Raw genomic sequence first — 63,302 nt, 5'->3', positions numbered from 1 at the left:
TACGCCACCAGCCACTGGAACTGCACCTTTGGAAACCGTTGAGGATGGCACCGATCACCCTCGAAAGCACAAGCGCGGAGGATGGGAAGAGAGGTAGTCCTCCGAGTGGCGTGCAGCTGAAAGGTCCTAATGGCTAGAGGGGGGAGGGGGGTGAATAGCCTATTAAATATTCTACAACAACACTAAGGCAAATGATTAGTGCATAAGATGGCGAAGCGAATTTTGCACTAGCACTACACTTGTGTTGAAGCTACCTACCCAATTCTAAAATCTATGATCTCTAGTATATCACAACAAGGCTAAGTCACTAATTTACACCTAGGTGAGCAAGCTAGCGAGAGAACTACAACTAAGAGCTACACTAACTAGTTTCAACTACCACAAGCTCTACACAAGTAAAGGAACAATGTAATACAAGAGAGTGGTAGAGAGGTATATCGTCGTGGCAAGTGATCAATCAATGAATACCAAGAAGACAATCAAGACACAATGATTTTTCCTATGAAGTTCACTTGCTTGCCGGCAAGCTAGTCCTCTTTGTGGCGATACACTCACTTGGAGGTTTATGCGCTAATTGGCATTACATGCCAAACCCGCAACCGGGTTCCGCACAACCAACACAAGATAAGGATCCACAAGCCACGTGCAATCTACTAGAGTTGCCTTTGGCGCTCCACCGAGGAAGCAACAAGAACCCCTCACAATCACAATGATCGGAGCCGGAGACAATCACCTTCCTCCGCTCGATGATCCACCAATCACCGGGACATCTAGATGTCGGCAAACACCAAGAGTAACAAGAACTCCAACAGCCCAAATCACCCAACTAGTGCCACAAGATGCTAGAACACTAAGCAATGCACCAGAGGCTCCCTAATCTGACTCAAGATGATGAAATCAAGTGTGTAAGTGAGTGGAGTGGTGTGCTCAGCTCTCAAAGGGTGTATGCAGCTATTAGAAGTGCCAAGAGAGTGGCCAAGGCCAGCCACTAGATCTATTTATAAGCCCACAAGCAAATAGAGTTGTTACCCCTTTGGAGCAGCTTTCTACGAGGGCACCAGACAATGCGGTGCGATTACCGGACATGGGGTGGCGGTGCCCCCCAATGGTCGAATCCAACGGCTAGTTTGATTGTCAACAATCACCGAACAAGGGGTGGCGGTGCCACCTCGGCCAACACCCTGAAATCCATGCTCTCTAGAAAAATGGGGTGGTGCGCCGCCTAGGGGTGGCGGTGCTCATGGCGGTGCCCAACTCTAGTTCACCCGCTCTCTGTTGAAAAGGGGCGGTGCCACCGGATAGGGTGACGGTGCCCACGATGGTGCACCATCTCGCCTATGGCGGTGCACACCGCCACTTCTAGTGCTAGCCCCAACACTAGCCCTTCTCGGCCACATCTAGGTGGGCACCGCCCTAGGGGTGGCGGTGCCACCCAGAACACCTCCCTCTTGGCCTCCTCTGCTGGTCACCGCCACAGGGGTGGCGGTGCACCATCACAAGGGTGGTAGTGCCCTCAGGGCAGCAAGACAAGCCTGGCTACGCCTTCTTTTATTCACCTTTTTCACCACCATTGAAAATGTGCTAACACTCCAAGTGTTTCACCATCACGTGCAAGTGTGTTAGCATTTTCACAAACATTTTTCAAAGGTTAATAACTTCTCACCAAATGTGCACTAGGCCTAGAATGCAATGCAAATATTTCAACACCTAGTGGTACTAGATGATCGAGTTGTCCGATAAGAGCTCCGCTCTTAATAGTATGACCATCTATCATAAATATGATCACACTCGCTAAGTGTCTCGATCACCAAACCAAGAAGCTCCTATTAAGTTTCACCTTTGCCTTGAGCTTTTTGTTTTTCTCTTTCTTCTTTTTCAAGTCCAAGCACTTGATCATCATGGTCACCACACCATCATCATGATCTTCACCATTGCTCCATCACTTTGGAATAGTGCTACCTATCTCATGATCACTTTGATAAACTAGGTTAACACTTAGGGTTTCATCAATTCACCAAAACCAAACTAGAGCTTTCAATCTCCCCCTTTTTGGTAATTGATGACAACCCTTTTATAAAGATATGAATTGAAATGCAATTGAATTCATGTTGCTTGCCCAAGCATATTTACCATGTGTAAAAGGATATGGACAAGTTTCATGAATCCCAAATGGTAGCATTAGCTCCTCCTACATATGTTCTAAGAGTTTGGATTGGAAGTTTGCACATATGCATGGAATTGAGTTGTGGGAGAGTAATGTATACCAAATGATGCTAAGGTATAAGAGATGGACCTTTAAAGCGTGATACCAATCGGAGTGCATTAATATACCATCCTTAGCACCATTAGTAACTAGACATGCACACAAAAACTAAAATACCCAATGAGATCAACATTAGAAGCAAGGGTCTAGTTTTTATAATATAAACACAAGTCTAGTTACTCGACCTATGCATGCTCGTTTTTCATTTCATCATTCAAACCTACAACTAGCATACACCACACAAGCATGGAATTTTAAATTTAAAACTTGTGCCATGTAAGCAAATATATGAAATGCACATCCAAATGCACCAATCAAGTTTATGAGCTTGCTCTCCCTACTTGTGTGCTCAAAATTTTAATTGATCCCCTTACTTTCTCATATCTCTCCCCCTATGTCAAAGTTCTCCCCCTTTGTCATTTAACCTTATCTTTGTGCAATTTCTCCCCCTTTGTCATCAATGACCACAAATGTTTAATTTTAGATAGGTTAAGATTATCAATGTCAATCAATGGGGTGAGGATCATTTTCCCAAAATTGGTCCAATCTAGAACACTTGCCAAAGATATTTAACTTGGTTTGATCCAAGGACAAGCTTCTTCACACCTCCAAATAAGGGTTATGTTGTACCATGTTGAGTTAAACACTTGTAGCTCATTTTCTAGATCACACACTAGGTTCACAAGACCACAAACATGTCATATGCTACCACCAGATCAAGTCAAGCAAAGAAGAAATAGTGGTATCATACAAGCATCAAATTCATTTGATTTTTATGAATGAACTTAAAAGACATGGGGAATGACTAGATGCACTAAACATGTCCTTAGCAAGGATGTATGTCAGACCAATCAACTTTTACCTTGGTTGCTCGAAGGAGAGACATGTTATATAAGTGGGGGTGCATCAACACATATTTGAGAAATTCAATATGTACAACTCATTCCTTAGCTTGCAAAACCTTTTCTCATCCAATGGCTTGGTGAATATATCGGCAAGTTGACCTTCGGTGCCCACACTCTCAATGCAAATGTCCCCTTTTTGTTGGTGTTCTCTAATGAAATGATGGCGGACATCAATGTGCTTTGTTCTTGCATGTTGAACCGGATTGTTGGTGAGCTTGATTGCACTCTCATTGTCACAAAGCAATGGAACTTTCTTGAACGTGATTCAAAAGTCATTCAAGGTGGCCTTCATCAAAAGTATTTGTGCACAACAACTACCGATAGATATGTATTTAGCTTCAGCGATTGATAATGCAACACTATTTTACTTCTTTGATGTCCATGAAACAAGTGATGTTCCTAATAATTCACATGTGTCCGAGGTGCTCTTCCTTTCAACCTTGCATCCCGCATAATTTGAGTCAGAGTAACCAACTAGCTCAAACTTTGCTCCTTTGGGATACCCTAAACCAATATTTTGTGTATGCTTAAAGTACCTCAATATTATCTTTGTAGCCTTTAAATGACTTTCTCTTGGTGAGGCTTGAAATCTTGCACACATGTACACACTAAACATGACATCCGGCCTTGATGCGGTCACATAGAGTAGGCTTTCAATCATAGACCGATACAACTTTTGATCCACCATGTTGCCACTTGCATCACTGTCTAAATTGCCATTTGTTCCCATTGGTGTACTTATGGCTTTGCTCTCATTCATGCCAAACTTCTTGAGCATGTCTTTGATATACTTGCCTTGACTCACAAATGTACCATTCTTCAATTGCTTGATTTGAAGTCCAAGGAAGTAACTCAACTCTCCAATCATGGACATCTCAAACTCATTAGCCATAATCTTGCCAAACTCTTCACAAAAATGTTGATTGATTGATCCAAATATAATGTCATCAACATAGATTTGCAATACAAACAAGTCATTTCCAATCTTCTTGGTGAAAAGAGTGCTGTCAACCTTGCCCATCATGAATCCTTTAGAGAGGAGAAAGTCCCTCAACCTCACATACCATGCTCTAGGTGCTTGTTTCAATCCATACAATGCCTTTTCAACTAGTACACATGGTTGGGCTTCTTGTCATCTTCAAAACCAAGAGGTTGCTCAACATAAACTTCTTCATTGATGTAGCCATTGAGAAATACACTCTTGACATCCATTTGATAGAGCTTGATGTTGTGGGCACAAGCATAGGCTAGCAAGATTCTAATTGCTTCCAATCTAGCAACTGGGGCATATGTTTCTCCAAAGTTCAAGCTCTCAACTAGCAACACATTGGATATACTCATGTCATTGGATATTGCAATCTTACCAAGCCCTTTGACCTTTCATTTGCCATTGTCACCAAATGTGATACTATCATAACCATCATTGTCATTGGTATTGATTGAGTTGAACATTCTTGCATCACCAGTCATGTGTTGAGTGCACCCACTATCAAGAACCCAATGCCTTCCTCTAGCTTTGTAATTTACCTATAAAAGAAGATAAACTCTTTTTAGGTACCCAAACTTGCTTGGGTCCTTGAAGGTTAGTTACTAAGCTCTTTGGCATCCAAATGACTTTCTTCTTTGAGCCCATCCATGGTACACCAATAAACTTAGCCTTCTCACCATTAGTACCCTTAGTAAGCACATAGAAAAGAATCAAGCTTAATTGAGGATACATTGGCTTGAGACTTCTTTTTCATGCACTTTTGCTCTACATGACCAACTTGCTTGCAACTAGTGCAAAACCGACCATTGTTGGGGGTATAGCCCAATCCCTCTTTGTAGAGAGAAGCTCTTTAGCTACCCAAGCATATAAGCAAGCGGTCCTTACCACCATAGACCTTAGCCAAGGTGTGATTGAGCCCTTTTACCTCCTTCTTGAGTGTCTCATTCTCAACCATTAGTGAGGCATCACAAGTGAAACCATCACCACTAGATGAGCTAGAAGTGGATGTGCTACAAGAAGGGTTAGTTGGAGCAACAATGATAGGCTTATAGAATGATTTATCAATTATATCACAAGTTAAGCCTTTATCACATGTTACAACATGCTCCTTCTCATTTTGCTCATTAAGTAAAGAGGAATGAGCTTTTTCAAGCTTCTTATAAGCCTTGCCAAGCTTCTCATGGGCTTCCTCTAGCCTCTCATGAGATGTATTGAGCTCATCAAAGGCTTGCTTAAGGGATTTTAGTTCCTTTCTCAAGTCTTTGCATTCTCTTCTCTTAATGTCAAAATATTCTTTAGCATCTTCTAACATGTCAATTAGTTTATTTTTAGTGGGTTCATCATCATTGTCACTTTCACTTTCAGTCTCATTATCATGTTCCTCATTACATCCATCATCACAAGTTTGTACCTTAGTGGCCTTAGCCATGAAGCATGATGGAGTATCGAAGAGAGAAGGCTTCTCATTTATGGCAATGCTTGCAAGAGCCTTCTTTCTTGGTGGTCTTGTCATCATCACTTTCATCATCATCACTTGAGGAAGCATCACTATCCCAAGTGACCACATATGAACCACCCTTCTTCTTCTTGAAGGTCATCTTGTCCTTCTTTTCTTTATTTTCCTTCTTGTCCTTCTTCTTGCTCTTCTTGTCATCATCATCATTGTCGCTATTGTATGGGCATTGAGCAACAAGATGATCCTTGCTTCCACACTTGAAGCACCTTCTTGATTCTTTCTTGTTCTTCGATGAAGACTTCTTCCTTCTAGCACGGTAGCCCTTCTTCACCATGAACTTGCCAAATCTCTTGACAAAGAGAGCCATCATCTCATCATCATCCCACGAACCATCATCTTCACTTGATGTATCTTGCTTGGTGCCCTTGGATGATGAACCGACTTTGAATGCCACACTCTTGTTCTTCTCATCCTTCATCTCATCCTTCTTTTCTTCTTTCTCATCGTCATCTCTATAAGCATCATCGGTCATGATATCTCCCAAGATTTGATTTAGTGTCATTGTGTCCAAACCGGTCCTCACTAGCAAGGTGACCAACATGCCAAATCTTGCAGGTAAGCATCTCAAGAACTTATGGGAGAAGTCCTTGTCCTCCACCTTCTCACCAAGTGCTTTGAGATTATTAACAAGCACTTCCATCCGATGAAACATGTCCAGCACACTCTCATGTTCCTTCATCTTGAAGCTAGCAAATTTCTCCTTGAGAATGTATGCCTTTGCACCCTTTATTGCCTTGGTGCCCTCAAATAATTCTTCCAACTTCTTCAAAGCTTCATGAGCCATCCCAATGTTCTTGATTTTCTCAAATGTTCTCGTCAATAGCGTCATGAATAGCACTAAGAGCAATGCCATTGTTTTGGAGAAGCACATCTTCAGCCGCAGTGGGATTCTCTAGATCGGCTATCTCAATTTTGGTCTCCACCACCTTCCACACTCTTCTATTGATTGACTTGATATGAGTGATCATCTTTGACTTCCAATATGGATACTTTGTGCCATCAAATTAGGGTGGCTTCTTGGTGTTGTTGATTTGAGCCATTTTGACACCGAAGGTTGTTTAGCCTCAAATCTCAGTGACCATGACTCTGATACCACTTGAAAGGTCCTAATGGATAGAGGGGGGGTGAATCACCTATTAAAAAATTCTACAACAACACTAAGGCAAGTGATTAGTAAATAAGATGGCAAAGCAAATTTTGCGCTAGCACTACACTTGTGTTGCAAGCAACCTACCCAATTCTAAAATCTATGATATCTAGTATATCATAACAAGGCTAAGTCACAAATTTACATCTAGGTGAGCAAGCTAGCAAGAGAACTACAACTAAGAGCTACACTAACTAGTTTCAACTACCACAAGCTCTACACAAGTAAAGGCACAATGTAATACAAGAGAGTGGTAGAGAGGTATACCGCCGTGGCAAGTGATCAATCAACGAATACCAATGAATACCAAGGAGACAATCAAGACACAATGATTTTTCCTCCGAGGTTCACTTGCTTGCCGATAAGCTAGTCCTCGTTGTGGCGATACACTCACTTGGAGGTTCACGCGCTAATTGGCATCACACGCCAAACCCGCAACCGGGTGCCGCACAACCAACACAAGATAAGGATCCACAAGCCACACTCAATCCACTAGAGTTGCCTTTGGTGCTCCGTCAGGAAGGCACAAGAACCCCTCACAATCACAACGATCGGAGCTGAAGACAATCACCTTCCTCCACTCGATGATCTACCAATCACCGGAGCATCTAGGTGTCGGCAAACACCAAGAGTAACAAGAACTCCACCAGCCCAAATCACCCAACTAGTGCCACAAAGATGCTAGAACACTAAGCAATGCACTAGAGGCTCTCCAATCTGACTCAAGATGATGAAATCAAGTGTGCAGGTGAGTGGAGTGGTGTGCTCAGCTCTCAAACGGTGTATGCAGCTGTTAGAAGTGCCAAGAGAGTGACCAAGGCTGGCCACTAGCTCTATTTATAAGCGCACAGGCAAATAGAGTCTTTACCCCTTTGGAGCAGTTTTCTACAAGGGCATCGGACACGACGGTGCAGTCACCGGACATGGGGTGGCGGTGTCCCCCCAACGGTCGAATCCAATGGCTAGTTTGACTGTCAGCAGTCACTGGACAGGTGGCGGTGGCACCGGACAGGGGGTGGCGGTGCCACCCCGGCCAACACCCTAAAAATCCATGCTCTCTAGAAAAATGGGGCGGTGTACCACCGAGGGTTGGCGGTGCCCACGACAGTGACCAACTCTAGTTCACCTGCTCTCTGTTGAAAAGGGGCGGTGCCACCAGACAACATGACGGTGCCCATGGCGGTGCACCGTCGCGCCTGTGGCGGTGCACACCGCCACTTCCGGTTCCAGCCACAGCACTAGCCCTTCTCGGCCACATCCAGGTGGACACCGCCCTAGGGGTGGCGATACCACCAGACAAGGGGTGGCAGTGCCACCCAGAACACGTCCCTCTCGGCCTCCTCTATCGGTCACCACCACAGGGGTGGTGGTGCACCATCACATGGGTGGTGGTGCCCTCGGGGTAGCAACAAAAGCCTGGCTACGCCTCCTTTTCTTCACCTTTTTCACCACCTTTGCAAATGTGCTAACATTCCAAGTGATTCACCATCATGTGCAAGTGTGTTAGCATTTTCACACACATTTTTCAATGGTTAATCACTTCTCACCGATGTGCACTAGGCCTAAAATGCAATGCAAGTATTTCAACACCTAGTGGCACTAGATGATCGAGTTGTCCGATAAGAGCTCCCCTCTTAATAGTACGACCATCTATCATAAATATGATCACACTCGCTAAGTGTCTCGATCACCAAACCAAAAAGCTCCTATTAAATTTCACTTTTGTCTTGAGCTTTTTATTTTTTCTCTTTCTTCTTTTTTAAGTCTAAACACTTGATCATCATGGTCACCACACCATCATCATGATCTTCACCATTGTTTCATCACTTGGAATAGTGCTACCTATCTCATGATCACTTTGATAAACTAGGTTAGCACTTAGAGTTTTATCAATTCACCAAAACCAAACTAGAGCTTTCAGCAGCCGGTAAGCCAATGGCCGACCGAGCAGATGCCCACGCCTCTCTCACGCCAGTGATCACCAGCCCGACACTCCTAGGGTCAGCCACCCACGCCTCTCGCTGACCCGTGCAAGGATCGAGAAAACTTCGCCACTGCCGTCCTTTAGGAGTTGCATGGGCATCTTGGCGGCTGCCTTCAGCGGCGGCGAGGCACAGCTTCGAGGGAGAGGTGCGGCGTAGGCTGGGGCAGATGGAGTGCCGCTCGTGTCGCCCTGTCTAGAGAGCGACGCAGGGTAGGGGTGTACTATGAATAAAAAATACGGCTTATCCGCAAGCCGCTCTTCATGCTACGGGGATCCTATGGAGCTTGCAATTTTTGTATGTTGAGGATATGCAACTACCTTGACATTGGCTACTATAGGATCGGCTATCTCGATGTCGACAAATACACAACAACACTAGTAAAAGAGTCCCTATCACCGCTATCGTCCATGTCACTCCTGCTATGACTGCGGAAGGGAATATAGAGGGGTAGAAAGGACAACACTAGAAGGGAACGCAGGCACTGCCCTTAGGTGCTAGATTCCATAAGAGGCGTGGTTGATGGCGGAGAAGCAGCAAGGGCAGTTTGAAAGACAAGACTTCAAAATCCAATCGCATTTGTTAGCTTCACTCTTGCTACGATTAAGGGGGAACGTCGGAAATAAAGGTATGTAAGGTTATATAAAATAATTGGGGATGGAAATGAACTCTATAGATAAAGATAGAATCCCAGAGATAGAGTCCGATCAGGCCTAGTATACCTTGGAGTCTCTCCCCTGCATTCCATATATCCCTTAAGGATGATCAATACAGTCAACAATAAATCATTATGGTGTTTATCATATCCAACATTTTCCACAAAGTGGACCTAACCCAAACCCCTATGTTTGCATAGGATGTCTAGCAACGCTAGACAGATGCGTGAGAGGCCAATTCCCACCTCCCCGCTTCCTACGCGAGAAGTGACCATAACCGCGTTCCAGACGCCTCGTCTCCCCACCTCCGTGACCCTTTCCTTTCCCCCAAGACTAACCCATCTCTGATCTCTCCCACTCCTAGATCTAACCTCCATCATGCACGCAAGGAGGAATCCATAAGCATAGCGACCATCTTGATTGTGCAGGTGGCGGCGTTGAACATACAAGGTGCAGCAGGTGCGTGGTCAAGTTCGCTGCCCTCACCGAGGGTCGTCTCGGCGGCGAGCGCAGATGAGCACTGATGCGGAGTTGACACAAATCAGATTTGAGGGTCCAGGCGGCAAGCGATGCGGCAGCGACGAGTGCTGGCCAACATTAGGGCTTGAACAGTCCGTGTCCACCGTCTCTTCTATCTGATGTCCAGGTTCCAATCATCTCTGGCCTTTGCGTCCTGCACTCGATCTATCCTGTTGCACCGTTTCGATTGGATCTAGTTAGTATTGCTCCACTTCCTCTGGTGAAATTCCCATTAAACTCTTTCTAACCCTAGATCTCTGTTTCAGTCCTAAGTGATTAATCCGTTCACCAAAAGGCTCTGTAGTTGTGGTAACTGTCAGGCGTCTTGCAGGGGAGGTCACGATGGAGTAGCTGATTAGAAGCACCACTAACTGTACATGGAGAGATCAGGACGAACATATTGGTAAGTCACACCTCTCTATACATCCCAGATCAAAACAAGCTGACCAAATCTCCAATTTATTTTTATTCAATGATTTGCCTTCTCCTAAAATCTATTTTTCTCCAGATTGTTTTTTTTTTCATGAATTGCGTTATTTCTGTGTGATTATTTTTAGTGCCTTGATATGTAACTATCTTCATTTGTTTGAACTTGTGCAGACAAAGGCATATCTTCTAAACCATCGTGCTTTATATGGACGTAAGGTAATTGAACAATTAAGGTTTAAGAAAATAATGTCTTGCAAGATTAGCCTCCCTTTTCCCTGTTTATGCACTTGCCTGCATTTTTGCATTGTATGATTGGATCTATATGAATATATACTGCAGACCAGTGCCTAATTTAATTTAGCTTCTAGATACTGCATTATTTAATCCGCAAGAACAACTATTTAAGTTATCATGATTCATAGTATATGAAAATAACACTGTCAATTTTGCAGATCAACAGTCGTAATCATGGGTATTTCGAATAGTGTGTTGTTTTAAACATAATTTTTTTGGTTGAAACTCTGCAAGATTCTGTTCCGTTTGGTAGCACACTAGCTTCCTCAATATATGTTGAATAAAGTACTAGGGACTAAATTTAGTCTTCAGTAATCTTTGAAGTGTAATGGACTTCTGCTCTAAACATGTTTGCAAATTGCAGTATAACTCCAATATGCTAAGTTTGAGGTATAATCCAAATCTGCAAGTCAAAGCATAGGATCTTTGTGCATTGGATTGGTGATGGAGGCTAGCATTTGCTAGAGCAGGACGTTGCCCTGGTAGTGCTTTCAACCATAACTATCCATCCCCCTACTTTAGATCAGGTTCAATTGTGAATCATGTCCCACCTGTGTGGGATTTTGTTTATTTTTTTCACCTACCAGTGAAGTTCTTGATCAGTAATATTTTAGTTTCTTCTGTTCAGTTGGATCAACAAATGCGATCATGCATATCCAAGATCTGTAAAGCTATGTTAACACAGATAGTAACTGTTTATTATCTCACGTTAGTTAATTTTCTATGGGCTAACCATTCCTGTGGTCTGGGAAAAAAAGTATGGATGGTTTCTTTCTTGATCAAATTGCAACTTATCAGTTACCTGGCCCCTAGACAATTAGTATTGTTGCAGATTGTCTAGTCACACTTTGGACTAATATGGCGAGATGACATGCCAATTCAATAAGGTAGCACCTATTTGAATTTTTCTACGGGCAATTTGATTTTATATATGATATCCTTTTTTTTTTGCTTTGATACTATGCAAAGCTTTAGCTGGTAAAAGTATTTCACAATAGATTGTATCATGTTAACCATATATAATTTGCTCTATTAGTGAAATTAATTGAGACTTTTGGATTGACTATCTGTTATTTATAGCCTAATATTGCTAAAGAATTGTGTAGCAGACTTACTGGTCCTTCACATCCATAGTTTGTCAACAAGGATCAAGGATGTGAACTATCAACTGTTTACTAGATTTAAGATATGATTTCTTTCATTAATCACATACTTATACTTGAGCTGATCCACTAGTATTATGTTTAATTCAGTGTTTTTTTCTTGTCGAACCTACCAAATGTCTGGAATCGACAGAATCATCTAAAACCATGGCATTCTTAGTTTAGGTGGTATGAGAACTCACAGACATGGGTATGGTCACCTTAATAACACTGAATGAAATTGTACTGCACATACTCAATATGTCCAGGGTTTTACTTTTACTCGTTTGACATTTGAGATATTTAAATAATTTCAGTTTCTTATTTTGGGCAGAAGCTTGCATGTACAGTGTACTAAATTTTTTCGTGCTGTCAGTCATTGGATTTCAGCTCCTATACTTTTTACTACTTAAATTTTGGTGATCAAGCAGTACTTTTCTGGAACTGTTATAATACTGTGTGGGCTTTAATGATTGATATTTGTGAAAGATATAATGTGCATCTGCTCATCATATGATGCTAGTCTATAAGACACTTCTCTTAAACGTTCATATTATACTAATATTCTTAATTGCTCTTCTAGCTATAGACTAATATTCCCCGTATATACTTTTGTAGAAACATTCAATGTGGCACAATAAATCGATGATCACATCAATGGAATGCTAGACTAAACCGGAGGAAGGAGAGGAGGGTGGGTGGCATTCTAAGAGGGATCCCTTTATGTTTTATATTTTACTTCCATAGGAACTTGTACTCTGAACAAAAATTGTATCATAAATTATGTGGATGGTACTCGTTGTAATGCAGCAAATTCTTTATACTACATGGCTGAGTATGCTTATTTTCTAGGTGTTGGACAGTCTTGAATTTCACATTATTAATTATACATGCATTGTCTCTATTTGCATCAAAAAAATAATTATGATATTAAAGATCAAATAGTTTATTCGTTGTAACACATATAAGTGTTGCAACCGACGAAATCTACATGTTGCAAAAGGGGGTTGTAGGGGATCGTGATGTCTAAGAGGAGGGTGAATTAGGCAACTTAAAATTGTAACTCTAAACTATGGCCTTTTTTTTTCTAACCTTAGCAAAATCTATGCAAAAGATAAATTATCTTAATGTACAACTATGATTTTGCTAGTGTGTTTCTATCTCTACCGCAAAGGAGTAATACAATTAATGTAAATGTGGAAGCAAAAGAGTAAGGTAGAGATATGTAAACTCCCGTCGACGACTCCGGTATTTTTATCGAGGTACCGAGAAGCGCGCAAGCTTCCCCTAGTCCTCGTTAGAGTCCCTCACAATGAATCCCTCACAAGGGCCAAGCTCTCGGTCGGGTAACTCCGTGGATAGTCTCGGGCCTTCCCCACGCGCAAGTGGGTCTCCGACGTGCCTTTCGGCATGCCTCTCCCGGATGCTCCCTGTCGTCTTCACTATCAAGCTTCCGGCTGAAACGCCGCGGGCCTTGTTCCCTTCGGTACACGGTGGCGGTCACACCACAAACACGGTTGGTGTGATCTCGTAAGACTACAAGCCCCTCCGATATACAACAATGATGCGTGTAAGCACCGAGTGGTAAGAGGTATGCAAACCTCACTAAATATTAGGCCTAAATCTAGAACAAGCGCATAAGCGGTGGTCTAATCAACTTAAGCGCTTCGCAAAGCACCTATGCTAATCACCTGATAAAACACTAAGCACTATGCAAGTAGAGATCACTAAAATGGTGCATCAACACCCTAGATATGTTTCCTTAGCTCCACACTCCTCATTTGGCCGGTTGGGGGTTGTATTTATAAGCTCCACTGAGAAAGTAGCCGTTGGGGACAAAATCTCGCTTTTCTGCTACTGACCGGATGCTGAGGTCGTCCTGATCGGACGTGTCCGGTTGTCCCGACCATTGGAGCCACGATCCACTGATCGGACGTTGCCAGCGTCCGGTCACATGCCACCAGACGCGTCTAGTTGCAGTATCACCGCTCAGGAACCTTTCTGTACTCGACCGGACTCTGCTGTCCTGCGTCCGGTTGGTTTGCCTCCAGCGTCCGGTCTAGCGTCCGGTCGCTGCTACTAACACCTGTTTGCCGAGCCTCTTGATCGGAGCGTCCGGTCACTTTCTACCAGCGTTCGGTCCAGCGTCCGGTCACCTCTGTGAGCTCATTTTTTCGCGATCTTGTATCTGGCTTGGTTCCTATCTTCGTGCTTGGACTTTACTTGATATCTTGAGTCTTCTCTTGTGCTTCTAGGGTCTTGCTTAAGGTGTTGATCATCGGATCATCACGTTACCTTCGTCCAAGTCACGTCTTGCACCCTATTGGACTACAAAACAATCACTTGCAAATTCATTAGTCCAATTTGGTTGTGTTGGTCATCAAACACCAAAATCCAAAATAAATGGGCTAAGGATCCATTTTTCTTACAATCTCCCCCTTTTTGGTGATTGATGACAACACGACCAAAACAAGCAAATAATAAAAATTTAGAATTTAAAAACTATCTACTTGCTAGGATGCAATGCAAGGGGCAAGGTTATATGATGCTAAGAGATACTACTTGTAAGACTAAAAGATACTGCATAAAAACTTATCTTACCCTTGCAAAATGTTCCCATGTAACATTATGGATTTAAGCCTTACTTTCTACAAATTCTCCTCATTACATAGACTAATCCATAATCCACTATCCTCTCTTTTTCAGACCATTACCACTTGTAGACCATTACCACTTGTAAATTATTATGATCTAGCTTATGGCCTTACAAATTAATGCTTGCTTTTGGTCCTCTAAATTCTCCCCCTTTGGAATCAAACACAAAAAAATGAAGACATTAGTTGCACAAGGGAGGGTCAAACTTTGTGATCCTTTGTATGTAGAGTGGAATAGGTCACAAAATTTGACTCTCACATTATATAGATTAAGCTCCCCCTAAATATATGCATACATATGGTAGAAAGCAAGGCATATGCATATTTGGTAAATTATTGCTCAAGGGAATTTAATCTATATAATGCATGGAGAAAGCATATAAATATCAAAATGAAATCAACATGATGATATCGGTTTAGAAATACCACATGTGGAAACCAATTTAATTTCTACCACTTGCAATAGGTGGTGGATATTTGAAGTATGATGCTTAACTCCGGGGACTCCATTTTCCTTGCAATGAGACTACTACACACATGATAAGCTTGAAAATGTGTTAGTCTCAAAGCATCCAATTTGTAGAGTAACCTCCCCCTAAATTTGTGCACACAAGTATGAAATACTTGTAGGAAACATGCACATTGATTTTAGAATAAAAAATACCACTTGAAAGATGACATCACATGAGTGTGAAAGTCATTTTCGAAGGCGATATTCGGGAGAAATTATCTACAATTTGAATTTTAGCACATATTAAATGAACAATTGAAAGACAAGCTATGGGTCGTACTCCTAAACAATTTTAAACCATGTAGGTTTGCTCCAAGGGTTAAGAATGAAACCGAGCAAGCCTACCATATGAAATACCTAGTGTATGCATGACAAAATATATAAGAATGCAAATGCAAACCTAGGCATGAAGAGTAACTAGATGCTAAGAGATACCAATTGTAGGAAAATTTAAATCTAATACCAATTGACGTAAATTGAATCTAGTTACCTAACATGGGAAGGGGAATTTGGGTCCATAGTATTCACTAACCCACTTGGCAATGATTTTGTCCATCATGATGCACCCCATGAAATGCATCCATACTTTTGCCAAGTCTCCAAATTCCCCGAAGTACATAGGACTTCTCACTTCCCTTTCGGGATCCAAACCTTTTTGGTGCTCTTCATGTTGGAGATGATTTCCTTTGGCACCTAAAAGCGTTTGATCTCATTGTTAGCTTGCTTGTTTACCTTAATGGCCACCACCTTGTCATTTTTCTTCTTTGGCAAGTATGGTGTGGAGGCCTTCTTATCCACCTTGTTGGTGTAGGTGTTGGAGAGCTTGCTTGCTTGCTTCTTCTCTTTGTTCTTTGCTCCTCCCCCATTCTTCACCTTGCACTCATAGGACTTGTGACCTTCCTTATGGCACATGTAGCAAACCACGGTTTATCCTTCATCAAGCTTCTTCACTCCCTTGATGGTGTTATCTTGATGAAGTTGGGCTTGCTTCGTCTTGCCTTTCACTTGGGTCAAGTCCTTGGTGAGGCGAGCTACTTCTTGCTTGAGTTGCTCATTCTCCTTTGCAACCTCTTGTGTGCATGTATCGACAACAACTTTCTCAACACAAACTTGGTTGCACAAAGGTGAGTCTAAACATAAATCATTACAAGAAGTAGAGACATCCTTTTTAGACATGTTAGAACTTTTCCTTTTAGATTCCTTAGCGGGAGTTGTACTAACGGTTTCAAGATTAGCAACTTTATTAGTTAGCTCATCACAATGTTTGCACATGGTTTCCATTTTAGGAAGCAAACTTTTATAAGCATCTTGTGAGCTAGCTAACTTTTCTTTTAATTTTTCATTTTTCTTTACAAGTTGCTCATCATTGATTGTGTATGCATTTGTTGTTGCACTAGCCTCAAGTTGCTCAATTTTAGTAGATAGTTGAACATTAAGATTAGCAAAATTCTCATATTGTTCAAGTAAAGTTTTGTATGCTTCTTGTGAACTATCTAGCTTTTATTTTATTTTCCTGAGCTTCTTTTGTTGACTAGTGCAAACTTTAGTATAATTAAGGTTTTGTTGCACAATTTCTTCATAAGAAGGCATTTCATCATCACTATCACTCTCACTAGAGGATGAGCTTTCGTTACCTCGTGCCATAAGGCACGCGTGAGAAGAGCTTGATGATGAGTGCTTGCGCCCTCGCCTCTTGTGATGGTCTTTTTCTTCACTTGAAGAATCATCCCATGTCCTTATTGATGTGAGGGCTTGTTTCTTGCATGCCTTATTCTTTATCTTGGGTGTGGGCTTATTTGGACAAACTTCCACAGAGTGCCCTATCTCGTCGCATCCATAACATCATCTCTTTCATTGCTCATTTCTTTGATTGGTGAAAATGAGATCTTGAATTTGGATGGGCACACCCTTGATGTTGAGCTTTTGGATCATCTTCTCCATCTTGTTGATTAGTTTGATTGATTCTTCATCAAGGTCAGAGGTAGAGGAGGAAGATTGATCATCACTTGAATCTTCGTCATCATCATCATCATCATCATCATCTTCTTCTTCTTCATCTTCACTTGAGGAGCTTGAGCTTGAGCTTGTCTCAACTTGCTTGCCCTTCATCTTCTTTTTCTTGCCACATGCAAGAGCTTTGCCTTTGCTTGATGAAGAGGCTTCTTCTTGACCCATCTTGCATGATATTTCAAATGCCACTATCTTGCTAATGACTATGGCTGAGGTCATGGTACTCAAGTCCTCCATATTGTGAAGGATGGTGATGATGCTTGCATATTTTTTTTGTGGTAGCACGGAGATGATCTTCCTCACGATGTCCACATCATCTAGCTTTGTTAATCCTATAGAATGGAGCTCATTGATAATTAGATTCAAACGATAATACATATCATGAACAAGCTCATCATCTTTCATTTCGAAGGAATCATAATTTTGTTTAGCTAGACAATGTTTTTGCTCATGGACATTACTTGTGCCGTCATTGAGCTCTTGAAGTTTTAACCAAATTTCATGTGTCGTATTTAAAGTGAACACTTGGTTAAACACATCCATGCTAAAAGATTCAAACAAGCAATTTTTTGCTCTAGCATTGAAATGAATTTCCTTTTCATCACTCTTCATGGGTTTATCGGGATTCTTAATGGGTTTTATCCCGTCACGAGTGACTCTCCAAACTCCCAAATCAACCGCCTCAAGGTAGCAAGTCATTCTAGCTCTATAGTATGGGAAGTTAGTGCCGTCAATGTGTGGAGGCCTAGAGGTATCCATCCCAACCACTCTAAATATCATCGGCTCAATGGCGGTTAAGCCAAAGGTCTAAATTGAGCCAACCGACTCTGATACCAATTGTAGGGGACCGTGACACCTAAGAGGGGGGAGGTGAATTAGGCAACTTAAAATTCTAACTCTAAACTATAACCTCTTTTTCTAACCTTAGCAAAACATATGCAAAAGATAAACTATCTTAATGTGCAACTACGGTTTTGCCAGTGTGTTGCTATCTCTACCGCAAAAGGAGTAATACAATCAATGTAAATGCGGAAGCTAAAGAGCAAGGTAGAGATATGCAAACTCCCGTCAACGACTCCGGTATTTTTATTGAGGTATCGAGAAGTGTGCAAGCTTCCCCTTAGTCCTCGTTGGAGCCCCTCGCAATGAATCTCTCGCAAGGGCCAAGCTCTCGGTCGAGTAACTCTGTGGATAGCCTCGGGCCTTCCCCACGCGCAAGTGGGTCTCCGACGTGCCTTCCGGCAAGCCTCTCCCGGATGCTCCCTGCTGTCTTCACTATCAAGCTTCCGGCCGAAACGCCGCGGGCCTTGTTCCCTCCGATACATGGTGGCGGCCACACCACAAACGTAGTTGGTGTGATCTCGCAAGACTACAAGCTCCTCCGATGTACAACAATGGTGCGCGCAAGCACCGAGTGGTAAGAGGTATGCAAACCTCACTAAACACTATGCCTAAACCTAGAGCAAGCGCATAAGCGGTGGTCTAATCAACTTAAGTGCTTCGCAAAGCACCTATGCTAATCACCTGATGAAACACTAAGCACTATGCAAGTGGAGATCACTAAAATGGTGCATCAACACCCTAGATATGTTTTCTTAGCTCCACACTCCTCATTTGGCCGGTTGGGGGTTGTATTTATAAGCCCCACTGAGAAAGTAGCCGTTGGGGATGAAATTTCGTTTTTCTGCTACTGACTGGACGCTGAGGTCGTCCTGATCGGACGCATCCGGTCGTCCCGACCGTTGGAGCCGCGATCCACTGATCGGACGCTGCCAGCGTCCGATCATATGCCACCGGATGCGTCCGGTCACAGTATCGCCGCTCTGGAACCTTTCTGTACTCGACCGGACTCTGCTGTCCTGCGTCCGGTCGGTTTGCCGCCAGCGTCCGGTCCAACGTCCGGTCGCTGCTACTGACGCCTGTTTGCTGAGCCTCTTGATCGGAGCGTCCAGTCACTTTCTGCCAGCGTCCGGTCCAGCGTCCGGTCACTTCTGTGAGCTCATTTCTTCGCGATCTTGCATCCGGCTTGGTTCATATCTTCGTGCTTGGACTTTGCTTGATATCTTGAGTCTTCTCTTGTGCTTCTAGGGTCTTGCTTAAGGTGTTGATCATCGGATCATCACGTCGTCTTCGTCCAAGTCACGTCTTGCACCCTATTGGACTACAAAACAATCACTTGCAAATTCATTAGTCCAGTTTGGTTGTGTTAGTCATCAAACACCAAAATCCAAAATAAATGGGCCAAGGATCCATTTTCCTTACAGAGTGTGTCATTTTGTAGTGACCACCTGTGATACTAACTTTCCACATGATTTCTGCAAGGCTTCACTCAAGAACGGTTGTAGCCTGTATAAACAGGTTGCTACCCCCCTATAAAAATATTTTTTATTGCTGCGATTGCCTCAACTACAATTCATGCATATTTCATGCTGGGGAGAAATGAAATTCTTTTGAGTTCTACTACAAGAGTCAAGAGTTGATAAACACACTTGTGCGTAGGAGGGCACAGCAACCATTGCATTTTATTTGATGCCTCTCCATGCACAGATTGGACAGAAGAACAGCAATGATCTGCAATATCGAGTATCTATAGAGGTTTCGTCATCCCAAACGCAGAAGGGCACACAGAGTTACACTGAACAATATCACATTACAAAACACATGAGAATTGTAAGGTGGGTTCATTCCAACAGAGGTCCATCCTGCTGACCAAACCGCTCATTCATGCTATTACAGGTTGAGGTTGATGATCTCCTCGGTTCCATTGGTATATAAAGCCGCAATCCCAAATTCTGGGAATAATCAACTTCTGCTGGCATTGCTCCAGATGCGCTCATAAGCATCTTAAAGCTTCCTACCTTCTGGTTTGGGTGGCTTGGGTAAATGCGAAAGATGCCTTAGGATGAAATGCCAATATACATGTAGATGTAGCCTCCTGGTCCGTGCTCACCCTACAACATCTCCTGAGCATCCGAAGGTGTTCTGCCACTTCCAACATTTTTGGTCTCTCCTCTGCTTTTGAAAGGGTACACTTCAGTGCCAGCCTTCCGATGCCTTCAAGGACAGTGTTATTCCCTTGAACTGTTATTATATCCTTATCAAACATTGCATTCCCACTATGATCTACCTCATAAGCTTTGGTGAACTCGTTGACAATGTCAAGATTCTTCTCATCATACATCTTCTTTCTCGAAATGAGTGATAAGAGAAGAATGCCAAACTCATACACATCTTTCTGGGCTCTTGACAAGACCAATACACCACAATCAATTTGTCTGTCCTTAACAGGAAGTCCCGTTTGCTTGGCAAGCTTCCGTACCCATGAAAAACTTGTGAACTTTGGAGTGAAATTAGCATCTACAAGCAAATTGCATGGTTGAACAGAATCATGTGCGGTAATGCCTATTCCTGATGAATGGAGGTATTCTAATGCATTTGCTATCTCTGTGTCAACTAGCTCCCTCAACTTACTCCGTTTGGTACAATCTTGTCTTGTAAAAGTCTCAATAAGGCTAAAACTCCCATCTCTTACCCTTTTCCTAGCTATAAGTTCAAGGATAACTATTCCAAAACTATAGACATCGCTCCTTGGGGTAAGACGCCCACTTTGCATATATATAGGATCCATGTAATCCAAACTGCCTTTCACAAGACCGAAAGAAGCCTTGACAGTCCGAAATCTCATACTTTTGCTCTAAGATTGGCATCTAAAAGTATGTTGGCAGGCTTAATATCACCATGACAAACAAGGTTATCACTTGATAAATGCATGGAATGCATATAGCTCAAAGCTTCTGCACACCCTATAGCAATACCCAATATTGTGTTCAAAGTGAAAGAATATCCAATTCTGTGAAGGATGTCCTCAAGGTTTCCTCTGGGAATGTACTCAGATACCATTGTTAGTGTAGTTTCCCCAATACAGTAGCCTATGAGCTTTACTACGTTCTTATGCTTCATTTGACTATGGATACTCACTTCTTCCATAAACTCTTTTGTCAAATTGCTACGGATATATCTCTTCACTGCAACTAACTCATCGTTGTCATCTAAGAGCCCTCTGTAGACTTCTCCGAAACCACCTTTCCCGATGGCAGTGCTATAATTTCTAGTCATTCTTTTGATCTCATCTTCTGTGAAAATCTTGTTGTCATGATTGATGTCTACTTTTTGCTTAAACTTATCATTGCATTGCCTGGGATTTCCAGCCATAATTCTGTTTTCTGCAGGTTCTTTTCCACGCGAACAGTACAGATCCACAACCTTGAGCACCCTAGCTTACACTGCAAAAGTAAAAAAAGAACGGACAATTAATGTTAGGATTCGTTTGGATAGGTGGAACTGATCTGTTTCTCAAGGGAATCGTAAGAATCACCAACAAACGAAATTTTCACCGAAGGATTTGGAGCTAGAAGGTTTCGCTGTTCTTCCTTCGTTTGAGTTTGAACACTGAAAGCTGGTTTCTATTAGAATCTGGCTGGCTTGCACAGGTGAGCAGTAGCTTCACTCTCTCACACACACACACTACACTTGGGGCTGGATAGAAGGTAGGAGAAGAGAGGGGGAGCACAGAACACACTCACAAACACCAGCAAGTGCTGCTGAACTAAACTGCTAATTTCATTACCATAGTTGCATATATATACGCAGAGGTAGCTAGTGAAGGTGGACTGCTGCAGCAGTCAAGTCTACTGTCCTACTTGGCTGCTAAGCCTTGCTAGGAAATTGCTCTGCAGTTGGAAGGGAATTGAACTGCAGTAGCAAGGAAACTTAGATCTGCAATTGCTTGCAGACTTCTCTTACAGTTTGTACCCATTCTGTCTTCCCTTTGCAATTGTGATTGTACATTTTTAGTTAGTCCTTTTAAGTACAACAAGTAAAAATGGGTTGTCTTTAAGTTGTTTTTCCCACAAATATTCTTAACTTTTTAAGCATATTTGAATTTATATGATTTTTTATAAAAAAACATATTATTGGAAATCAGAATTATGCCTACCAGCCAAACGATCTCGTAAAGTAATTCTGATTCATTATCTAAAATGTTTCTTGAAAGAATGTGGATTCAAAACATTTCTAAGAATCTAGATCTCCACCAAACGCATATAAGACTGGTTTTTGAAACATTTTTCAAGTAGCATTAAATTTCATTTACTCAATTTTTTATTTACGTAGAGCACGTTTTACTTTGTTTAAGAGTTGCTTTTCACTCTTTCCTATATTTTATGTGTGTTACGATGAATATGTGTTGTCAGGGTTTTCTTTTTCATAAGTTCAAGAGTCAGATAACAAAAGGACACGGTATGGCGCTTGCCCTACCTTCAATCCGCATAGCTATCGACTGCAACTACTCATTAAAAAAAGCCCACCACATCGCAAGATAGAGGATGAGGAAACAAGTTGTTATTTGGGCTAGTGGGCCTAATAGGCATGAGGAAACAAACCTATGGTCTCACCTATCATCGATCGTGAAAGTTGCGATCCAAGAGGCGTGCAGCGACCATGGAGCTGAGTGGCACCCGAGCTGCCGGCATGTGGTTGTTTGTCACAGACCTTGATGTCGAAACAAGAATACTCAACAATAAGACCCAAGATTTACTCAATTAAAGGTTGTCGACAGAATATGCTCAGCAGTCCACCGAGGGGTATCCCGCGATGGTAGATTTGTCGGTGGGGATGCGCGTGATCAGGAACCGGATGGTGACACAAGGCGCAAAGACAGCAATTTAGACAGGTTCGGGCCGTCTGATCGATGTAATACCCTACGTCCTGTGTCTTTGGTGTATTGTATTGATCTGTATGTAGATCCGATCTAATAGATCCTCATGGATCCTATCCGCTAGGGGACCCCTACCTCTCCTTATATACTCTGGAGGAGATAGGGTTACAAGGTAAGTATCCTATTTGGTACTATACAATGTCTTGCGGTGCACGCCGAGCAGCGTCGTGCACGTCTTGATCTTGTGGGCTGGGCCACCTCCGATGGTGCGGCTCATGTCTTGGGGGCATACCCCCACAGCTAGTCCCCGAGCCTGACAGTAGGTGACGTAGTCACGTGGTGCCAGGGTCAGAAAGTAGAAAACCAGCCGAGCAGGCAGCCAGTCCCCTGGCGTAGCCTCGAGATGAGAACAAGCACATTCACCGCAAGGTGAAGTGTGCCCACTTAGTCCCCGAGCCTGCTGGAAGATGAAGAATGAATCTTGTAGCAGGGTCAAAGAAGTCTGAAAGCTTGCCGACGTCGTCTGACATGCGCGTATCAAGACCCTAGACGTGATGCCCAAGATCAGCACCCTGATACGAACAGCATGGAGCAGCTTGATAGCACGTCGACGAGACGTAGCAAGATCCGAGCACCGAGGAGTCCCCAGCATAGCCGGTGATGTCCGACCACCTAGGGAGTTCTCGGCGTAGCTGGCGATGACCGAGCACCGAGGAGCAAGGAGTCCCCGGCGTCGCTGGCGATGACCGAGTACCGAGGAGCGAGGAGTCCCCGGCGTCACTGGCGATGTCCGAGCACCGAGGGGCGAGGAGTCCCCGACATAGGTGGCGATGTCCGAGCACCAAGGAGCGAGAAGTCCTCGGCGTCGCTGGCGATGACTGAGCACCGAGGAGCGAGGAGTCCCCGGCGTCGCTGGCGATGACCGAGCACCGAGGAGCGAGGAGTCCCCAGCGTTGCTGGCGATGACCGAGCACCGAGGAGCGAGGAGTCCCAGGCGTCGTTGGCGATGTCCAAGCACCGAGAGGCGAGGAGTCCCCGACGTAGGTGGCGATGTCCAAGCGCCGAGGAGCAAGGAGTCCCCGGTGTCGCTGGCGATGACCGAGCACCGAGGAGCGAGGAGTCCCCGGCATCGCTGGCGATGTCCGAGCACCAAGGAGCGAGGGGTCCCCGGCGTAGGCGGCGATGACCGAGCACCGAGGAGCGAGGAGCGAGGGGTCCCTGACGTAGGCATCGATGTCCGAGCACCGAGGAGCGAGGAGTCCCTAGTGTAGGCGGCGATGACCGAGCGCCGAGGAGCGAGGAGCGAGGAGTCCCCAGCGTAGGCGGCGATGACCGAGCACCGAGGAGCGAGGAGTCCTCGGCGTCGCTGGCGATGACCGAGCACCGAGGAGCGAGGAGTCCCCGGCATCGCTGGCAATGACCGAGTACCGAGGAGCGAGGAGTCCCCGGCGTCGCTGGCGATGACCGAGCACCGAGGAGTGAGGAGCGAGGAGCGAGGAGTCCCCGGTGTAGGCGGCGATGACCGAGCGCTGAGGAGCGAGGAGTCCCTGGCATAGGCGACGATGACCGAGCGCCGAGGAGCGAGGAGTCCCCGACATAGGCGGTGATGACCGAGCATCGAGGAGCGAGGAGTCCCCAGCGTCGTTGGCGATGACCAAGCACCGAGGAACGAGGAGTCCCTGGCATCCCTGGCGATGACGGTGTAGGCGGTGATGTCCGAGCACTGAGGAGCAAGGAGTCCCTAGCGTCACTGGCGATGACCGAGCACCGAGGAGCGAGGAGTCTCTGGCGTCGCTGGCGATGACCGAACACCGAGGAGCGAGGAGTCTTCGGCATAGGCGGCGATGTCCAAGCACCAAGGAGCGAGGAGTCCCTGGCGTAGGCGGCGATGTCCGAGCACCGAGGAGCGAGGAGTCCTTGGCGTCGCTGGCGATGACCGAGCACCGAGGAGTCCCCCCACGTAGGCGGCGATGTCCAAGCACCGAGGAGTCCTTGGCATAGGCGGCGAGGTCCGAGCACCGAGGAGTGCCCCGCGTAGGCGGCGAGGTCTGAGCACCGACGTAGCTGACGATGTTTGTGCGGTGAAGTGTGCCCACTTAGTCCTCGAGCATGAAGAATCCGAGGGCCGAGGAGTAACCGGCGTAGCTGGCGATGAAGCACGAGTGGCGAACAGTCCGATCAACTGGTCGGTGATAGAGTCCATGAACCAAGCGGTCCGACTAGTTGATCGGTGGAGAAGTCCGAGCACCAGGTGGTCCGATCACCTAGACGATGATCCTGTAATACAAACATGCAGAACGGGTAGTACATGATGTAAAAATAAATAAACTCCGGAGAAAAATCAGCAATGGTGATGAAACAACGTATGCAGTTCGGCGATCAGTTGGCATGAAAATATATTTATATTTAATATAAACCGCCCGACCAGTTAGTGTGTAGCTAAGTCTCCAGCCCTAGCTAGCCCATAGTCCATAACGTTGAGCGCGGAGCCCGTGCACGTGTAGGAGGAACAGGCATGACCAAGGAGCCACTGTCGACCACCCATAACGCAGAGGGCAGACGCTCGTGCACGTGTAGGGAGGAGCCGGAGACAGGGCCATCTCTAGAGGCGTCCGAGCATCAACAGGACAGTTCGGGGGTTTGGAAAATCATTTGGAGAGCAAATATGGAGAAAACAGTTCAGAGAAACATTATGGCGACATACGGAGATTGGAGAATATTTCGGAAAATATTAAAGCATGACTTAGCTTTGGATGGAGCGTCTGGTCGGCGACATATGGCGTTGTCTGGTCGGCGTTGACGGCGAGCACGTGGCGCACCAACTGTCGACAGAATATGCTCGGCAGTCCACCGAGGGGTATCCCGCAATGGTAGATTTGTCGGTGGGGATGCGCGTGATCAGGAACTGGATGGTGACACAAGGTGCAGAGATAGCAATTTAGACAGGTTCAGGCCATCTGATCGGCGTAATACCCTACGTCCTGTGTCTTTGGTGTATTGTATTGATCTGTATGTAGATCCGATCTAATAGATCCTCATGGATCCTATCCGCTAGGGGACCCCTACCTCTCCTTATATACTCTGGAGGAGGTAGGGTTACAAAGTAAGTATCTTATTTGGTACTATACAATGTCTTGCGGTGCACGCCGAGCAGCACCGTGCACACCTTGATCTTGTGGGCTGGGCCACCTCCGATGGTGCGGCCCATGTCTTGGGGGCCATACCCCCACAGCTAGTCCCCAAGCTTGACAGTAGGTGACGTAGTCACGTGGTGCCAGGGTTAGAAAGTAGAAAACCAGCCGAGCAGGCAGCCAATCCCCGGGCATAGCCTTGAGATGAGAACAAGCACATTCACCGCAAGGTGAAGTGTGCCCACTTAGTCCCTAAGCCTGCTGGAAGATGAAGAATGAATCTTGTAGCAGGGTCAAAGAAGTCTGAAAGCTTGCCGACGTTGTCTGACATGCACGTATCAAGACCCCAGACGTGCTGCCCAAGATCAGCACCCAGATCCGAATAGCATGGAGCAGCTTGATAGCACGCCGACGAGACGTAGCAAGATCCGAGCACCAAGGAGTCCCCAGCATAGCCGGCAATGTCCGACCACCCAGGGAGTTCCCAACGTAGCTGGCGATGACCGAGCACCGAGGAGCGAGGAGACCCCGATGTCACTGGCGATGACAGAGTACCGAGGAGCGAGGAGTCCCCGACGTCGCTGGCGATGTCCGAGCACCGAGGGGCGAGGAGTCCCCGACGTAGGCGATGATGTCCGAGCGCCGAGGAGCGAGAAGTCCCTGGCGTTGCTGGCGATGACCGAGCACCGAGGAGCGAGAAGTCCTCGGAGTCGCTGGCGATGACCGAGCACCGAGGAGCGAGGAGTCCCCAGCTTCGCTAGCGATGACCGAGCACCGAGGAGCGAGGAGTCCCAGGCATCGCTGGTGATGTCCGAGCATCGAGGGGCGAGGAGTCCCCAACGTCGGCGGCGATGTCCGAGCACCGAGGAGCAAGGAGTCCCCGGTGTAGCTGGCGATGACCAAGCATCGAGGAGCGAGGAGTCCCCGGCGTCGCTGGCGATGTCCGAGCACCGAGGAGCGAGGGGTCCCTGACATAGGCGGTGATGATCGAGCGCCGAGGAGCGAGGAGCGAGGGGTCCCCGATGTAGGCGCCGATGTCCGAGCACCGAGGAGCGAGGAGTCCCTGGCGTAGGCGGCGATGACCGAGTGCAGAGGAGCGTGGAGTCCCTGGCGTAGGCGGCGATGACCGAGCACCGAGGAGCGAGGAGTCCCCGGCGTCGCTGGCGATGATTGAGCACCGAGGAGCGAGGAGTCCCCAGTGTAGGCGGCGATGACCGAGCGCCGAGGAGCGAGGAGTCCCTGGTGTAGACGGCGATGACCGAGCACCGAGGAGCGAGGAGTCCCCAGCGTAGGCGGCGATGACCGAGCACCGAGGAGCAAGGAGTCCCTAGCGTCGCTGGTGATGACTGAGCACCGAGGAGCGAGGAGTCCCTAGCGTCGCTGGCGATGATGGCATAGGCGGCGATGTTTGAGCACTGAGGAGCGAGGAGTCCCTAGCGTCGCTGGCGATGACCGAGCACCGAGGAGCGAGGAGTCTCCGGCATTGCTGGCGATGACCAAACACCGAGGAGCGAGGAGTCCCTAGCGTAGGCGGCGATGTCCGAGCACCGAGGAGCGAGGAGTCCCCGGTGTCACTGGCGATGACCGAGCACCGAGGAGTCCCCGGCGTAGGCGGCGAGGTCCGAGCACCTAGGAGTCCCCCCGCGTAGGCGGCGATGTCCGAGTACCGAGGAGTCCTTGGCATAGGCGGCGAGGTCCGAGCACCGAGGAGTGCCCCGTGTAGGCAGCGAGGTCTAAGCACTGACGTAGCTGACGATGTCTGTGCGGTGAAGTGTGCCCACTTAGTCCTCGAAGCACGAAGAATCCGAGGGCCGAGTAGTAACCGGCGTAGCTGGCGATGAAGCACGAGTGGCAAACAGTCCGATCAACTGGTCGGCGATAGAGTCCATGAACCAAGCGGTCCGACCAGTTGATCGGTGGAGAAGTCCGAGCACTAGGTGGTCCGATCACCTGGATGATGATCCTGTAATACAAACATGTAGAACGGGTAGTACATGATGTAAAAATAAATAAACTCCGGAGAAAAATCAGCAATGGTGATGAAACGACATATGCAGTTTGGCGATCAGTTGGCGTGAAAATATATTTATATTTAATATAAACCGTCCGACCAGTTAGTGTGTAGCTGAGTCTCCAACCCTAGCTAGCCCATAGTCCATAACATCAAGCGCGGAGCCCGTGCACGTGTAGGAGGAACAGGCATGACTAAGGAGCCGCTGCCGACCACCCATAACGCAGAGGGCAGACGCTCATGCACGTATAGGGAGGAGCCAGAGACAGGGCCATCTCTGGAGGCATCCGAGCATCAATAGGACTGTTCGGGGGTTCGAAAAATCATTTGGAGAGCAAATATGGAGAAAACAGTTCAGAGAAACATTATGGCGACATACGGAGATTGGAGAATATTTCGGAAAATATTAAAGCGTGACTTAGCTTTGGACGGAGCGTCTGGTCGATGATGTATGGCGTTGTCTGGTCGGCGTTGACGGCGAGCACCTGGTGGGCGGTGAGTTTGATATGATCCCGCTAGGGTTTGTTCCCGATCTTTCGATGAGAGGTGTGGGATAACTCGATTGATGGGTGGAGACGACGTTCACGGCCCGACTACAGCCTTCCAAGCTGTGCCTTAGCAACCGATACACCACCTCCACTGGCTGCCGCGATCTTGTGGAGCACGTCACACGGCCACTAGGGCACTCATCATGCAAGCAATCGAAGAACTAGCAAGAACAAGTATAGCAAGTACTGAATTACTAGATGTAGATGAAAGTTTCAAACTCAATCTCAATTAAAGTGGGGTTCCGAAGACAAGAAGACGGGCGGCTGATCCAGCACGCGCGCTTACAAGCAAGTAGCGAGAGCTAAACTTGATCTAAACAAAACCCGACTATTCTTGATGGCGGCTAAGGAGTAATGAAGGTGTAAGGATGACCAGGGGGTGTTGGGGTCATTCTCCAACCCTAGGACGCGTCCCTAATGGACCCAACTTGATACATGGCCCATTGGACCAAACTAAGGTGACGCAGCACCTTTGGACAGACAAGCTCTCAGTCGTAATTCAGTCATTGCGGCTGCCTCAAAATAGATATGGACTTGATTCCAGATCCATATGAAAGTAGACTTCATAAGGATTCCATGAAGTACTTGAACGCTCCAATCCGAGTCTGTATGCGACCGTGGTGACCATCACAAGTTGGAGCTGTCCTAGAGTCCGAATTCAGCCTTCCGTGAATCCTTGTCCCTTTTGGTCCTCTCCCTGGTTCCTAACCAAAACAAGAGTGCACGTGTCTCCATGGTCTAAATATGATGGACAAGAACTCAAGAGTGAACTTACTTGATGATTAATGTGATGAGCACGGGCGCAAGTAATAGGACCAGAAACTGGTACTCATGTCGGCGTGGATGTATCGTTGGTGTTGATGTCCTCATCAGAGTTGTTGGTGAAGACGACCTCGAAGGTGGTTCCGAGATCGGATCTGGTTTGCTAGAGACATGAAGTCCCATCACAGGCTACTGGAAAGTCGTTGTTGACGTGATGTCGAACGACGTCAGGATGCTGAAGGACGCCGCCGTAGGAAGTCAGGTTGCCACGAGCGATGTCGATCTTGAGATCCCATCTGGCCCGCCATGGATCAGCGCGCATACCCCTACCTAGCGCGCCAACTGTCGACAGAATATGCTCGGCAGTCCACCGAGGGGTATCTCATGATGGTAGATTTGTCGGTGGGGATGCGCGTGATCAGGAACCGGATGGTGACACAAGGCGCAGATACAGCAATTTAGACAGGTTCGGGCCGTCTGATCGACGTAATACCCTATGTCCTATGTCTTTGGTGTATTGTATTGATCTATATGTAGATCCAATCTGATAGATCCTCATGGATCCTATCCGCTAGGGGACCCCTACCTCTCCTTATATACTCTGGAGGAGGTAGGGTTACAAGGTAAGTATCCTATTTGGTACTATACAATATCTTGCGGTGCACGCCGAGCAGCGTCGTGCACGCCTTAATCTTGTTGGCTGGGCCACCTCCGATGGTGCGGCCCATGTCTTGGGGGCCATACCCCCACAAAGGTACAATTAGAGAGGAATTAGAGGGAATTAGATAGGGAACATCAAGAATGGGAGATAGGCAGGGTTCTAGGACAGAGGAGGAAGATGAGCTCGGCTTCTAGTTCTCCCTTGTTCCCCTTGTTCTCATGCTGAGCAGATGTTTTATCCACCTTACTCCTATCCCGACAAAGGGCCTCCGAAACGAGCCCATAAGTTTAGCCCAGTAGCCTAGCATTGAGGCCCATGACATTCCTTCCTCCTTAAAAATTAGCTTGACCCCAAGCCGACATCCAATACTCCATGACATTGACAAGAAGACCATAGGTGTGTAGCATCCCAAGGTTTTAGGAAGCCCTATGAGGTTGCTCTAAGTATTCCAAAATCTAGAGCTTCTAAATACGCCTCCATGCAGATTTTCTAATATGGAAAATCATCCCCCTCAAAGATAGGAGGAGGACCATCCCCATGAGACATCTTTCTCTAGATGGTTAAGTCTAAATACGTCAGCATGAGGCTCTGATACCAATTGAAAAGATCAAGATGCCCAAGAGGAGGGGTGAATTAGGCTAATTCTAAATTTCTTTGCAATAATTAAACCCTATGGTTAGCCCAACTTCACCCTTTGTGCCTAGAAAGTGTTTCTAATGTTCTACCGCACAAAAAGTCTTGCAACCTAAGTTCCAATCCTACTCTAGCATGGCAATTCTATGAATGTAAAGACAAGAATTGAATTGCTCAAAGTAAAGAGAGAAGGAGGAACACGGCGATGTTTTGTTGAGGTATCAGACAGTCGCCATTCCCCACTAGTCCTCGTTGGAGCACCCACGCAAGGGTGTAGCTCCCTGTTGATCTGCGCAAGGATCAAGTGCTCTCTACGGGTTAATTCTTTGACACTTCATCGTGGTGAATCACCCACAACCGCTCACAACTTAAGTTGGGTCATCCACAAGATCCGCCGGATGATCACCAAGCTCACAATCACTACCAAGCCATCTAGGTGATGGCGATCACCAAGAGTAACAAGCACGAACTCTCACTTGACCACGACAAGCCTAATAAGAAGGGTGGATGTACACTTTGCTACTCTTGCTTTCACTAATGAGGGCTCTCTTTTGGATTCTCAAATCTCAATCACCTCACTAGGACCTTGCTCTTCTTAGCACTCTCAAGGGTGTTTCTCAGCTGTTGGAATGAGCAAAAGTACCCCCTCACACAAATGGAGAAAGTATTTATACACCCGTGTTCAAAATGAACCGTTATGTGCCTCTACGGGGTGACCGGACGCTCCGGTCAGTTCTCCCCGAAACCCAGTGTTTAAGTTGTGACCGGACGTTGGATAGCGTCTGGTCACGATTTTCCCTCTCTGGAACCTTACTGGAGTCGACCAGACGCTGGCATCCAGCGTCCGATCACCCACCTCTCAGCGTCCGGTCGTGCCAGACGATTTCACCTTGATCAAATGAACTGATCAGACTCTGTGCCAGCGTTCGATCACACCAGAACCAGCATCCTGTCAGCATTTGACCCTTCATTCACTTCTAACTCTCAATCATATGTGAATGAAGTTTGCTCCAATTGATCTAAGGGCTTTTTAGGAGCTACCTAGTGCTAGATTTAGCAAGTGTGCACCACACCTAACCCACTAGACTCACCTAGGTCAAGCTACCCATCCATACCCCCTTAATAGTATGGCCAAAGGAAGAACAAAGTCCTAAACTACTATAAGTGTCTCTCCAACTCCAAACAACACTTAGAACTAGTCCATCCTTAACCTTGTCGTCCATCCTTTGAAAACCAAAACGATTTCCATCGTAGGGGCATGACAACCATGATTGCCCAATCAATCTCCATTATCATGACCTAATTTAATTGCCTCTGCAAAACACACGTTAGTCATAATAATTATGTATTGTCATTAATCACCAAAACCCAACTAGGGGCCTAGATGCTTTCAATGATGACACAAGAATACTGTGACTAACATGTGTTTTGCAGAGGCAATTTGAGTTAGGTCGTGATAATGATGATCGTTTGGGCAATTATGGTTTTCATGCCCCTATCGATGAAAATCATTTCGGTTTTCAAAGGATTGACGACAAGGTTAAGGACGGACTAGTTCTAAGTGTCATTTGGCGTTGGAGAGACACTTAGAGTAGTTTAGGATTTTGTTTTTCCTTTGGCCGTACTATTAAGAGGGGTATGAACTAGTAGTTTGACCTAGGTGAGTCTAATGGGTTAGGTGTGGTGTACACTTATCAAACTTAGCACTAGGTAGCTCAGGAATAGCCCAAAGATCAAGTGGAATCAACTTCATTCATAAAGGATTTTGAATTGGAAGTGAATGGAGGGTCAAAATGTTGACCGAACGCTGGTTTGGTGATGACCGGACTCACAGGTGTTGTGTCCGGTCAGTGATCAGCGCGCGTAGCAGAAGCCGAGGAGCGACTAGACGCTGCATAGTTATTAGAATCGAACGCGCTTCTAGTCATATCTGTAGCAGTGGGGCCTCATTGTCAGGGAGGATCTGACGCTAAATAGTAAACGATTGGACTCTGAGCTTGCAACGTCAGGTCGACATCAGAGAGGGTCCAGAGACCAAAATTCCTGACCGAACACGTCCAGTGGATGTTGACCGAACGCTGGTCAACATCAGGTCACTCCAATGGCTCTCTCTAACAAGGTCGGCCAATGGCAGCTGTTGTGTACTGACCTGCGCATTTGAAAGCTCTAGTTTGGTTTTGGTGAATTGATGAAACCCTAAGTGCTAACCTAGTTTATCAAGTGATAATGAGATAGGTAGCACATTCCAAGTGGTGAAGCAAATGAAGATCATGACATGATGATGGCGGTGCTATGGTGATGATCAAGTGCTTGGACTTGAAAAGAAGAAAGAGAAAAACAAAAAGCTCAAGGCAAAGGTATAAATTGAAGGAGCCATTTTGTTTTGATGATCGAGACACTTAGTGAGTGTGATCACATTTAGGTTCGATAGCCGTACTATTAAGAGGGGTGAAACTCGTATCGGAATGCGGTTATCAAAGTGCCACTAGATGCTCTAACTCATTGCATATGCATTTAGGATCTAGTGGAGTGCTAACACCCTTGAAAATGTTTGTGAAAATATGTTAACACATGTGCACAAGGTGATACACTTGGTGGTTGGCACATTTGAGCAAGGGTTAGGAACTTCACCGGTGGAGTGCGGACAGTCCGACGATGCCACCAGCGCCCTAGACAGAAAAGATGAAGGTCACTGTAAGTGACTGGACGCTGGTCTCGGTTGGACCGACATGTCTGATCAGTGGCAGCAGAGGGCGCACAGCGTCGGTCTCTGACCGGACACTGGGTCACTTGGTGACCGGACGCTGACAGGGTGCGTCCAGTCCAACTGACGTGGTAGCACAGGGGAGTCGCTGTATGACCGGACGCTGGGTGTGTCCGGTCGAGCATGACCGGATGCGTCTGGTCATGAAAAATCGTTTCTGGATGCTTATTAGAAACGATCGGACACTGAGGTCCAGCGTCTGGTCACTTCACAGCAGCGCGTCCAGTCATCACTTGATCGTTGAGATCGGGTGATCAACATTTGAAGAGAGGGAACATGTGGCACGCATCGCGTGACCGGACACTGAGGTCCAGCGTCCGGTCAATATGACCAGAGCGTCCGGTCACCCTGTGTTGTGCCCATTGAAGGGGTACAATGGCTCTATTTCGTGGGGGCTTCTATTTAAGCCCCATGGCTGGCTCAGGCTCATTCTCTTGGCCATTTGCATTGACATAGCAACCTTGTGAGCTTAGCCAAAGCTCTCCCACTCATCTCCATCATTGATTCATCATCTTTGTGAGATTGGAAGAGAATCCAAGTGCATTGCTTAAGTGTTTCCATCTAGAGACACTTGGTGTTTGTGTTTCGCTGTGGGATTCACTTGTTACTCTTGGTGGTTGCCGCCACCTAGATGGCTTGGAGCAGCGAGGATCATCGAGCGGAGAGTGGTAATTGTCTCCAGCTCCGATCGTGATGATTGTGAGGGGTTCTTGACCTTTCTCCGGTGGAGAGCCAAAAGGTACTCTAGTGGATTGCTCGTGGCTTGTGTGATCCTCATCTTGTCTTGGTCGTGCGGCACCCTATTGAGGGTTTGGCGTGTGATGCTAATTAGCTCGTGAACCTCTAAGTGAGTGAATCGCCACAACGAGAGTTAGCTTGTCGGCAAGCAAGTGAACCTCGGTAAAAAAATCATTGTGTTATCATTTGATTCCGAGTTGATTGGTCTTCATTGATATTCATTCTTGTGATTGATTGGCTCCTTCCTCGACACAGCGGTATAAACAAATTGCTCACTCTCTTTACATTACCGCAAACTAGTTGTCAAGCTCTTTAGTGTAGCTAGTTGTGAGAGCTTGTTAGTTTGGTTAGTGTGGCTCTTTAGTTAGCCTTTGAGAGCACACTAACTTAGTGTAGTGACATAGCTATTGTATGGATAGAAACTATATAAACTAGAATTGTGGTAGGTGGCTTGCTATTTTAGTAGGCTAGCGCAACACTTGCTTCGCCTCATATATGTCTAACCGATTTGTTAAGTGTTGTTGTAGAATTTTTAATAGGCTATTCACCCCCTCTAGCCATTAGGACCTTTCAGCGTCCGGTCATGAGGACCTACGCGTCCGATCACCTCATGTTTTGCTAAGTTGGACAGTAACGGTCATGTTTTGAATGGAGAAGTATAAATACTTCTCCTACTCGTCCACCTTAGCTCTCTTGCTCAATTATTCAGCTGAGAAACACCTTTGGAGTGTAAGGGAGAGCAAGAGCCTAGTGGGGTGATTGAGATTTAAGAATCCAAGATTAAGGACCTCATTAGTGCATAGGGAGTAGCAAGTGTGCATCCACCTTTCTCATTAGGCTTGTCTTGGTCAAGTGAGAATTCGTGCCTGTTATTCTTGGTGATCGCCATCACCTAGACGGCTCGGTGGTGATTAGAAGCTTGGTGATCATCCAGCGGAGCCTATGGATGACCCAAGTCATGATGTGAGCTGTTGTGGGTGATTTACCGCGACGGGGCGTCGAAGAATCAGACCATAGAGAGCACTTGATCTTTGAGCGGATCAAGGGGGAGCTACACCCTTGCGTGGGTGCTCCAACGAGGACTAGTGGGGACTGGCGACTCTCTGATACCTTAGAAAAACATCGCCGTGTTCCTCTCTTTCATTTTACCTTGAGCATTTACATTTGAGCAATTCAATTCATGTCTTTACATTCTTAGAATTGTCATGCTAGAGTAGGATTGGAACCTAGTGTGTAAAACTTTTATGCGGTAGAACAATAGAAACACTTCTAGGCACAAGGGGTGAAATGGGCTAAGTATATGGCTTAATTATTGCAAGAAATTTAGAATTCGTCCAATTCACCCTCCTCTTGAGCATCTTGATCCTTTCAGTAGGGGCCGACGGTCAGGGACATGACGGGGCGGGGCAAACGGATGGGGGCGAGGTGCATGGATGGGGGCGGGTCTAGTTGAGGTGGATGGGGTAGATTGCTAGCGAGACGTACGGACACGACGACGGCGCGATGCGCATGCGAGAAGGGTGAGTTAGCGGACGGGGGGTGGCAGGCTGTGCAGCCGCGCGCGGGAAACGGCTGTCCAATGAATCCTATCATGTCGGACGTCCAGGCGCTAGCACGTCCCATCTCTAAAAATCCAGGCTTGCAGCACTGGTTAAATAGAACAGAGGCACTTACAACTTAGAAATCCATAGGTGTTTCTCTTCCCAAGTATTTTAATTAAAATTAAATTAAACAGTTTTCAGCCCTAAATTAGTTAAAATGAACCGATGCAATGGTATGATAGTCATGGTAGTTTTGAGATTCGAGTAGTATACCAGATGCGTGCCAAAGACAATGCTAAAGGGTTAAAAAAAAGACATACTTGGCTTTAGATCAGAATTAGGATTACATATAGCTTTTATTTATATACATGTGCCGAGGGAAACAGCGCTACAGAAACCGAACATGAACATAAAGTACCTACATCTGTTAGCAGAAACAAATTCACAAATTCAGATTACATCATGCGCTAAACAAAATGAGCAGATTGCATGCAAGTTCTGATGACATCATTCGACTGACGGAATAATTGCAAATCAAATTGCAGCGCGTGCAAGATTGCTGATAACGATACAATACAACACATCATTCACAGTATGTACACGATTGCTTATGGTCAATCTCTAATATCTGAACTAAGTGGCCTGTCAAGTTTAGTGCCTTCAGCTTCAGTGATATGAAATCAAATTGCTCGCTCTGAAGAGCACTTCTTCCAAGATCTTGTAATTATTCGAAGGTGCTCTGCCACTTCTTTCATTGTTGGTCTCTGATCTATTTCCTCACAAATACACTTCAGCGATAGCCTCCCCATCTTTTCAAGCAGAATAATATCTCCACCATGAGCTGCAATATCATCATAAAAAAATGCCCTTCCACTGCCATCTGCCAGGCAAGCTGTGCGGAATTGTGAAATGAGGTCATCATGATCGGCATAAAATACAAAGTTCTTCCTACTAATAAGCGTCAAGAGAAGGACACCAAACTGGTACACATCGGTTTTCACTTTTAGCGACACACAGTGATCGTGAACTGGGTCATTGTAGAACCCGCTTGATGGAAGCTGATGACTAGTAATTGCATCGTCGCTGGCAATAATGTTACTCTCCTTGATAAACTTCCTTGCCCATGAAAAGCCAGTGAGCTTTGGCATGAAATTATCATCTAGAAGTATCTTGGATGGAACCACATAACCGTGTCTGATAATACCAGTTGCTGATGAATGGAGGTATTCTAATGCTTCTGCAATTTTTACTGCAATCTTTGCACGTAAATCTAGTGGGAAGTCTTCATGCCCATCCAGAACATCAGATAAACTACCTTTAGCAGCAAACTCATACATGAAAGCTGGGCAATCAGCATCCGGGCAATATCCCAAAAGTTTGATGATGTTCCTATGGAATATCTGAGACAGGATCATCCCACCATTGATAAACGCATCTTCAAAGCCCTCAAGTACTTGAGAAAATATTCTCACTGCTACCACTGTATTGTCCTCAAGTGTCCCTTTGTAAACTCTACCTGAAGTACCTCCACTGAGTAGATAAGAGTAATTATGTGTGACTTCTTTTAGCTCCTCCTGTGTGAGAATTCTCAAATTGCTGGGTTCTGATTGAATCTTAGAATTGCTAAGGTTCCTCTTCAAAAAGACCAAACTCTTCTTAATCTGCATCTTAGAATTATAGGTGGGCATTATTATCTCTTGCCTGTTGTTTCTGCGCCATGAATGGTGTGATGCCAAAATTGATTCTGAATAATTTTCATGTCTGTCCTTCAATTCTTTTCTCAGAATCCGAAGGCGTTTGACCACATCAGTCATCTGAGGACGCCTATAACTGATCAGTGATAGGCACTCAATTGCCAATTTCTTCATTTCTTTAAGAATCTTCATGTTGTTCTCATTTGCTATTGCAGCATCAAATATTTCTCTAAACCCTTTACCAATTGCACAGCCTTTATTGACATATCCAATGAGGTTAATGTCACCTTTTCTTACCCTTTCTCTAGCTATTAGTTCACAGAGAACTAATCCAAAGCTATAAACATCACTCCTTGGAGTAAGACATCCCTCTTGAATATATATAGGATCCATGTACTCTATACTTCCTTTTACAGTCGTAGTGTACCGAGTGATGCCACCGACCAGAAGCCTTGAAACTCCAAAATCCGTTAATTTTGCTGTCAAATTGTCATCTAGAAGTATGTTGGCAGGCTTAATATCTCCATGACAAACAAGGTTGCCAGATGATAAATGCATTGAATGCATGTAGCTTAATGCCTCTGCACACCCTATAGCAATACCCAATCTTACATCCAAAGGGATCGACATTTCACTGTAGTGGAGTATGTCATTGAGATTTCCTTTGGACATATACTCCATTACAATCATGAGTACGTTCCCCAATGCAATAGCCTATGAGCTTCACCACATTCTTGTGGCTAATTTTACTATGGATACGTACTTCTTCCATAAACACTTCTCTCAAATCTTCATTGATATATTTCTTCACTGCTACAGGCTCATTGTCATCGTCAAGGATTCCCATATAAACTTCTCCAAAGCCACCTTTTCCGATAAGAGTGCTAAAGTTTCTAGTAATTCTTTCAATCTCAACTTCTGTAAAAATCTTAATGTTGCCATTGATGTCAGCTTCATGCTTTATCTTATCATGGCACTGTGTGATATTTCCAGTCATAATCTTATTTACTGCAAGTTGTGGTGCACACCAAAGCACATTTGCCACAATGCTTAGCACCTGTGATTGACAAAAAATAAAAAATATATATAAATAAAAACCAAAATTATCAGTAACATTAGTAAGACTTTTATATGAAATATGTTGTTAGGCATGATAAAATTAATTTACTCAGATCTTCTGTATATAGCACATTTAATTTGTTGAACTGTTGTTTTTGGCACTTTACTATCTCTATGGATCATCTTTTTTAACCATTCAACTGGTGAACAAGTCTAGCCTACTGACCTGATAATAGAATCTCAAGACTAAAGGAATTAGTCATCGGCTGTGGAATCAGTTGTTCTAAACTTATTTTTATAGAAAAAATAGCAAATCTCACAAAACCCCGGTATGTAGAACAAATTTATAACACAAAGCCACATGTTTGTATTCTTCTGCAGAAAAAATAAAACATGGTCATGGGCATTTATAGTAACACAGAGCCACATATTTTACCACCCTCCATTTGAGCAAGCACACAAACTAGCATCGAGATGACTTAGAACTGAACTGCCACATTGGAAGGAGGACAAATATCAAGTTGGAGTGGAGTGCGGAGATTCAGTCAATACAGTATGAATGAAGCATCTGAACACAAAAAATATTTAGCACACACATCGTGAAGGGAAAAAAGGGTTGATGGAGATGCTTGTGAGTACAACAAAGATGTCGGTATCTGTGGTTGCACCTGCTGAAGCATGCAACTAGGAGGAGAGGATAAGGATGGATGTTGGACTGTCATTATTCAAACACTATGGCTCAATCCAATAAATTCCCCATGTTAAGATACAGATTTGCATAATCCCCAAAGTAATTGAAAAAAAAAACTCAAGTGAACAGCACAAACTCACAGAAGTATGCTTAATTGTAGGTCAGATAATCCAAGACAAACTCTTTCCAAATTGACCCAAAACAAAGACCAAAAATCCCTTTTATTAGCCTAATCAAGGTCACACAGCAAGCTGCAGACTTTCGTCTTCAGCGCCATGGAGCTGAGCTGGCTTTGCCCCCCACTCTATGTGAGAAAGACGACGAAAGCATCCAGCAGTTTCCCATCGTTTCAATGTGCCATGGCAGCCTGAGGCCATTTCAGTGTCCCTGTGTGTACCCACTTGGAATCAAATTCAAGACTGCAAAAATAGCGTTCAATGGCTTTGTGCTATTATGAACACATCCATGTGGCTTAATTTGTGCAAAAGAGTACGAACACAAGTGTCCTGCGTCACATATCGCCATATGCTTGGTGTTCTACGAATTTGCTCAAAACAATACAATAACCCATGCATATCACCCCAATCCAGTTTCCAAATACCTAACTGCATACCAATTATTCACAGCAACACTACCTTCAGAAAGGTATATGCCGAAACAAACTGAAGAATTTCTCCCACATAGATCTCTAAACTCACGAGTCATGGAGAACAACCAGTACTGGAAGTAAAACATACCGTGCACACCTCAGCGTCAGGCTTCCACCTCCTCAACTCCGGCGACGGCCGCCAGACGCGACTTCTCCGGCCAGGCGACGGCGAGCAGCTTTATCTCTCCCCTAGATCGAGCTTCACCAGCCGGTGCTGCAATGACTATTCCTGTCCATGCCTGGAGCGAAAGGAACCTTCATAGGTAAGTGAGGGAGATTACTTATACAGGCTTGAAATGCGAGAGCTGGCCATGAATTTTGGCAGATGGAGGGAGGCTGTGGCTATACCCAGAAGCAGCTGATTGGTTGATTTGTCCGTCTTTGGAATCAGTCACTAGTCAAGCGATTATTTTTTTCAAGAAGAGGAATTTCGCGGATGCAGCCGTGATGCGATGCCTGCCGATCCGCCGCAGCGCGCAGGACGCTAGTCAAAGTGCCGGCAGGGCAGATTGTGACTGCACGGCCGGCTGCTGGCATCAAACTAGCAAGTGGCAAAGGACATCGGGGAAAAAAAGAAACCTAGCAAAGGACTAATGATTGTACCACTGCATACGGGGATTCGGTCTAGAGCACATGGAATGGAACAGATTCCAGAGTTTTCAGAAGGCTTTTCCCTGAAGCCTGAAATATTGCACTGTACTAGTAGCATATAGTACAAGAACTGAAACGTCGTTTGACACTAGACGAAAGGGAACGGAAGGAGGGAGGCAGGCAGGAGTAAACAAGATACCTGTGGTTGCTGCCAAAATCGAGGCCGGAGGCGAAGGCGGCGCCGGCTGGTGGGAACGCGGGCGGGCAGCCATGGATGCGGCGGCGGCCGCGGGGCGCCTTCGCCTCGCTGCTCCGGCGGACTCTGGCGAACGGATGGGCCGCAGCCCGCAGGACGGCAGGATGGCCGACGGTGGAAAGCGAGCAAGGGTGGGCCGGGCTTCTGAGGTCGTCGCATTTAGCTAAGGATTGGCGCTGGCCCAGCCCGGAATAATGTGAGATTCCTACTTCCGTACCGTATCCCCAAAAAACCAGTATCCCTTTCTTTTTTTCCTTTATTAATTATCCTACACCTAAAAAATAACTAATGTAATCAATCGCTTCACTCTCGGCCAACTTCGACACCGTGTTGGACACACCACGTGCAGTGTTATCGTCGTGTGCCTCGCTACGTGTCCACATCGAAATAGAGTCCGCAACAGGCCAGCCACCTCACCATTTATTTAAACGGACGCAGCCAACTCACCCAAAAGCAATCACGTACCGGCCCAAAACAAAGCAATCACGTGCGGGCTAACTGTTAGTTAATTGAAAAACAAAACAATCACGTAAAGGCCCTAAAGGTTAAAGAGTTATTGTCGCTTGTAAATTCAATCTCCTGTCCACCAATGTCTAGCTATCTAGTCTGCGTTGGGATTGTCTGCTCGCCTCCACCCGTGTCTGCAGAGTCCACGTCGACTACGTCCTCCTACAAATGGAAGCACAGGCTGAGAGGTGCTTGTGCCATGTGAAGCCGGTACATCGCCAACTACTATTCCGTGGCTAGCTGCGATGGGCTCGAACTCGCAGTGCGGTCGACCTGCAACGCCGTGCCGAGAGGTAGCAGCGCATCTGGCGGCGGCGGTGCGGGCATCATCATCGCGTATGGAAGAGGAAACATCGCCCGTCGCGTAGAGATGAAGAGACGCGACCTTTCCAGCTCCAGCCCTGTATGAAAAAAAAGGATAGAAAAAAATAAAGAAAATAGAAAAAAAAAAGGAAAAAGGATGCAATGGAAGGAATACAAGAGACCCACGTACTGAGTGGCTATTTTGCGAAAACAATAGGGGTGCCAAATATCCAATTTTCTGGAAAGGTCTACTATCAATGCTTCATTCCCCACAGGCGAATCCTACTATGTGGCTAATAAGTGGGAGCATGCTGAGCTGTCTTGTTTTCAGAAAGGAACAATGCTTGCAGCTCTGGTTCCGCAACAACATAGGTTAATGGGCGCTCATAAAAAATATCTCTTGGCCACGATAGATGTGGACTAAAATCATTGTCCCGTGCAATGCACAGGCATATATCTAGTTAGCTATAAAATACAGCATAGATATATAGCAAAATACTAAAAACAAAAACAAATTTCCACATAAAATATCACTGGTAAGTTTTATTATTATTTTTAGTTGAGAATATTTTTAAATAGTTTTGTTTGTTTTTAATTATAACTTTCCTCTCTATGTTTGTCTCCGCTGTATGCATCAGAATTAATTCTATATAAGAGGGTGTTTGGTTCTTTAGTCGCTCATAAAATTCATGTCACATCGAATGTTTAGATACTAATAAGAAGCATTAAATATAGATTAATTACAAAACCAATTACATAGATGGAGGCTAATTTGCGAGATGAATTTTTTAAGCCTAATTAATCCGTCATTAGCACATGTTCACTGTAGCACCACGTTATCAAATCATGGACTAATTAGGCTTAAAAGATTTGTCTCGCAAATTAGTTGTAAGTTGTGCAATTAGTTTCGTAATTAGTCTGTATTTAATATTCCATGTATGTATCCAAACATTCGATGTGACAAGAATTTTAGGAGCTCCTGTAGAAACCAAACAGGCCCTAACTATCATCGACTAATTTCTTCGCTGCCATCGTTTGCCTTTTCTCTTCTTTTTTCACTCCTACCCAATCGCTATATAATTAATTATCTATGAGCCTAAATCAAGGTCCCTTTTAGTTTTCTATGGTGAGCTCCATCTTTAGATAAAATTACTACTATATGCAAATCTGTCACAGTAGTTCTTTGGTCCTCTTATATGTTTGAAAATTCTTTTATGGTCTTTTAAATCTCTTTTGAATCCATTATTGCCTTTTGTACTGTAAACCATCATCATGTTTATCATAATTCTTCACATGTCTACTAGGGCCACTTCTACGTACCTCAAGCAGCCATTAACAAATCTCATCATCATCGCACCAACATACATCGGCACGTCAACTCATCAAGTCTTTTCAAACTTGCTACGGAACCAGCACTGACGCTGAGCCCTACCAAACACCCTCTAATAACTCTGTCGCTCTGAGTTCATGGTACGCTCATGTCACTCTATTTTGATTTTGATCATCCTGTGGTTTTTTAGTTGTGATCAAGTTTATCTAATTTATGTATCTAGAATTCTGGATATATATTTTAAGAGTTTAGAAACCTATATAAAGCCAACCAAATTAAAGACGCCCTGTAACTTGCATCATTGAACGAGAAGCATTCGTCACTGAATTGAGGCCCTATTCATTTTGCTTAAATTTGTTATAAGAGAAAAACATTGTCTATGGTTTTCTAGTTGTGATCAAGTTTGAACCTGTGAGCGTGAATCTAATTTATGTATCTAGAATTCTGGATATATATTTTAAGAGTTTAGGAACCTATATAAAGCCAACCAAATTAAAGACGCCCTACAACCTGCATCATCTGAACGAGAGGCATTTATCACTGAAATGAGGCCCTATTTATTTCACTGAAATTTATTATAAGAGGAAAAAATTATCGTTTCATTGAAAAGTAGTTCAAGCGAACCTGAAAACGGATCAGATACGGACGGATATCATCGATATTACATTTGTTTTCATATTTCTGTCCGGATTCGGATTCGAATACGGATAGTGTCAACTATGTCGGATAGGATACGATTGGATATCGACATCATAAATATACGATTTGAGTATTCGGATACGGATACGGTATCGGATGTTGAATATCCGGACTCGGATACAGACAGATCTCAACCCCTCTAAACGGATTCGGTTTTGAATACGGTCGAAAAATATCCGTACCATTTTCGTCCCTGCGTACGGGCTAGAGGCGTACAGCGAGTCAGCGACCCACACCCACCTGCTAGTTACGTACATTTATGCGGCCGGTCGATCGATGGGCTTCCTGTATTTAAGGCCCGCGCTACCTGGCCTTCCTCAACTCCAAACCAACGCCTCCCAACCAACACTCTCTCCCGGCCCTCTGCCCACAACAAGAGCACCAGCAGGCCATATGCGCCACGCACCTACGCCAAGGTACAGCATATACATCAAGAAGCCCTGCAGGTTGCATCCATGGCGGCGGCGCCATCATCATCGCCACAACCACGGCGAGCCGCCCTACGACCGCTGCTGCTAGCGTCTCTCCTCCTCCTCCTCTCCGTCGTCGTCGCCGGCCACGCCGCCGCAGCCAGAGTAGCAGCGGCGGCTGAAGCGAGCTCGAGAAGCCCAGAGCAGTATGGAGATGTGGTGAGTTAAATTAAGCCTCCCATTACCAGCCAGCCTAGCTAGCTAGCTTATGCTTCGCGCACGGTCATGGCGTCGAGCAAAATACATGCATGTTATTAGCATTTTATCACGTGCAATATTACATTAGGTGTACGAGGAGAAGGCGACGAGCTTCGCAGGGGGCGACGAGCGGTGCGGCGGCGGCGGCGGATGGGGAGAAGAAGGAGAGGACGTCGAGGAGTGCCTGATGAGGAGGACGCTGGTGGCGCACACGGACTACATCTACACCCAGGGAGGAGGCCACAACTAGCTAGCTAGGTAGAGCTCGCAGTAGCAGCTACTAGCTAGCTAGCTAGCACACCTCAGATTGCATTGATCTGAATGCACGGTGTAGTTCCGCCGGATTATCATTGTAGAGATGCCAACCTTCCCATCCATTGTCGATTACATTGGTGTATGAGCTCAGATGTATGTAATGTAAGCTTTTCTTTGAACTGGTTCAGTTGATTATTGGTGTTGTCGACTGTGCTGTACGACCTTATTTGCAGTTGGTGAACGAACGAACTTGCTGCTTCGTTGTTAATTCCTTGTCTAGCAGTTGCCTGGCCGGGCAGGATCGAGGCCCTACTCCTGCTGACTCTCTTGACTCTTGAGTAGGAACACGGCAAAGGGATCTACGATCTAGTCGTTGCAGGCCGGCCGCTTGGCCTTCTCTGCTACCACACACATGGCAATGTTTGGCCCCAGTACCAAACATGCATTGAGATAGAAGTCGAACAAGCACACAGCCAATCCCAATTTTGATATACGAAATTGTGTATGCATCTTTTTCTGAAAGATCGAAATGGTGTATATGTATCAATGAGTGGTACGATAGTTCGTAAGTATGTCAACATGTTGTTAACTAGCCTTTTGGGGGACCTTACACAAATTTGAACCGGAATCAACATTCCCAAATTGAAATGTCCAGGCTCAATGGTAACAGATCGAACCATGGAAGAACAAACCATCAATAATCAAGCACATCCTCCCTAGCTCGACGCCATAAAGATATCTTCTCAGCATCTATCTGATGCCACAAACAAAGCTGCCATTAAAATGCAGGCAACAAGCACCAGCAGTACAATCCCGTGACTCTTGTACTCCATGTCCCATGTGCCATGTTCATGCATGGTACGAGTTGATTTATGACCTCATGAGTGGACAACGAGGTAGACCCCAGACCTGACGTCTATGCCGGCCTCACCTAATTCATTTTATTTTGTTTTGTTTCCGATGCCAATCCAACTTGCTGATCGCTGGATCGATCAAGCGCATCTAATTCAGCGTCCAGCTTCGTTAAGCTACCCATCAAAAGTGCGCTCCGGCCAATAATGGTTTCGCCGCCGCAAGGTTTTTAATTTAATTGGTTACAGGTTAAATTAAAACTAGGAAAAAGATGCATCGTTCTGCCAGAATTTCTGGTGCTTCGCCAAATTTGGCCTAATTTCTGGTTGTTCTCGTTTACTAGGTCACTTTTGAATTTGGATACTTCTGTATATATCATATCATCATACATCAAGCTTTGTCGGATTCAGATTTTGACGATATATACTCACTCATGTTGGATGAAAACACGTTTTGGCATCTGTTAAGTTGCTAATGTTTGTAGGCTTTATGGTTTGACCAAAACTTATCCTAAACGACTGGTAATAGTGTATAATATTGAGTTATACAATATGGGTCAAATCATCATAAAAGCAGTTTCATAATAGTACAATTATATTATGTTCTGTATATAACATTGCTATCGGTCAAGTTATGTTTTGTAGGTCGCATTAGTTTCAAAAATAATAATATAATAATATTTGCCTTTTCTATTCTGTGTCACTGTGTGTGGGAGCTGAGAATACTTGCCCCAACAATAAGGCTGTGTTTAGATGGCGAAATTTTTTGCAAAATGCTACTGTAGCACCTTTTGTTGTTATTTGACAATTAGTGTCCAATCATGGACTAATTAGGCTTAAAAGATTCGTCTCGTGAATTTCGACTAAACTGTGTAATTAGTTTTATTTTTTATCAATATTTAATGCTTCATGCATGTGTCCAAAGAATCGATGTGATGGGGAATCTTGAAAAATTTTGCAAAATTTTCTGAAACTAAACTGGACCTAAGTCTATAACATAGCCAAATTGGTCGTCACCAGCAATGTTCAGGGGTACATGTTGGAGAAATCAGAGCACTGAGTCAAACAATCGAACAACCTAGACTGTACACACTATACAACTTTCACTAATACTACATGATTGGATCAGTAATTTCCAACCTGAAAAGTGAAAAGGGAGACTCGTGGAAACCCATGATTGTCACGACAGAAGTGACACAAATTCTGAAACAGTGGGAGTGGATCACAAAATCTCCATGAGACCACATATTGGACATCAACCAGGATGGCCCTGTTCGCTTTGCTGAAAAGCCATGGCTGAAAGTACTGTTCGCTGATTTATTGTGAGAGAGAAAATAATGTTCGTTCGCTGAAATAGTATGGCTCGTAAGACAAGCGAATATAGGGCCAATTATCGAATCGCATAATGGAATAGGAAGCACAAATTAAGCAGTACGATCAAGCCTGCTAGTGATGTCAGGCTGCATCGTCGTCTTCCTCCAGATCACTGAAAGACACATCTTCATCATCTGCTATTGGAATTTTTGTGTTTCCTGGGTCACCTGTCTCCTCTTCCAGCCATTCATCCCCATCGTCATCTTCGACCATGTCGCCATCCTCAACATTATCAGTTTTCTGAATGTCAACTCTTGATTGCTCACTGATGTCAGCCAGTGGTTGTTTCAGCTGATCATTTTTAGGGGGAGAGTTGTCCGTCAATGGTATCTCAGACATTTGCGCACTATGTTCTTCTTTTGCTGCATCTTCTGTAGAGACAGTGCGTGTGCTTTCTTCCATCCTAGATGGTGTGACCACGGCAGTGTCTTTCGATATGGGCACTAGCTGTACAGGTACACTGCTGCTGATATTATTTGAAGAAACAGCTCCAGCATGGCTGATTGTATCATTTGATAGAATATCCTGTTTGATTGGTTGTGGCTTGCCATAGTCTATGTTGCTAAAAGATGTGAGCATCGCGGAGTGATCTTGGCCCTTCAATACACCCAAAACCTCTACAGGAGAACCTAACACACCATCTTCATTGCTGAAAGGCATAGGTACGGTGTCTCCATAGCTGCCTTGTAACTTCGTCCGATACTGCAAATCGTGTGACAACTTGTCTCTAGCGTCCAAAATCTGTGCCAAGGCAATCAGGAACTGATAAGAAGTCTGCTAGCAAACAATGTCTTGAGCTGGCAGATACCAGCTTATCTTTTGTGCAGTCAGCACAAATAAAAAGGTCTGTTGATGCATCATAACCAGTAAGAAAGCAAAATCATCAGCAGAAACTACTAAAGCATTGAGAGCCTATGGAAAATGTTCTGTCAATATATCTGCCTCTCAAGACTCATGCATGCATCTGAGGGCTAAAAAGTGTAATGAATTATTCAAACATAGGAGCTAATCATTTTTGTCATATTGCACTTTATGTCCCATGGGCCATGGCTTTTGTTGAGTCAATATTCACTTGACGGCTAATTCTGACTTTTTTGCTATTTGACATGTTTCCTCTATTCACTTTATAATATCACACTTCAGAGTTCAGACTCATGCAAAGCATCATTCTGGAACAAAATTGGGCTAAGGAAGAAACTGAATCGATAGAAATACAGTAACAAATAAAACTGGACAAAGCACTCAGTTATTATAGAAAATTAGTAGAATATAACGAACCACTTGAACTGTCCAGAACAAGCTAGTCCCATTCAAAACTAGGGATGTATTTGGATGGCTAACCCATCATGACTTGCAAGAAAGAAAATTTAATAGAAACTACTAAAGCATCAGAAACATTAGGCTTTCTGTCAATATATCAATATCTAAAGCATAGATGCCAGGGAGGATAACAATCGCAATGAATCAATTTAGCTATAAATTATGGTGAGCCAATTTCAAACTGTTGGCCTAGTGCAATGTGATTTAACTCCACTCCCTTGGAAGAGCAAAGGAAGCAAAAAAAAAAAAGAAAAAAAAGAATGCAAATTAGTTTCACTTTTAGGCAGGAGGAAGGGAATGTAGGAAGGTTTCACTATCTTAGATGACATGAATGAGGTGTTGGATTCGGATTATTAATCCACCGCATTTGTGACACTTTGATAAGTAAAGGCTTCATGATCTTATCCAACAAAAAGGATAGGTTCCATGGCAAGCACAGAAGCACAAAGCTTGAGAATGTGCAAAAGTGTGCCGCATGAGGCTATGATTAACCAAAATATTTTTATGATTTTTTGAAAATCGAAGAAATTAATGTTTTGAAATCAAATTACAGAGTGAGGTCAAAGTGTCAAACTAATGATCAAGTTTCAGATGGAACATTAGGTAATGTAAAGGGGGGACAACATAAATATGGCAATGATATATGGACAATTTTACTCAAACAGTACGTCATTTCATTTGAAGAATGCAAGTGCCTGGCCTTGCACAGATCGCTCACTCATTCTGAAACCATAACTATGATGCAAAGTTTTTTTTTTTTTTTTTTTTTGGTAAAAACACAAATTGCTTATTACATTTTGACCATATTCTCATGCATACTATCGCAGAACAAGCATGATTGCCTTACCAGGACACAAAACCTTAGGTGCAAGATATACCAAATCAAAGTGCAAAGCAATCACAAGCACTTAAGTTTCTTGCCGCCACAATCTTCCATGATTCCAAATACAATGTAGCAGATATCAAAATGTGAAACACAATACAGTCTCAATTTAACAACTAATCTGATCCTCTGCATCTTATTCACATTTCTTTACTCACCTCAGCTAACAAATTTTAGGCTGATATTGGTACAAGGTGAACTTACTACTGAATCATCAAAGACAACTAACTTAGTTAACTAGCATGAAGGAAAATCCTCAGGTACTTACTAGTGAACTTGTATTACTAACTCATTCAAGTGTTGAACTTAAGATGTCAAGGAAAATCACCTGTGCAGTGGATAAAATCTCGGCATCATCCTTCCTGAGCTTAGGATGCAGCAGCACGAAGTATATCTTCCAGAAGCAGCCCTCGCTCATGTGGCTGGGGCAGAGCTCGATTCTCAGATCAGCAAGCTCGGGCGCCAAGCTTTCCACGGCCAGGGCATGATCTTGCTGCGCATCAGTCATGTCAAAATCTGCGCTCCAAGTCAACAATGCAACTGAGAATTAGTTCATCTTAACTGAGACCAATGAAGAAGAGCGTCTGGGGAGGCAAGAAAGGATAGCACGAACCATCGGAGTCGGCGTCGTCGGGGAGGAGGGGGAAGTCGAGCCACAGCTCGGGCCGCGAGGCCGCGTCCCGCGCGAACGCGACCACCTCTTCGGTGACCCCCGCTGCCGCCTCCGCCCAGTCCGCGTCGCCCTCAGGGGGCAGCAGCGAGGACGCGATCTTGGCGAGATCCGCTACGGCCTGGCGGCCCGGGAGCCGCGCGAGGCCTGCGCGGAACCGGCCCGCGATCTCGGCCGGGTCCGGCCGGCGCAGGGCGCCTCCGCCTCCAGGCGCCGCGGGCGCGAGGAAGGAGGCGAGACCCTGGAAGCGGTTCGCGAGCGCGCCGGTGAGCTCGGAGAGGTCCTCGCGGACGCCGCGCGGGGGAGAGGTTGACCCCGGGGAGGCCGAGGGGCCCGGGTCGCTTGCTTCGGATTCTTCCTCGGTAGCGAGGAGGGAGTTGGCGATGGAGCGCGCGAGCCACGCCATTGCCGGCGGCGAGGTCGGCGGCGGCGGCGGTGCGGCCGTGCGGGAGCGGGCGATTGGAGCGGAGGGGAAGGTAGCCTTGTGTCGTGTGTTCCCCTGTCACTGTCGGGTGGGCCCGGTAGTTGAGGATTACTTCGCCAGGAGCCCAGGACAGAAGAACACGTGAATTTCTGAATTATTACACGTTCGATGAAGCAAAGCGTAAACCTCCAATATAAGCCTATATGAATTTTGTATTTAATAATCTCTTAAAAGTTTTCAAAAATATAATAATTTCTTAATAACCTATGGTACATAATTTATTTATCTGTCCGTTGCTTTTTTGTACAATTGTTTGCTTCAACTGTGATGCTTCGAGATACTACTATTTTTACGTTTACTCTTTTTTCCCCAATTTTTTCATCACATATATATAAAAGGCGCTAATAAAATTGAATTGTTGCCAATCACCGTTTTGGATCAAGTTTATGGAATAAAACTAAATTCCCTCTAGTTGGTGGACCATGAATTGTTGAGCTTGCAAATATCTTGCATTAATAGTGACTCGCAACCTTATTGAACCTTATTGAACGGCGGATAAGTTTGTTTGAACTACAAACAGCGAAAACATCTTTGTTTTTCAAATAGAAAAAAAAGATATAGAAGAATCTAACGACTATATTGTCGTAGAACCGACTAATTTATAATAGCACAAGTATAATGGCAGTCTTTAAGTGGTCGCACTGTCATAATTAAGCCCATATAAACCCGATAGTCTGTCGAGTACCACGACGGATCTTGATAAACGATCCACGTACAACCAAGATTGTACATGATTCACATACATGTCACATATTATATAAAGTTCCCGGATACAGTTCCATCATCAGAGTACGAAATAAAGTTATTATAAACCAAGTTTGATAGGCCGTAGCAGAAGCAAATTAAAGTTCAAAAGTAGCATTTACCAACATAGTTCAAATACAATGCCAACACATGATCACCATCCATAAAAGTATATAGAAGGATTATTAAAGATGCCTGTCCAAGGCTCACTCCTCATCCACGGCGGAATAGAATTAATTTTTGCAATATCCGTGATAGACGGTACCATCTGCAACAATGGGAATAAAACCCTGAGTATGAGAAAGTACTCAGCTAGACTTACCCATCATAAGCCAGAAAATAAAATGACTCCAATGATTATGCAAGGCTATATAAGTGGGGTAGCTTGACAATATTTTACATAAAAAATAATTAACTCAATTATACAATTATACTTTGGTCATCAAGCTAATTATAGCTATTTATCTCTAGATTAGTAACTACCCTGTGCCAAATATATGGTATATCATTTTAAGAGCATACAATAGTAACCATAGCCGGTGTAGTAATTTCATGTTTATCCGACCATCACATTTCATAATACAATTACTACGATGTTGGGGCTAGCCAAATTTCTCACTATCCAAGAGAGACGACAATTCGAATCGATTTCAACCAGCTGGGAATTTATTCCTAACACAAACCTAGGCAGACCAGATCAACGATCACCTTAGGTCATCTTTGGTATAACTCAAGTTCGCATTTCGCGGGTTCGTCCAGCGCCGCACAATCAGGAACAACCAGCTACCAGGACGTTCAGGCCTGGCCTACCCTTGGACTCACGTCTAGCTCCCCGCACATCATTACTACCATTCAGAGTGCGCACTCTTATAGAGCAGGGGCTGGCTTGAGTTGAGCTACTCAGCTTCGCGGTCGGAACGAGTTATCCGGCCAGCTAAGTGATAGACATACGTTCAATCTTGTCAAAAGTACCGATAACGGTACGATCCTTAATCGGCACAAATAGAATCACATGAGTCAACCTACACATAGACTCTCCCCGGCCTCTATTTACATTACCCTATGGTTCTTTTCCACGATAGCAAATATAGCCAACCATGCTTTAGTATCCACCTATATCTCGTAGGTGACAGGAAATCACCCGACTTCTACCGGTCTAAGCATGGCTAAGCATATATTCGATTCTGGACCTACACAGGGTTAAAGGTATATATATTTGAACAAGGTAGTTACATGCAAGTGTTTCTAGTCAACTCTTATAACCTAATGCATCAATCATAAAGGACTCAAGTAGTATTTTATAAAACACTGGAAGACTTAGAATACTTTGGGCTTGCCTTTGAGAAAAGAGGTGGGGCGGTGATTTGGACACTCAGGGAGCTCTTCTGGAGTCTGCTCCTCTTCTTTGGAAGCTGTGGCTTGAGGAGTCTCCTACTGATCGCCTTCCTCTTCTTCGTTAAATTTCAGCAATGTTATCTCCTCGGTTGATCCTATATGCATGATCATGGAATAAGATATCGCGAATGCATGTATGATGACACGTATAATATGATAAAACGTGAGGAATGCATCCTCGTAAGTATTTTCAACAGCATGGTGTTAAAGTAATAACAAGTGCGTCCTATTTTACTGAGTAGGTGCATCTCTCTTTTCTATTACTTAAGCAAACACTTCTGCAATTTATTTACCGAACTACAAAATAGCAACTATTTATTTTAACCATAACTAGAGTTATATACATCAAAATCCTATGGTTGTAGACATTCTGAAAAGCTTATGAAATTGTCTACAATTTTTTTAATACTCTTACTATGATTCAATAGTTATCTAGGTCAAATAATTTAGTCAACCAAATATGTCCAGAGAATAAACAATTAGGACAACAAACTTCTAATAGCCAAAACTATTAAACCCTAAAGCCTATGACTATAAAAATTTAACATAAGGTAAATTAGTAACTTATCTACAATTTTTATCATTATCCACATGAAATCATCCATACAATCAGAACTATACATGCAACCATCAATTTGAATTACAAAGCAACAATTAATTAGTTACATACAACCAATTGCTTCTGAGCCTTATTATGAACATCAACAATTACTATGCATCACAAGCACCATAGAAAACATCATGGTCAAGTACAATCTATTTATTTAAATGCCTTTATTAATTTAATTAGATAATTAGAGGAAATAACAAATATATAACAAATGTGCACAATAAATTCTCATTAAATTACAGTAGCTTCCTAGTGCTCACAATAGGTTACTGTAAAAATTTCATACTATTAGGACATATATAACATCCTATGCAAAAATGACAAGCTAACAAGGCCTATTTTAGTGAAAATAGTAAACCCTATAGAAAAGTGTCAAACAATATATTATATATTTTTTCTAGCTTCATATTAGTGCCATACTACTGTACAAAAATTTGCATATCAATATGTTACATATTTTTATTCCTATATTTTTCCTCAGAAAATGCCATATATTAATAGATAAATAGAAAGATCATATTTCAATCAAGTTTACTACAAGCTTAATATTTTTCTTAGCTAGATCATGTCAACACAAGACAAACAAAATTAGAATAACAATTTTATCATATTTCTAGCTCAAGATATATAATTTACAAGATTGTAAACATTCAAAAAGCATTTATCTAAATACATTTTAATCATCAATAAAAATACTAGAAACTGTACATCTCATATTTTTATAAAACACTACACTTCATGATGAACACAACAAAATTTGGTTTACAAGAATTAGACCTCTAGAACTCTAGTTATAATTTTTTCAAAGATTGCATCTAAATCTAAAACAAATGAACTAGCCCTTAACCCTATAGCCACTGACAGCTGGGACCACCGAGTCAGTCGGGCCCCACACATCAGAGAGACAGAAATAGGGGAGAGGTCCGACCGATGGTTTCTCACCAACGGCGAGCTTGCCGACGATAGTGACTACACCAACATGATCTACTCTCTCGCCCTCACCCGATGATGGTCTTACATGACCGAAAAAAGCATGGAAACTCCTCACCATCGACCTTGGCGGACGACGGCGATGGCGCGGCGGTACGCCGGCCAACTCCGGCCAAGGCTTGGCAAAGCAATGGTTTCCTAGGCTTCAGGGAGGTCCAACAAAGCTTCTAGAGGTAACTAGGACGCGGTGGAAGCTACGGGTGAGCTTGGCCACATGCACTGCTGCATGGCGGCGCACAGAGCTCAACGGCGAGGTTGCCATTCTAAATAGTCTCCGTCATGCCAACAACTAGACCTAGGGTTGCTCTGTTCGGTGCACTCAAAAAGAGGACAAAAGGGTAGGGAAGCTACGCTACGGCAAACTCGCATGCCACGGTGGACATGGCGATTACGGCAGCGTCGGTGCCGTGTTCCAGCAGAACCGAATGGTAGCATGGGATCAGCGTGGTACTTGAGTACTATAGCTTAGAGGTGGTTCTAGGATAGGGAAGAGAGAAGCACGAGGTGCAACAAGGAAACATGGCCACAGCGGCGCCCTTGGCAGAACTCTGGTGGGGACGCACCTGTGGTGGCGCAACAAGAAATGCGACTTACCCAGGGCATGACTGTGAGCGCAGCTAGGTGGAAATGGTAGAGTAGAGCGAGGCAAAGCTGTGCGTGCACTGGATTCGAGAATGGGGCAGCGGTGAGCACGTGCGAGCTCAGCGGAGCGACTACAACGGCGATGGTGAGCGCGGTGAGCAGCTGAGAGCGAGGAGGTGAGCGAGAGGGAAATGATCGATGCTAGGGTGACTTGTACACATCACTGGAGTCTTGCTGGTGGTCACTGCTTGACGAGCGGGCCCTGTGCCAGCGTACAGTCACCAAATGGCATGCATGGCCAGTGCTTGGTTGGCCACGATGGCGTGAGCTCAGTCACCATCAGTTCTAGTAGCAGTGTCTAACAGCGTGTGTCAATAGAATATTATTGACAGTCCTCCAAGGGGTATTCCACAAAGGTAGATTGATTGGTAGAGGTGTGCGAGATCAAGAACAAGAAGGCAACAGAGACACATGAGTTAGACAGGTTCTGGCCATCAGTATGACGTAATATCCGACTCTTGTAGTCTATTGGTTTGTATTAGCTATCGTATGATATTGCATGAGTTTCGAGGGGGTCCCTGCCCGCCTTATATAATCTGGGGAGCAGAGTTACAAGTCGGTTAGATCTGAGAGATAACCGGAAAGTAATAACTAGTTACAGGAATCTTGGGAGCATATATATCCTAAGAGATCTCATAGTATCTTTAAGATATCCTCTAGATGTCTTGCGGAAGGCGCCGAGCAGAGTCGTACCCCATAAGGCCTCATCTTGTGGGCTAGACCGCCCCTGAGTGCATAGCCCATATGGTCTACCATGGGTATCCGAGGTCATACCCCCCACAGCTAGTCCCTAAGCACCTTGTACCCATTGTGCAACACCGCCTTAAGCTTGTCCAAGCAGGTGCGAACAAAGCCGAGCAGTCAAGCTCATGGTTCGACCACCATGATGAGTTGCTGAGCAGTTGTGAGCAGTTGTGTACAATTGCCAAGCAGCGTGTACTATCATCGAGAAGCATGAATCATAGCTGAGTAGCATAACCTAAGCACGGCTTGCCATAATGGTGTAAGGAGCTCAAGTTTAGAAACGAAAATTTCTCCGTAGTGGACCAAGTGTGCCCACTTAGAGTCTGACCATGAGAAAAGGAGATAGTCTTCTTTAGCTTCAAGAGGCCCAGAGTCTTTGAAAATAAAGCAAGCACAATCACCATGAGGTGAAGTATGCCCACTTAATCCTCGAGCCTGACAGTAGATGGCGTAGTCATGTGGTACCAGGGTCCAAAGTAGAAGGATAATAAAAGACCAGCCGAGCAGGCAGGCAGCCCTCGATCATAGCCCTGAAATGAGAGAGCGCACATTCATCACAAGGTGAAGTATGCCTACTTAGTCCTTGAGCCTGACAGTAGGTGACGCAGTCATGTGGTGCTAGGGTCAGAAATAAAAAATAGTAAAAAAACTAGCCAAGCTAGCAGCCAGTCCTTGAGCCATTTACAAAGATGTCTAAAAAACCCAACCGTGGCAAAAAAATCAAAGTGATGGCTGTACAGTAACTGTTACTAAGCCCCAATAAATGGCAAAGAAGTCGACGATTATTTAGCGAGTGATAACCATTGGCAGCGATAACTTAGCGACGTGGGATGTGATTGCATGAAAGCCCATGTTATGGCCCAACAAGCCATGTTAGAGAATTCGAAGGGGCACAAATCACGGGAACGGTTTCCCAAAAACCCTCAAATGCGAAAGGGTGGGGAAAGTTTATTATAACTATGCCGCCGCATCCCTCGTTCATACCTTTGCCACTTTGCCATTCCGTCTTCATCCTCAGACCTCACATTTCTAGATTCGCATCCATGCACACTCTCGACTCCAGTCCCCATCTAGATCTGAGAGATGGTGCCGAAGAGGAGAGCTATGAACCTGAAGAAGGCGAGCCCAAAGAAGGTAGGAGCAAGAGCTAGTCGCGACGAAGAGTGGGTGCCATCGCGCATGGGGGAAGTAGAGCTCAAGAGATTGGTGGAGGCGAGCGTGCTTCCTGACTGCATCACCGCCGGATGGCGGCCAGCCAATGGTGAGCCCTTCCCAATGCCTAATACGGATGAAGATGTAGTCTTTGAGGATTATTTCTGGCATGGGTTAGGATTCCATGTTCATCCTTTCTTGTGGGATCTACTGGAGTTCTAGGCGATTAGTCTATGCAATCTCCACCCCAACACCATATTACACATCTCGATCTTTATTCATTTCTGTGAGACATTTCTGGGGGTTCTACCACACTTCAACCTCTTCAGACACCTGTTCTGGTTGAAGAAGAAGGGCGGCGATGGATCCAAGGTGGTTGGCGGCGTATATCTATAGCTCTGGGATGGAATGGCCAGTGAGTACATTAATGTACCGCTGAACACTTCTCTGAAAGGGTGGAACTCCAAGTGGTTCTACATGAAATAGAGTCACCCTGCAATCCGCTGCGACGTCCACCATATCCCGGAGAACCAAAAAAGCTGGTTGGAGAAACCTAATAGTGCTGACATGGAACAAGTAAGGGAGCTCCTCGACCTGCTTGAAGGCATAGAGATGAGCGGCGAACTAGTGGTGGCGAGCTTCATAGTGCGCTGAATCTAGCCCTGCGAGGAGAGGGCCCACCTAGGCTTTGACTACAGAGGTGATGACAATGGGACCTGAGAGAGGACGGAATGGCTGATGAAACAAATTGTCCTAGAGCGGGCAGTAGAGCTATTCGCTCCCAACGCCTTGTTCAGCTAGCCAAAGCAAACAAAGGCCTTCAACTATACAAATCCGCCTCCTTAGGTAACCATCTCGATTGTTTTTTCTCGACACTTTTAATCCTAAAGCATTGTCGAGCAGTGAACTGATGCACTTATGTAAAGATCTATTCATAGGAAAGAGTGGTGTACTTCTCTGGCGTGCCGAGGGGTGATTGACCGAGGGGTGTAGACGCCTGGCCACCGGCTCGGCCTTAGGGAGATGTGGCCAATGCTTTGTCAGAGTCTGAGGATGGTCGGATAGAAAATTCGCCCCTAGTATCGGGGAAAGTCTAGGGAAAAAGAGCAGCAGCGGATGAGCTGGCCCAAAAGAAGAGGAAGACGGCGGCCACCGGTCCCCTCAAACCGGGCAACATCTCGCTTGGTGGCAACCAGACCACTCGATAGCGAAGGACCACGGTGCTCGAGTGGTCAGACGACAACAAAACTTTGGTGGCTCCTCCATCGAGCACTAAAGCACCTCCATGCAGCACTCACGTAGAGGAACAAGCGAGGAGAGGTGAAGAAGTTCCTGAGCAGCAGGCGACAGGAGTCCCTACACAACAGGCAAAGGGAGTCATAGAGCGATAGGCGGAACAGAGGCCAACAGTGGAGGAAACTAGACCTGCACCCTAGAGTACGGGAGTTGACCTCATGGCTACGCCTGGGTGCTCGGGTAGGCATCATCGGTTCAAGAAATTGTTCCGGCGGACCAAATTGTGAGTATACTTTCCTTGGAATTACTTTGTTGTCATTTCTTAGCTTTTTTGGTGCTTGACAAACTGATTTGATGAAGAGCGAAATGTGTGGAGGGTCTGACCCCACCAGTCTAGACTACCAAACTGCCAAGGGCTGATCCCATGCTAGAAACAGCGTCGGTAGCTACTGTCCCAGAGTCCCCGAGAGCTCGGTAGCCAGAGGAGTCAACTGCTACTGCTGGCGATCTTAGCGACGATGAATGAGCAACGTTGGCAATGGATGGATTGGTGGCAGTGCCTGAGGCAATGGTGGAAACCATCGGGTCTTCGAGAGCAGAGGCTGGAGTTGCTGGCAATGCACCGGAGTCTAGGGCGGTGAAGCCGGTGGTGCTCGAGGGACAAACGGCGCTTCCTGAGGCATCACAGGGCATGGTCGGAGCCGCTATCTGACCATGGAGCCCCTCAGTGGTGCCTTGAGCTACGGTGGAAGAGGACAAGGTGGAGGAGATCGAGCATGCTGAACCTCGTCCCCAAGCTATCTAAATCCTCCATAAGCGCGGCGACGAAGTGGTGGTTATCGAGGAGGAAGACACCACCAGGGAGATGAGGAGATTGAAGACCGCCCTCATTGGAGTGATGAAACAAATCGAGGTCAGTACTGCATCTAGAGTGGTCATCTTTGACGTTGGAGATCAAAGTTCATCATTATAATTGTGTATTTGTAGGGGATAACTCAGACTACCGAGCAGCGGCACCAGCTGATAAGGAGGATGGAACCCCTCGCTAAAGAGAACGAAAAACTCAGAGAGGCGATGAACCTGATGGAGAGAAACATCTAGAGAGCCCGATGTGAGAGAGACCTTGCTCAGTCCAACATGCAAGATCTAGAACACCAGAAGGGGGTCCTATCCATGCAGCTGGCGGCTGCATCCGAGCAGCTACGGTGCAAGTCTGAGGAGCTGGCAAGTGCCTCCACGCAACTAGAACAAACTTCCGAGCAGCTTAGAAGTGTATCCTAGCAGAAAGCAGGTACGTTATATCAGCGAATGTGCTTTATATTGCTGAATAGCCATATTTTTAGCGATAACTGTTGTGCTTGTAGAGCAAAACATGGAGCTCACCTAGCTATGCCAAGCCCTCAAACAACTCCAAGAGGAGAAGGCGAAGGAGACAGGGTGAGCAGATAAACTAGATGAGGAGTTGAACGGTAAGTACTCCCTAGTCGGTGTTAATGCTAAAGTAGTTTCCTTTCTTGATGGAACTTTGTAATGCTTGCAGACTACCGTTGGAGGGTTGAAAGCTCTAGTTTGGTTTTGGTGAATTGATGAAACCCTAAGTGCTAACCTAGTTTATCAAGTGATCATGAGATAGGTAGCACATTCCAAGTGGTGAAGTAGATGAAGATCATGACATGATGATGGTGATGCAATGGTGATGATCTAGTGCTTGGACTTGAAAAGAAGAAAGAGAAAACAAAAGGCTCAAGGCAAAGGTATAAATGGTAGGAGCTATTTTGTTTTGGTGATCAAGACACTTAGAGAGTGTGATCACATTTAGGTTTGATAGCCATACTATTAAGAGGGGTGAAACTTGCATCGAAATGCGGTTATCAAAGTGCCACTAGATGCTCTAACTCATTGCATATGCATTTAGGATCTAGTGGAGTGCTAACACCCTTGAAAATGTTTGTGAAAATATGCTAACACATGTGCACATGGTGATACACTTGGTGGTTGGCACATTTGAGCAATGGTTAGGAACTTTAGCGGCGAAGTGTCCACCCGTAGAGTGTGGACAGTTCGATGGTGCCACCAGCGCCCTAGATAGAAAAGACAGAGGTCACTGTAAGTGACCGGATGCTGGTCTCAGTTGGACCGGTGCATCCAGTCAGTGGCAGCAGAGGGCACGTAGCGTCGGTTTCTGACCGAACGTTGGGTCACTTAGTGACCGAACGCTAGAGGGTTGCATCCGGTCTAGCTGACATTGCAGTGCATAGGAGAGTCACTGTGTGACCAGACACTGGGTGTGTCCGGTCGAGCATGACCGGACACGTCCGATCATGAAAAGTTGTCTCTAGATGCTTACTAGAAATGACCGGACGCTGGGGTTCAGCGTCCGGTCACTTTGAGCTACTATGTCCGGTCGTCACTTGCCCATTGAGATCGGGCGATCAACATTTGAAGAGAGGGGACACGTGGCACGCATCATGTGATCAGACGCTGAGGTCCAGCGTCCGGTCAATATGACCGAAGCGTCTGGTCACCCCATATTGTGCCCAGTGAAGGGGTACAACGACACTATTTTGTGGGGGCTTCTATTTAAGCCCCATAGACGGCTCAAACTCACTCTCTTGGCCATTTGCATTGACATAGCAACCTTATGATCTTAGCCAAAGCCCTCCCGCTCATCTCCATCATTGATTCATCATCTTTTGAGATTGGGAGAGAATCCAAGTGCATTGCTTGAGTGTTTGCATCTAAAGGCACTTGGTGTTTGTGTTTCGCTGCGGGATTCGCTTGTTACTCTTGGTGGTTGCCACCACCTAGATGGCTTGGAGCAGCAAGGATCATCGAGCAGAGGGTGGTGATTGTGTCCGGCTCCAATCGTGGTGATTGTGAGGGGTTCTTGACCTTTTCCTGGTGGAGAGCCAAAAGGTACTCTAGTGGATTGCTCGTGCCTTGTGTGATCCTCATCTTGTGTTGGTTGTGCGGCACCCTATTGAGGGTTTGGCGTGTGATGCCAATTAGCTTATGAATCTCCAAGTGAGTGAATCGCCACAACGAGGAGTAGCTTGCTAGCAAGCAAGTGAACCTCGGTAAAAAATCATTGTGTCATCATTTGATTCTGAGGTGATTGGTCTTCATTGTTATTCATTCTTGTGATTGATTGGCTCCTTCCTTGACTCGGTGGTATAACCATCTTGCTCAATCTCTTTACATTACCACAAACTAGTTATCAAGCTCTTTAGTGTAGCTAGTTGTGAGAGCTTGTTAGTTTGGTTAGTGTGGCTCTTTAGTTAGCTTTTAAGAGCACACTAACTTAGTGTAGTGGCATAGTTATTATGTGGATAGAAACTATATAAACTAGAATTGTGGTAGGTGACTTGCATTTTTAGTAGGCTAGCGCAACACTCGCTTCGCCCCATATTTGTCTAACCGGTTTATTAAGTGTTGTTATAGAATTTTTTAATAGGCTATTCACCCCCCTCTAGCCATTAGGACCTTTCAAGGGTCAAAGCGTAATTCAATGTGCTAGAGCAGGATGCCCGAACACAAAGGGACAAGTTTGACGCCATAGTTGTTGGAGTCAAACCAGTGCTCGACTACATCGACCTAGAGGCAGCTCCTCAACCCGACAGTAGGTCGCCGTGCTCGGACATCATCATCAAAAGGTGCAAGACGGCATGGGAGAGCTTCAAGAACTTCAATCACGACATTGTTGTTACCGGCATTACTCATGCCCTTGTGGTGGTCCGGTCCCACTATCAATCCGTTGACCTTCAGGCGATAGGGGGCGGATTTGTCGAAGGGCTGAGCGAGGCAGAGACCCAGTAGCTAGAGGATGAGGTGCAGGATGCGGCAAGAAAGTTCTTGGAGATTTGGAGAAAAATCTTCAGTGATTTGGAGAAAATGTGTTCAGCGATTTGGAGAAAAACATGTTTGGTGATTCGGAGAAAATGTGTTCGGTGATTTGGAGAAAAACATGTTCGATGATTCGGAGAAAATGTGTTTGGAGAAAATGTTGGAGGTTTGGAGAAACATGATCGACGCAGGTATGGCGATTTCATTTTGGAGTTAGTCATGGAGTGGCATTGAGCCCGATGACCATTAGTGGAGATTTAAACCATAATGGAGAAAAATGGAGACAAATTATGGAGATCAAAACTTTATTCATCATAAAGTGGAGAGTACATATTTAGGGTGTTTCAAGGATAGAAACGTATGAGGTGCTCGATGTACCAAGAGTTGGGAACATCGATTCTGTCTAAGTCATAGAGGCGATAAGACCCTGGTCGAGTAACGTCTCTAACAATGTAAGGCCCTTCCTAGGGGGAGGAAAGCTTATGCATCCCTTTGGTTTTTTGTTTCCTGCTGAGAACGAGGTCATCAACAGCAAATGAACGACCTTTGATGTTGTGGTTGTAGTACCTCCGCAAGCCTTCTAGATACTTGGTTGTGTGAATGTAAGTGATTAGGCGTTCTTCCTCGGCCCTATCGACGTCCTCTGTCTGAACAGCTACGACTTGCTCTTTATCATAATTTTCCACCCTAGGTGCTCGGAAGGCAATATTCGCTAGTAGTATGGCTTCTGAGCCATAGATCAAGAAGTATGGAGACACAGCGGTGTTGTGACTAGCTTGAGTGTGCAGTCCCTAGACTACAGCTGATAGCTCCTTGAGCCATTTGCCTAGGTACTTTTCTTCTTTCTGATGTAGTCTCTTTTTAAGGGCATTAAGGATCATGCCATTCACCCGTTTGACCTAGCCATTGGCTCTAGGATGGGCAACATAGACGTATTTGATTGAGATGCAACGGTCTTCACAGAAGTCCCAAAAGTGATGGCCAGTAAATGTAGTTCCAAGGTCAGTGATGATGCTGTTCGGGAGACCAAATCTGTGGATGATGTCTTCGAAGAGCTCGACTGCTTTCTTTGTAGTAGCGGAGATGAGCAGTTTATACTCAATCCACTTGGAGAACTTATCAATGGCGACATATACATATTGGAAGCCACCTAGCGCTGGCTTAAAAGGGCCAATCATGTCCAGTCCCCAGCATGCAAAGGGCTAGGAAGGTGGAATGGTCTGCAGCTCTTTGTGCTGGCATGTGTATTTGCTTGGCGAAAAACTAGCATCCTTCACAACGTCGAACAAGGTTTTCTACATCAGAGATGGCCATGGGCTAGTAAAAACTAGCTCGGAAAGCTTTGTCGACCAGTGTTCTCGATGCCACGTGATTGTCACAGGAACCAGAGTGAATTTCGAGAAGTAACTTCACTCTGTCTTCTTGGGTGATGCATTTTTGCAGAATCCCTTCCTTGGCACTTTTCCTCATCAAGTTTTCATCCACCAGCATGTAATGTTTGCTTCGATAGATTAGGCATTCAGTTTTAGTCTTATCGGTGGGTACTTCGGCACTGGAGAGGTACTTGATGAATTGTTCCCTCCAATCAGCGGCCGGCAAAGGTATCGTAAGTATCAGCTGCTCGGTGGGGGAACTTCCTAAATTTCCTTTTCTTCCTTAATGGATGGTGCTAGAAGATCTTGAATGAAGACCCCCAGCAGAATCATGGTGCGAGAGGAGCCCAACTTGGATAAGTAATCGACGAGCTAATTTTGATCATGTACCAGGTGGTGGTACTCGATACCGTAGAACTTCCCTTCAAGGTTCCTAATTTTGGCACAATATGCATCCATCTTCTCGCTGGAGCAAGACCTATCTTTGTTAAGCTAGTAGATGACTAGCGCGGAGTCCTCGTACACCATGAGGCATTTAACGCTGAGCACAACAGCTATACAGAGTCCGTGGAGGCATGCTTCATATTCGGCAGTGTTGTTGGAGGCCAAAAAGTGTATCCGGAGAACGTATCGGAGCTTATCCTTGGTCGGCGTAATGAATAGAATGCCCGCACCAGCACCATTGATGTTAAGGGCACCATCGAAGTACATCACCCAATGCTTGGGGTAGGTGGCGGCGATGGGCTCTTGGATCTCGGTCCACTCAGC

At 45.1% G+C, this 63,302-nt stretch overlaps 3 protein-coding genes, 1 long non-coding RNA gene and 1 pseudogene across 6 annotated transcripts; 2 read left to right on the top strand and 3 right to left on the bottom strand.

The window, feature by feature from the left end:
* The first annotated feature begins 9,691 nt into the window (after positions 1-9,691).
* On the top strand, positions 9,692-12,692 carry LOC136482245 (uncharacterized). Of its 3 annotated transcripts, none has more exons than XR_010765018.1 (4): positions 9,692-10,103; positions 10,308-10,379; positions 10,577-10,621; positions 11,064-12,692. It is a non-coding gene; the product is annotated as an uncharacterized lncRNA (long non-coding RNA). The 3 variants fall into 3 exon arrangements; XR_010765019.1 differs by having other exon boundaries at positions 10,577-11,586; positions 11,809-12,692; XR_010765017.1 differs by having other exon boundaries at positions 10,577-12,692.
* A 6,954-nt stretch (positions 12,693-19,646) lies between these two features.
* On the bottom strand, positions 19,647-21,228 carry LOC136480150 (putative wall-associated receptor kinase-like 16). Its single transcript, XM_066477783.1, is given in 4 exon segments — positions 19,647-19,651; positions 19,936-20,094; positions 20,449-20,670; positions 20,673-21,228. Coding segments are annotated over 4 exon segments (942 nt in total).
* Positions 21,229-35,859: 14,631 nt separating this feature from the next.
* Positions 35,860-40,394, bottom strand: LOC136482244 (uncharacterized; annotated as a pseudogene).
* A 3,230-nt stretch (positions 40,395-43,624) lies between these two features.
* On the top strand, positions 43,625-44,441 carry LOC136482243 (phytosulfokines 4-like). The gene is made up of 2 exons (XM_066479469.1): positions 43,625-43,929; positions 44,057-44,441. Exons 1-2 carry the CDS (start codon positions 43,756-43,758, stop codon positions 44,216-44,218), a joined length of 336 nt encoding a protein of 111 aa, XP_066335566.1. The 5' UTR covers positions 43,625-43,755; the 3' UTR covers positions 44,219-44,441.
* Positions 44,442-46,089: 1,648 nt separating this feature from the next.
* LOC136482242 (uncharacterized) lies at positions 46,090-49,849 on the bottom strand. Its single transcript, XM_066479468.1, has 3 exons — positions 49,265-49,849; positions 48,980-49,167; positions 46,090-47,189 (listed from the first exon to the last, which is right to left on the bottom strand). Exons 1-3 carry the CDS (start codon positions 49,725-49,727, stop codon positions 46,530-46,532), a joined length of 1,311 nt encoding a protein of 436 aa, XP_066335565.1. The 5' UTR covers positions 49,728-49,849; the 3' UTR covers positions 46,090-46,529.
* Between the last annotated feature and the right edge of the window lie 13,453 nt (positions 49,850-63,302).

Source organism: Miscanthus floridulus, chromosome 9, assembly GCF_019320115.1.
Source record: "Miscanthus floridulus cultivar M001 chromosome 9, ASM1932011v1, whole genome shotgun sequence".
Classification (NCBI taxonomy): domain Eukaryota; kingdom Viridiplantae; phylum Streptophyta; class Magnoliopsida; order Poales; family Poaceae; genus Miscanthus; species Miscanthus floridulus.
Note: the sequence above shows the minus strand (reverse complement) of the source record. Positions and strands in the feature narration are given on the sequence as shown.

Coding starts and splice junctions, on each gene's coding strand:
- LOC136482243 (XM_066479469.1), top strand. CDS start 43,756: ATGGCGGCGGCGCCATCATCATCGCCACAACCACGGCGAGCCGCCCTA. Junction 43,930..44,056: donor CAGAGCAGTATGGAGATGTG/GTGAGTTAAATT, acceptor ATATTACATTAG/GTGTACGAGGAGAAGGCGAC.
- LOC136482242 (XM_066479468.1), bottom strand. CDS start 49,727: ATGGCGTGGCTCGCGCGCTCCATCGCCAACTCCCTCCTCGCTACCGAG. Junction 49,168..49,264: donor CGACGACGCCGACTCCGATG/GTTCGTGCTATC, acceptor CTTGGAGCGCAG/ATTTTGACATGACTGATGCG. Junction 47,190..48,979: donor AGATTTTATCCACTGCACAG/GTGATTTTCCTT, acceptor GCCTTGGCACAG/ATTTTGGACGCTAGAGACAA.